The 72089-nt window shown below is 43.8% G+C and overlaps 1 protein-coding gene across 1 annotated transcript; it reads right to left on the reverse strand.

Moving 5' to 3' along the window:
• Positions 1-7393: 7393 nt before the first annotated feature.
• Positions 7394-50931, reverse strand: MMD (monocyte to macrophage differentiation-associated). The gene is made up of 7 exons (XM_009880234.1): positions 50651-50931; positions 18216-18297; positions 11818-11978; positions 10955-11029; positions 10448-10549; positions 9568-9637; positions 7394-8256 (listed from the first exon to the last, which is right to left on the reverse strand). The coding sequence occupies exons 1-7, from the start codon at positions 50929-50931 to the stop codon at positions 8056-8058; spliced, it is 972 nt and encodes a 323-aa protein (XP_009878536.1). The 3' UTR covers positions 7394-8055.
• Between the last annotated feature and the right edge of the window lie 21158 nt (positions 50932-72089).

The following is a 72089-nucleotide window of genomic DNA, read 5'->3' on the forward strand; positions in this document are numbered from 1 at the left end:
CCGCACCCCCCCCCCGGGCTGCTCGGCCGGGGACCTCGTGGGGACGAAGACTGTAATGTCACCAGGGGACAACTGCAGCGTCACCCCATCAGCGCCACGGCTTTGCCACACGCTCACCCTGACCGCAGCAGGGCTCTCCCAGAGCCCCCCAGTGTGAGACATGGGGGGCTGTAACCCCCGGGGGTGCTGGCGGTGCCCGGGCCGGGGAGCCCGGAGCATCTGACCAAGCTGCTTCAGCTGCCATCGGGGAGTGGAAAACACACTGGGACTTAGAATGCGCAATCATTTTGCATGTTAGTAGACCCAATTTTAATTGAAAATAGAACTAGTCACACTTGTAGATGGCAATCAATAGCCAAGTTTCACCTGGGACTGATGAAACGAGCCCGACATAATTTCTTCTGACAGAGACTGTAGCCCAGCTCCCTTGTTCCTCTCACCTGTGCTTCAGTCCCTTGTTTTACCCCTCCACCTTCACAGCCTTTAGCCACAACCATCGCCTCTGGGAAAGGACACGTTCACCTGCTCAGCCCCGAGGCCATGTCTCAGCCATGGACCTGCACCCACATTGCAGATGAGCTGGGCGACCAGTATGGAGGCTGTGAGGTCCCAGTGACCCTGGAGGAAGTGTGGTGGGATGTCTCACAGTGGTACAGGCAGGAGAGGCAGCGATGCCCATGCGGGGAAGGGACCTGTTGCCCTCCCGCCATGTGCCCCCCTGCCCAGGGGAGGTGACTGGAAGAGTTGGCATCCAGGATTGCAAAACAGGATTGTGAAGGCAAAACCCCCCGGAGGCTGCGCTGCCGCGATGGCCCAGAGGCTGCAGTCACCTCAGCTGGAGCTAAAGGGCTTTGCCAGGCGCAGAGCCCGCGGATGCTGCCGGGTGTCAAAGAGTTTAGTGAGGAAAAGTTGGACCCAGCACCCGGTGGGTCAGCACAGGCTCCAGCCAGGGAGGGCCCTGCCCGTTTCCAGCAGCCCGCTGCACGTTTCTGTGGTGAAGGGTCAGATCTGCTCCCCCTCACCCCCTGCACAGAAATGATGGACAAAGCACATGCTGCCTGCCCGGGCATGTGGCTGCACTGCCCGGTGTCACCCGGCGCCAGCTGAGGTCAAGTGCTCCATGCTATCACCAGGGCGAGAGGCTCTGCCCGGCTCGCGCCACCAGGGGCTGACCTCGGTTCGGGCGGGAAGTTATTTACTGGGGGGCGAGTGCTTTCTGGCTGGACAGAAGCACATGTCTAGAGGGATGCTCAGCACACCCCGGCTAGGACACGAGGGATTGGCCTGGAGTCACTGCTGGGAGCTGTGTGGAACGCAAGCGCAGTACTGGGAATGGGTGAGAGATTGCATTAAAATACTAAAAGAAAAAAAAGCCCAGAAAGTAAAGCAAACCAGAATTAAACTCACACACACACACTTACACAACAGTAAACCAAACCAATAACCAGAACAAAAGAAGGAAGAAGGAAAAACATCTCTCTGGGGATGCTGTGGGACAGTGGAGCAGGGAGAGGAGCGCTGTGCCTGGAGCTGAGGTGTGTTACAGAAGTCACTCAGCCCATCGCAGAGCACCACTGCAACCAGCAGCTCCGTGGTGGGTGCTGAGCACCCCGCTCCAGGCTCACCCTCGCTGTGGCACCTTCACTCAGCTGCATGGTGCACGGCTCTGGGCAGGGGCAGGGTGCTCTGAAGGCTCCTGGTGTTTGGTCGCAGCTCCTGTTTCCCCCCCGGCGATGGGCACCACAGGGCCAGGAGCCATGGTGTATCTCTGCGGTGCCCGACGCTTGCACACTCCCCTGGTTGCATGAAAGCTGACTGGGTGACATTTGGAGCCCCCTTCCCAGGCAGCGTCACTCTCTTTTCCTTTCCTGCCTGGTCCCTCAAGGATTTTCCTTCTTCCAAGATGATGCCATGCCCCAGGAGGGCTGATTTTTCCTCCGCAGCTGTTCCCCTCTGAGCTCTCTGCTGGTTTCTGGGCAGTTCCCTGCCCTTGGCTTGCTGCCCCTCTCTCCTGAAACACAGAATCACAGCTCCGGCTGCTCCCTCTCCTTTTGCACTGTCACTCACTTCTGGTGTCCCTCTGTCACATTATCAGCTGGGAAAATTGTGTCTGAAGTCGTTTTGGAACACCCCGCTGGCTCTGTTAAATGAGGTGGCTTTGAAGAAAGATTGAAGGGATTGAGTTTGTTTAAATCAAAGGGAGAACAAAGCATGGGAAGAAGTGAGTCTCCAGCCTGTAAGGGCTCTTCTCTGAGCCCGCTGCAGACAGGACAAGGAGTAACGGGCTTAAATTACAGCAAAGAAAATACTGCTTGGACAGCAGAAAAGAGTCTAAGAGAGCAGAGGGCGAAATACTGAAATAAACTGCCTGGGAGGATTGTGAAATCCCCATTGTTAGAGGCTTTTTAGAACAGGTTGGACAAGCGCGTCAGGAATGACAGGCAGCGTTCGTCCTGCCTGCAGGCAGAGGATGGGCTAAAAATATCTGAGTCCCTTCAAGCTTTATTTTCAGTGATTTAGCAGAAGGCTGATTAAGCTGCTCAGCACCACCATCAGCTTCAAGACAAAAGCCATTTTCATTCAGTCAAACATGTTGATATATGAAGACACACATTAAAAAAAAAATTGAATTAAATCCTTCCTAAACTAAAGCTTAGCTTCCCAAGTGCATGGTTTTTCATTTGAGAAGATGGTTGAGTTCCCACAGCAACGATGTTCAATCCTTTAGCATTTATGATGCTACTAAAGCGTCACTGTTTGAAGCCCAATGTCCCACAGGTTCCCAAAGTTCAGTAGGTGTTGCGGGCTGGGTTTTGGTGTTTCAACATCCTGGATAACTACAGGTCTCCATCCAAACATCCTGTGGTCTGGTCTGAATGTCCTCCGGAGATGAGGCTCGGTCACTGGCTGACCATGTCACAGAAGCCGCCTACTGTGGCTGGTCACTGCCTGTGCACCAAACCTCTGCGTCACTCCTGGAAGCAAACCCGACACACCAGAAAGCGAGGAGACATCTGCTGGAGCTAAACCCACTCATTCAGTCAGTCTCTACTAACGGCTTTTCACCTATGTGAAAATTTAAAGGCGATTTTTCAAAGGCACCTAAAGGATTTGGGCGCACAAATCCATGGCCAGCAGGGCTCACGCTGCTAAGCAACAAAGACATATGAATATATCCTTCGGAGAGCACGCTAGCCTCATTAGAGTCAATGATGTAACTTCTGTTATAAAACTGGTGCTGGCTTCACCGCCAGCCTTTTGCAAGAGGATTTTGATTCCCCAGTTTATCCTTAGTAAGAACTGCCCTGATTCTAGGAAGGGAGCAAGCGTTGCCGCCCTGCCTGCTTGCCCTCAGGCTCGCCACCAGCAGGAGGTGGTGCCTGGTGGGGAAACAAGCAAGCAGACACCCAGTTCAGTAGCAAAATGTCAGCCCGCTACAAAATACTACCCAAATAGGAATCTGAAAACTCTTTTTTAAAGAAACCACTGCTTTCCTGAGAGGTCAGACCTGTAAGACTGAGCTGCTGCATTAGTTCGGCCTGAATGTGGCACAGATACACTGAAGATGCTTCACCTTACGCATCTTCGTGCTGAATTTTCAAGATAGGCTGTAAAGCACATCCAAAACGCGACACTGAGCAGCCCGGGGGGTGTTTAGCCCCGGGCACAGTCCTACAGCAGTGCTACTGCTTGTGCCACCGTTGGGCAGCACCACTCCCCCGGCACCTCTGTAACACCACATTGAAACATCTGAACAGCTTCAAATAGCCACTAGTGAACGTTCAGGTGTCTTCTGTGTTCCATTTCCTGACTGTGACAGTGCTTAGTGAATTTATTCAGACAAATGATGAATGAAACACTTGCAAACAGTAGGAGGATGACAGTGAGGAGCCTCAAGCTGTTGAAGAGCAATGGTCCATGCCACAACCCGAGCGCCTGCTCAGCACGACAGGGAAGGCAAAGGCTGACAGCGCCCGCACCACGGAGCAGCAAGCGGCCGCCTCACCATCCTGGTCATTCTTTTAACTATTTTTAGCTTTAATCTTATGACACCTCTTGATGGTGAATGCAATTAGCGAGCAGAGACTAACATCCTCCATTCTTTTAAAAATAGCCAAGCACGGAAGAAAGACTTAAGTCAAGCACGATGTGAACATGACAGCCTTCGCCTCCAGAGAGATCACATGGCTAAACACACCAGACCTAAATAAAGAATTGTGTAGGTGACTCTAAGAGGTTTCCGAACAAGCAGCAGGGTCCTGAGGGTGGACGTTTAAGCAAGAGGTTTAATAGAAAAACCTCTATGAAAAAACTTTAGAATCTTCTCTTTTACTTGCTCATTCCAGCCCCCAACACACATATTTCACCAAGCAGCAGCACTAAAAATGCTGTGATACCTGTGTGATTTGCACAATTCACGTATCAGTACGTAAGAGTTCAGTTACCAGCTGTGAAGATCATGTAAGGAACCGTACATGTGAAGATCATGTAAGGAACTGCAAATTAGGACCTACCGTGGCGCTAACCCTGAGCCTCAGAAGTGCCTCACGCCAGCCAGCGCAGAGACCTGCTGGTCTACCCAACAACCACAGCGCTGCTGGCCTGACACAGGCTTGGTGCTGCCAACCAGGCAAAACCCAGTTAATTAGAACAAAACAGTTCCATTTAATGTGTTTTTACACTGTTTTTTCTGTCTGCTAACACCGATCTGGAATTTAGGTAAGTTTTTTTAAATTTTGGAAAGCCATGTTAACCACTGTTCCCAAGAGTCTCTGAATTGAGGCCCCATCCCTGGAGGTGTTCAAGGCCAGGCTGGACGTGGCCTTGGGCAACCTGGTCTAGTGAAGGTGTCCCTGTCTATGGCAGGGGGGTTGGAACTCAATGGTCTTCAAGGTCCTTTCCAACCTAAACCATTCTGTGATTCCGTGATTCTCTGAAGTATCCCATTTTCACACCATAATTTAATAGTTACAGCAAAGGTTGTGATAACCACGTTCAGACTCTGAAGCCTCCTTTGAAAGGACTTCATTACTTACCTAGAACCGGAAGACAGGAATACAATTTCTTACTGTAATCACAAGCAATTAAGAGGGATGTAGGGAAGACAGCATTTGAGAAGCAGCCTGCTTTGATGACTGCTTTTGTTAACAGAAAGAAAAAGGAATGCTTTCTTTGTGCATTCCTTGTTGCTGTTGAATTAAATAGCAAGAAAACCCAAAGAAGAGCATGCTAGAATAGATCCTTAGAATCCCTTCAGATAACTGAATTACTTTTTAGATGCACACAATATTGTGTTAGAAAAATAAGACGGGGAAGTGATGAGCCTGAAAGTACCTGGTATTGAAAGCTCCTGTTGCATCCCAGACACCCCCTGGAAAGGTCCATCTGCAAAACTAAACGCACGTTATCACTGCTTCATTTAGACTCAGGGCACTTGTTGCACTCCTACACCGAGAGGCACAGAAAATACAGAAGTGAGTCCTTTTAAAAACATTTGCTTCAGGAAGACAAAGAAATCCCATCTCTGCCACTGCAGCAAACATTACAGGAAAAAGCACTATTGGTACTCCTGGGAGGAACCAGCCCGGAGAGCTGCAATTAGAAAGAAGGGAAAAAAAAAACCCACCACAAACGGCCAATTGACATATTTGTTTTCCAGACAGAAATACGTTTTTAGTGCAGCTTGTCTGTATTGAATGCAGTGGCGCTCCTACAGGGATAGGATCAGATTTATGTATTTTAGTGTTATGTATTAACCAAAATTTACACATAAACATTCTTTTTTTCCATACCACAAATTGAATAATTTGGATTGTAATTCTTCCTACTATTTTTATTTAAAGAGCTGATTGAGCAAGCGTGAGGGTCGCTTGGTTCAAGTCTGGATCTCTCATGTCAAGAGTGGGAACAGTGTTAGACCCTCACTTTCCCGCCTAAGTGCCGGAGGGGGAAAAACCCAACCGCCACAAATACAACAGTTTCCAAATTGCACAAAATGTTTATTGTTAGTCTAGTACATTCAATATCATATTGACTAGAATACAGTAATTCAAAATATTTTTGGCGAATTGAAATTTTTTAAAAACCATTTCAAACACTCCAAAAAGCAATGCCATGAAAAATTAACTTAAAATTAGAACAAATATATTCAAGCAATAGTTTCACTTCCGACTACAGAAAACCTTTACATGTATTTTAGTGGTTTTAACAGCACTGCATTTAAACAAAATATATGAACTCACAAAAAGTGGAAAATATTAAAATAGACACAATGTTAAAAAACTGAGGCATCCAGATGTGCGAGACCGTTGCACTAGGAATCACCTGCCCAGCTGTTCCACTCTTCCAGGGCAGCGGACTAGTCTGCTGGCGTAGTGCCACTTCTCCAGTCACCTGCTAACACCGTACAGCAATTCTGCTTCAATGCCTTAAGTTTAAAATTTGTCCCTCTTGCAAATTCCATATACAAACATATATATTCTAAAATATGCAACCCACCGGCAAATCTAGGTGCAGTATTAAACGGTACCTTGAAAAACTTCCCTATCTTGCTACTTATTGTTTGCAGACAGGCAATATCCAGAACAAAATCTGAAAAAGGCAACACGTTTTGGTTTCGTTTTTAAATACTGACATGAAAAACTGAGTAAATTAGAAAAAGGATAAAGTCAATCTTAATATAAGACATTCGTTATATAGTGGGACAGGATACAATTAGTGGACAAACAGTATTACAAAGACTCTTCTACATCTGGTCATTTAATGCACATGTTCTACAATCATGACTTGCTATCGCGTTTGGTTTTCCTGTACAGAAAGACAGCAACACAATTAAAGACCAGTTTTACTCGGTGTTAATTCCCAGAATGACAAGTGACACTGTCTCTCAAATTCTTCAAGCTCTCCTCCCCGAAAGGCCGTGCTTGTGAAGAACCCATAACCGCGAATGCAGAGCGGTCAGCAACTGCTCTGTACCCACCACTCAGACCAGGATTTCCCAACAGAACCACCCCACGGAAAGTTGGTGGGAACAGGTTCTGGCGGCCAATTCAAATCCCTTTGAAAATCCAAGCCTTAACATGACAGCACCGATATGGGTATACATATTTTGGAGAAATGGCTGACTCTGGCTCAGATGGGGCAACGTTAGCTCTCCACCTCCCTTAATACTGCCAGCCCTTGGGAAGTCAGCTTCCACCCCCCCCTTGGCATGGGGCAGGGCTGGGAATCTTGAGGAGAAAATCACAGTAACTACTTCTTTTAAAGCACTTCATTTCCATCATGGATAAAGCCAAATTAAGGTTCTGTTTAAGTGGTAGTTTAGATGAGCACAATACCACCATGTTAAAACTCAGCAGAATCACATTTAGATTTTAGTTCGTCAAAGTGGTTATTACAATTACACTTGTAATACAACCTTTGGAAGAGGTACAGTGTTCGCTTGTCAGTACAGTATGTGGAATGTAACCATTTCTTGCAAGATTTTGCAACATGAGTAACTGCATAGATGACAGTTGTGTGTTTTCAGTTCAACAAATGTACTTTTAAAGTTTACAAAAAACACAAAAAGTTTCTATAAAAGTCACATTATACCAAGATAATGGGTGGTAAAACTAGATTATTTGTCTGTGATTTGTGTTTAATAAATGACTAGTGGAAAGGTGGTAGAAACCAATTTCAAATCAAGAGAGTTACATTTTCGCTATTGCACTGACTTCACCTTTTCAATCACTAATTTAGAAAAATTCACATAGTTAAAAATTGTAAAATTAAACTAGAATACAAAATTTGTTTGTAAACATCAGGTAGCCAGTTCTACTAACATGGAATGGACTCTTGGTACTGCAGTACAGTATCTTGGTTATTTACAGCACTTGCCATACGATGGGCAATTGCAGGACACATACAACATCAGTTCACAGTAATTGTATTCAGAGAACTACCAAAGTCAGTGCAGTTTTTCTGTGCAATTTTCCAATTTCCCCGAATTCCTTAAGTCAAATAATACTGTTACAGAGGCCAAGTGCAGATTATTTTTCTTTATATATATATTTCTCATAAGTGACGAATTATGTCTGCAGGACTTCTGTAAAGGTACTTCCAAATGGCATAGTAATGAACAGCTGCTGCTGTGGCCACAAATACATGCCAGATGGCATGGGCAAAGGGAATGACTCCATCGCTCTTGAAGAACACCACACCCAGACAATATATCAAGCCTCCCCAGGCAACCTCCTGAAGTCCGTCGGTGTTGCTCTGTCAATTAACAAGGAAAGAGTATTTTATGTACAAATAGAAAGCGCTTTCTCCCCAAGAAAAGAAAGCTGGCTGTCAACTCAGAACATCTTGGATATGACAGATAGACAGGTGAGAAAACCAGTATATTTATATTACACTGAAATTTATAATAATATAGTTACATAGTATGTCTCAATAGCACTATAGGAGTAATAGTGGGATAACTCGAGAATTAAGACAAATTTGATGTTTTGCTCCATGCTTATTAGCAGAGCAGACAAACATGGAGAAAAAGAAAACCACATTACTGTGCATCAGTGCGAGTTTAACACAACTCCTACTACTTGGATGAAGCGTCCAGCAACGTTTTGGTATAGCACAGCATTCATGTGGAACAGTTAAGTACTAAAACTGGCATTGCCTTGTAGAGGTGTTGGATTTATATTAGCAGCAGAGAAGGTTATTCAAAGTTATTTAAAATGTGTAACTATAAATAAATAATAGTCAAAGTTTTGAAGCAGACAAGATGGAGTAGGATGCTTTACAGACACAGCAAGCAACCTTTTTTTAAAAAAAAAACCCAAACAAACAAAACAACCAACCACCAATCACTGAGATCAAGTGTCCCAGATACAGTGCATCAGTTTGATACAGTTCAACTACTTCTTGACTTTTCAATTTTCCCCCTGCTTTGCTGATAAAAAGCAGCCTCTAGTAAGAAGCAAAAGTCTTCTAGCTTTGTTGCTCATAAGTAATTTTGAAATGGGCAAGAATCAATTTACTTCCCCCATCTTGGTCCAGACCACAGAATCAATTGATTAGATTTTCCAGAGAGCTCTTATATATACACCAAGATAAAAGGACATGTTATCAGAAGACCATTCCACTTTCTTAAATAAAAGCTTCTTTCCCAACCGTAAGTGATAAGTGGGTATTAGGTAAGTTCATAAATAGTAAAATATAGAAACATTCCTTGACAGGCTGAGGTACTTCACATCTTTGTCATTTTTACTAAAATGGAAGCAATTGAATTGTTCTGTCCAATATCCTTTCAGAAGCGAGGGTTTTCCGAAGTGAAGTTTAGAACCTAAGCTCTTTTTTGTTTAGACCCTGTGGCCCCAATTCAGCACAACAAAGCAGCATTTCACCGAATGTAAACTATAAACCCAAAATATAACTGACTACATGTCGTTCTTCTACAGAGAAGATTTACAATCATGGTGGACTAAAATTAACATCTTTTGAGAAGAAAGAGAACTGCACTGGAACTTACGCTAGTTATAAAAGGAAAGTTTGTGTGTTTGTAATGTTAATAGTCACATTCCTTACCATGGATGTCACTACCAGAGCAGGAGAAAATCCCATCGCTAAGTAGAAAAAGAGTTCAACGATCTTATACCTAAAAAGGAATGATTTTAGTCATTTAAGGAGGTGTACAAGAGGATGAATATTCCCTTCAACAGTAAAGAAAATATTTTAAATTTTATGTTAGTATGGGTCCATTAAACTATTCCAGAAGCTTTCCATACAACCAATATTTTATGATAAAAATAAAGCTAGTATTTATCTCTGCATTGTACAGTTGCAGGCAATACCTTCTTCGCTAAATACTGTCTAGATACTAGTGCTTAATGCAAATAAATGTAAGAATAACATTGAGGCAACTTGTATTTTCTTATTTGACAAGAACCTCAGTAGCTCATCTCCAAAACAAAAAAGTTGAGTCTTGCGCCCTGAGGGTAAGTAATGACAGCCGGCTCAAGAATTCAAATCTGAAACTCATGGACTCACATCTCAAAACAAAACCAAGCAGCTAGCTGGAGTCAACACGCATCAGTATATATAAACAATATAATGTTGCAGTGTAATCTATACACATTGCTACAAAAACAGGGGCATTAAAAAAGCTATCATTTCAGCTGGTTTCTTACCTTACCCACTCTCACGCCTGCTTTAAAGTTTTAGAAGTGGATACTTCCCTCTCACCCCTTTAAGAGAAGGCACTAATATAGCCTAAAGACATATTATGACAGAGTGAATACAATTATCTTCTGACAAGATGTAAGTTTGCATCACTCTCATCACAAATTTCCACTGTTTCAAAGCTCTTATTTCAATGTGTGAAAGGCTGGACAGGAACACTCACAAAGCAAGAAAGCCCCCACCTTTTAATTTCAGTTTAAGGTTAAATGCAAATAATAATTCTTACTTTTCATGATAGAGAAATACATAAATGGTTCCTCCAGCAGCCATCAGCCAGATAAACCAACGCATGTGAGACGCTAGAGGTCCAAGCTCACGTAGATTTAACCTGGAGGTAAGAGGAGAAAGAGAGACAAAAGTGATGAATGAATAGACCATGCTGACACAAGAACAGTGGGGCTTGATAAAAACAAGGAAATATTCACAGCTATAACTTAGGCATGATGGAGGAGAAGACACTTGGACGTTCTATACATAGAGAGGCAGAAGGTGTGTTTGCATTGATGTGAGGGAAGCATAAACTGGGGTATGTGGAATATAAATAAATTACTTTCTGCTGTTTTCTAATATTACTTTCTGTTCAGCAAGTCCCAGGAGATTATGTTGCATTTCATAATGTAAAATGCGGTCAATTGCATCTAAGACAATACCTATAAATTTTGGAAAGCCACAATGATAAACTGTTTATATTGGAAAAAGCCTTAAATCTGAAGCGCAGCTGCAGTATTCTTACCATGGTGCATATGATGCCGCAATAAACACATAGATCATCATTCTGTCACACATGTGAAAGCAATGCTCCATTGTCCTAGTGAGAGAGAGAACAAGTCATCAAGACAGATTTTTGGAAAGACTTTTGTATCATCTCAGTTTCCTGACACACTTCAGAACCACTTTGGGGAAAATACCATCAGCTCCATAACCTCTTAAAACCATTTGGAAGACTGTCCAGCTGACTTATAACCTCAGGAGGTCATAAGTAAGACACATAAGAGACAAAAGCTCTTCCATTCCTCTCCCCTTCTTCCCTCCATCATGGACCCTGCTCTCTGGCAAGGAGGCAGAAAGCCTCCAGAAACTGTGGCTATTTAGTGACTATAGGTTAAATCCTATTTATGGCCCAGAATTATAATAGGAGTCATAATGGGACAAAACCAATTAAATAAAATAATATCTTAAATTTTGCTATTGTTGCCTTGCTCCCAAGGAGGCTTTCTCATAGTTACCTGCGTATTCCATTATAATTCTCTTGGCAAAATTTGTGTTCAAAGTATTTGAGCACGCCATAGTCCCAGACAGCATTCTCATTTTTGCAACGGGTTCCTATCCTTCATGCACTTCGATTATGTTTTTCCTATGCAACTTGTGGATTAAGACCAACTAGGGCCTAGAAAACCACATATTTTCTGTGGAAAAAGCACTGAAGTTTATTTTATATGAGCTTGACTCGCTATTTCTTCCAATAGAATCAAGGGTGGTTTTTCCATGATTCAGTACAAGGTACCACTCCAGCCTTCTGTAAAATCACGGTTTTGACTGAGAAACACAATGGAAAAGCATTGCAGAACACGAAAATAAAACATCTTATAGTGATACCTTAAGTGACTCTTTTTCCAAGAAACAATATGAAATACTGTGGAGACAATGAAGAGCGCACAGAGCCCCACGCCATACATCCATGCTGTTATCTTTTCCCATCGATCATCAGAAAGCCGGTGGAGGAGGGCACTACCCACAATGGCAGGAACAATGAGGAACTAAGAAGACAAAAGGCCATTGTTAAGTCTTTACTCGCAGCCAACGTAGCTACTACCCACAGTACAGCAACAGCAGGGCAGATAATACTGCAATATGCCATATGAGACCATACGTATGACATTTGATAGCACACTCATAACAGGAACAAGTTTTTCTTCTAGTTGTATATTGACACAGGAGCATCAAGACTTCCACAATGTCCCAGACATCCAGCTTGTACCTGTTTGTGATAAATTTCACCTCACAGGACAGACCAAAATAAACTTAAATCTCAAATGAAAAAATAAAGCATTTGGAAGTATGTAGTTAAATAGAAGATAACTAAGAAAAGGCTTTGCGGAACTTGGGGTTTAGATATCATAAATACATTAGCTGCAAACTTCTTTTGTGAAAAGATTCTTAATGCACAAAGTTGACATTCTTTTAATGCAGCATATCCGAGTCTGTTTTCCTTACCACCTCCCTCTCAAGCAGATTTAATTCAGATCTTCCAAAACAACCACTATAAGATCATCACGATGGAATCAGCATGCTATCTAACAAGTGGGACACAGGCTTCATATAGATTTAAAACTCCACTCCTTTCCAGAATAAATTACGTCATGTACCTTGTCTCATTCAGAAAAAAAAACCAACAACAAACTGGGGGGGGTGCGGGGTGTGTGTGTCACATCCAACAAGTATTTAAAGAAAAGAACCTGCTGTCTCATGCAGTTCTACCCATCTTCTTCTACTATGAAGGTGCATCTTTGTCAGCCTTCTAAGTTAAAAACTCCACACAAGCTCCCTTCTAGCCCCTAAGGGATGTCTTAAGATGTTTGAATTGTAAATAAGGTTAAATTCCTCTTAGTTTAATCTGAGTCTCCCATGCTAAACAATAAAGCTAGGAACAAGTAATGTTTAAACAAATCTGGCAACTCTGCTTTGCATTACAGGTTTGATAGCTCAGAGTGCAAAGTTCTGGTCTAGCCTGCAGAGTCTTTGCCCTTTATCTACTTCCAGACTAGAAGAAATTGAGGCTCTGATCACAGCTACAGTTGAGAAGATGCAGAGTATACCGAATGAATCTGAAAAGTAGTTGGGTTAATTCAGAGAGTTAAAAAAAAAGTGGCTTTTTCTTCTGGCTTTTGAAGTACATCAACTGTAGCTTCATTACTATTTTATCTTCTACATTCAAGCCAAAAGCTGTGGAGCCATGGAAATGAAAAGTATGGTATTCCTATATCCACAGCATTGGGACCAGAGGTGAAACACTTTCCGAGTTTTGTAATGAGACTATGGAAGTTGACCTCATGCACTTTAAGGCCAAAAATAGTCTGCCAGTCTGGCGTCTCATTTATCACAAACCATAAATTTCCATATACATATCCTGGACAGCCCTCAAATTCAAGAGAGGTTAAAGTGTTTCACTCCTCAGGAGATTAGTCACTCCTCTTTTCCACATATGGCATGCAGCTTAAAGTGTGGCTGAAGCCCTTGGGACAGCAAGGAACTGACGAGATGTGGCAGTTGTTTCATTTAGATTTTGCAGGAGACAGGAAGATGCTAAGCTCCAGAAATAGTTTTTTTCAGCTGTGCTTCTTTAAGCTGTGCAGTCATGCTGTATCCACATTCAGTTTCCTGCCCGATTTCTGGTGCAAATTTCAGTTTTGACTATACTTGACAGACAACTTAAAGGTTTCAGAGAGATTATGTACATGCAAGTGTCACAAACACAAGTAACTAGGTAAAATAACAAATCCCTACTAATTCCCTACTAAAAGCCTGGGTGTGAGCTACTCAGAGATTCTGCCCGGAGCTCTGACTAGGACCATTTTACAGGAAGGAAGACCTCTTTGGAAAGCAGATTTAGATATTACACAGAACAACTTGCCTTTCTTACACTGATATCCCAGCTTTTTACTGGTCTACTAAAATAAATATTTTACAAAATAAGCTATGATGCATAATGCTCAAATGGGCCACAGAGTTTGCTGTCAATATTTTTTTCCAATAATTATTGTATATAAAGTTACAGAGTTAAAACAAATAAATTCTCTTATCAACTCTTTCTTTGCACCTTCAGAATGAAGAATACAGCTACAAAGAAGTCCATGGATGAAGAGCTGAATTAATCTTTTTTCTGCCTTGTCCTGGCTCTGAAGAATGATTCTACTTCTCACAGGGGGGAAACAGCACTATACTAACATGAGAAGGATTTATTGTTTTTTCTAAGTATTCTATTTGGAAACGTTTTCCTTCTGTGCCTGATATGCATCATGGGAACAGTTAGACTAAACAAGAGATGTTTTATTACTCTTTTTCTGACCAAAAATAGTTATACGAAAGACAAAATCCAGAAATTACATCCTGCTGTTCCAGCCAACTGGATAGAAGTTCTTTAGATACTAATGCCATACCAGATAACATATGATAAAATGGACTTCTTTATATCTAACATCCATCTTACAAAAGAAACACGACTCTTTAGTCAACAAGACAGATTTTCCCATGTTCATTTGAAAAAAAAATGTCTAGTGCAAGAATTGCGTTTTAATTGTCAGAATGGAGAAGCAATCAAACAGACCTTTGAAAGAAGGGGTATTTGCCAAAAAAGTAGTCAAAGAATCAGAACTAATAGAATGAGTATGATTGTGCCATGCCACTTTACAGCAACGACATAGCATTTCTAAGTTGCCAACGTTCCCAGTAATAAACCTTGCTACAAGTCACAAAAAGTTTTAGGGTTTTTTTGCATCATGCATTGCTTGCATCATGAAGTGCAACTCTTCCAAATGAGTATTATCAAACCCACCAACTTAATGTACTATGAATAAAACCAGAACTGTGATGCTCCAAATTTACTAATTTTAGCACCTTCACTAATACTTGCTAAATCAGAAATGGCACTGGTAGAGAGGTTTACAGAACACGAGAGTAGGCAACAGTTTCATTCAGTTTTCTGGAGAAATGCCAGAACAATTGAGAGCATGAAGTCACAAGACCCTCTGCAATAAGAAGGAAGACAAAGGTTTAAAATGTATTTATTTACAGCTATAGGCAGGAGTCTTTCAAAAGAGACTTGGGCACAATCCCAAGTGTGATGTATTTTGGGAAACCAACTACCACAACCCTGGAATTTCCCTGAAGCATGCCTGATCAGGTTTACAGCTTACTGTTTCAGCATCTTCTTTGTGCCTTAAGTCTTTTTGCAGTGGTTGCTATTTGTGACAGTTTTTTTTCCGTATTTCTGTAGACAACCTCTCCCATAGAGCCTTTTAAAAAAAATCTGTTAAAAATTTTGCTTTTGTACATACATTCATGCCAAATGAAGGTATTTTCTTTGCACACAAGGCTATGCAGGTCACATAGTCAGCAACAATGCCCTCTGACGCACAAGCCACTGTAGCAAAGCATGATGTTATTGTTGTGACCCCATGTGCCTTTCATTGAGAGGGAAATACTATCAGCATAAAGATGGTCCCTACACTTCCTCTTCGGAAAGGGAGACAATGGAAAGACCAACAAAGCAGCCCAAATCACAAGTGACGCCTAGAGGGAACCATGAAGGACAGTGTCCATCTGACGCTGCCTGCTCCAGGACCGTAGCCCTGAAGCCAACTATGGTGTCTTCCTGCTCATTGATTTTCTCTTCTCAAATAAGGAGACACACATCATGAGTGGGAAGCCTACTGGTAACTTGAGTTGTGCAATACACAGAGAGCAGAGAAACTGCTAATATCAGTGAGGCAGGATGAGGACATTTTCATCATAAGAGTCCTTCTGAAATTTTGATGACTCCTTCTTCCATGCTCAAATGGCCTGGTAAAGGCTCCAACCCTCATTTTTGAAATATTTATACTTCTTTTTTCCATGCACTGCACAACTAAAGACTGGAATGGAGACTATAACTTATTCTAAGAATAGCTCCTTCTTTTAAAGTTTGAAGAAACTTTTAGAACAGTGGAAAGCAAGCCATGTCGTAATTCTGAGGTTTTAATGCAACAGACTATATCTTTTGTCTGATAAACCTTATGTACAGTAGAAAGTTTCACAATGAAAGAGCCATCCCCCCCCTTAGATCTAGCTTACCTTACAACTCAAATTCTTATAACTCCTGCTTCTCTCATGCACTGTTTCCTTCCTGTTCTTCTAAACACAGAGCAGTCTTTTCTGTCTCTGTATTCAACTGCTTAGCTGCCCTTCCTGTCTCCTACTGTCTAAAGACAAGTCAGTGCTTCATTTAAAGCTAAAAAAAAAAAAAAAAATCAAGACATTTTAAATAGCCTTACTAGTTGGAAATCTGAAGATACTTTACTATGCTACACGAAGTTGCCTTTTAAGTATTGTAACAAAAAGCTGTGCATGGGATTCTGTATCCCCATTTATTGTTGAGGTTTGGGTTTTTTGTTTATTTGGGGTTTTTTTAGCAGCTGCCTAAACTGACTACTGTGTATTTTTACGTCAAAAAACAGATGGGATACCTACTGAGGAGTACAGCCATGCTCGTAAAATACAAGCTGACTACTTTCTGAATTATGAATAAAGATTTGAATATATGGAGAAGCATTGCTAAACTCTGCTTTGTAGAAATTAGATCAGTGTCTAATTGAAAACTCATACTGTAATCTAGCAGCAAAGACTCAGCCACTTGACCATCTAACAGTTAGTAAAACAGAGGAGAAGCAAGCATCGCCCCCCAGCTTCTTCTGTGTAATGCACTGTGCTTTCCCAGATTAGATTCCTATTTGAAGGCTTTAAATTTTGATTAAAAAGTTATTTATTGCATACAATTTTATTTAAGGAGCAACAATCCCTCTTTTATACTACACTTTATTTTCTTCCAAAGGGTACGTTAACAGTGCATAACCCCAAGCTGTTAACTGTTCATGGGAGGTTTTAGCACATACTTTGACTGTTCAGAAAGGAATTAGACAGCTTCACCAGAAACAGCAGCGTACCAGAAAATACTGATAGGACATCTTGGCTGTAACCTACTGCTAACAGGCAGGAATAAGACATGCCTGTTTTTCAACTAGATGAAGGCTAGAATTGCTAAGGAGTACAGCAACTTCTGCCAGATATTTTGAAATCTAACTTTTTGGCCAGAGTAAACAAGATTTGTACAAGGATTATGAGATAAACTACATATTTGCGCTAACTAACAGAATGTTGCTTCATTCTCTAGACAAGTAAGCGTATATTTACATAATGCTGTACATGAGACCCCTGGCTTCAAAACACATAACCTTCAGTTTGCTTTTCTATATGTAAAACAGGGTGATTTTGTTTTTACCAGCAACAGAGCTGTATATTGGTTATAAAATATTCACAAAGGATCCTTAAGAACAGAGCTCTTTCTAGAACTGAAGAGTCCCATGCGCTACCTTGAACGTTCGTGTCTGTAGCTCACAGACTCACTGGAGATAAGAGACTGAGGACGAAGTCAAACATACTTCAGATATTTGGAGTTAAACAAGGGTTTGAGAAGCACAAGCTGCTTTTATAAAAGGGCAAATGCTATCTTAAAAAACAAACACACACATTTTTAAGTCCTTTTCAAAGTGCCAGACAGCAAATTAAACTTCCCAATTACAAAAAAACCCACACAACTGCTTTCCTTATTTTGTATATATTGTATATTCAAATCTAGTATGGGTCCTGACATTATGAAAATAAGGACAGACCACGTTTTTTACAGGGCAGTCAGCATTATTAGTGACTCTTTCAAAATAGCAATTTTTTTTAAGAATCGATTCATAGATATTCAGTATGAGAACTAAGCCATTCCAGCTTTTCTAGCTAATATCCACATGATAGTCTTATAAAGCCTTCCACTTCTAACATGAATAAATCTTCATTGGACCTGTAGTATACAATTCACACAATATTATGTCAGCACAACACTGGGAAATCTGCCTTGCAAGACTAACTAGTATAGGCTCATACTCACTTTATTGTAATCATCCTTTGTCTGGGACAGAGGAAAAACATCTAGTTAAAGACACATAACTTTGGTGAAAATGAATCTTAGGAAGCATCTGGAGCTTCCAGGGATTCAGATCAAGGACTAGTGATTACCAGTCATCTAATTAACATTACATTTTCTGGTCTGTTATAGCTGAAGCTTATATAACAAAACCAGAGAGGCTGTAAATATGAATATACTCGGGCAAAGGTAAGCATTTAGCCATCCAAACCCACAAAAATTTACCAAAACTTCTGGTTTACCAAAAAAAACCAAAAAGGGTACTTACTGCATGTGTGTAACAGTTAGCAGCATGCTCATAGCAAGTGGGTTTGTAGCGGCTGTTTGCTGGAGCTGGGTGGTTCATGAACCTGTTGAATAATTAAGAGGTATTTTTAGGAAAGTTAATAAACCATCTCTTTGGAGTGTCATGAAGGAATACCTCCAACCTAGGAATGTTAAAATTATAATTACAGTCATGTTAAAAGTAAAAGTTATTTAAACTCTAAGTTCCCCCAGGTAAGTTCTCTTAACAGAAACATCTGATAAATAAATTTTATGACTGTCTGTCACAGTGGATGGTTATCCTTGATCAAGGCTTTGCATACAGAAGTCAGACCCCCTCTTCTCCAACAGCTTAGTCAGATGAAGCATGAACCATGTCCTATTTAAATTACATAATAGGAACTCAAATCATTCTTGAAATAGTGACTTCATCATGCTGCCAAGGGTCACTCTTCTTTGAAGAAGTTCTTGAAACTACAGAAATATTCCAGTTCTGTAACACCTCGGAATAAACCAACTTGAACATCGCCATCTCAATTCCTACAGCAAGCAGTCTTTGTGTTTGGAAGGTTAGATGGCTCGATTTTTCTTTGAGGCTAATCCTATCTTCTGTCTGTAAGCTACCCATTGCTTTGGTTAACTCCAAAAAGGAAAATTTTCAAGAGGCTTACCACAGAAGTTCCACCTTTTTCTCTAAGAATTTGCAAACGTTACCTAACAAACAATCAATCATACCAGACACAGTCTATGCAAGCCAAATGACATACGATGAAACTTGAGAAAGTTTTGAAAGAACTTGCCAATACAAACGTTGCATTTAACTATTTTAAAAAAACAAACACTTGAATTGTTTCTGTGAAACTACGCAATTTAAATCTGTGTATAAAAACCTCTAAAAAAGCACACATTTATATGCAACCAGTCAAATCAAAGTTATGAACTACTCCAGCTACAGTACTGTGTGTTATCCCAGCACAGTCTACTATCATACAAAAGTGATTCTCTTTCACTAATAAATTCCACTTTACTCCAGACTATTATAAAACTATGCATTGACAATTAGTCAGGTATCCAACAAGCCAGGAACAACTTCACAACAAATGCAGAACATGTCTGTGCATTCAGAACTGAGAGCAGCTTTGTTAGCCAGATTTATATGAAGAGTTTGTTAGACAAACTTTGGTCCTCCCCCATGTCCCTCCTGGTTTAAGTCAAAACCAGTCCTATTTTTATGACATCCAGAAAATATTGGCTGAGCTCAAGCCAGGGAAAAACAAACAAAAACCCCAACCAGAATCTTATCGTTTGAGTAAGCAGTTCTAGATTTCTGGGATAAAAGATACTTAGTTTTCCTGACTGATTAACTGGCTGATTTGTAAACAATTTTTTTCTAAACTGATCTATGACAATTTAACAGCATTGATAGAATAACACAGTGTCATGATCTCTCTTAAAATTATGGCAATTTCTAAAACCAGCTTCAACTGTTATTAATACAAAGGGTAAGAAAAACATGAATTTCATTCACAGATGCCAAGTATAAATGGTTGTTAGCAAATGAATAATTCCATGGGAGTTAATACATTGTTAAAAAACAGCAATTCTCTCATCAGTGAGAAATGACACCTTGCTCTCATCTCCAAGCGGATAATGACATTGAAGGCATATACGCAGGTGCACAGAACATTTGGAAAATTATTTTGTTGCCCAGTGCGTACAGGTCTTCAACAGCTGCTGAAGACCATCTCAGCACCCTCTAAAGATGGAACATTCAGATTATTCAGTTCTGCTTTCAAGTTCGGAAAATATTTAAAAATAAAAGCATCTGTCGGGTCAGTTGAGTGACCAGGATTAGACTGCCCTTGCCCAACTCCATAAATTCAAAGTCATGGGAAACCTTTCAGTGATTACATCTGGAATATTATTACATTTCTTCAAAGGCCACAGTGGTACCTTGGAATTCTCACAAGAAGTAAAAACTGAAAAAAAAAACCAAAACAAACAAACAAACCCAAAACTAAGGAACCAAAAGGAATAAGCTTATCCTCAGTGTTACCTTCACAATTTCTGTTGTTCCAAATTTCTATAGAGAGGACTGCTTTCCCCCCCCCACACCTTTTCCTTTTTATTTATTTAGTAGAAAAGATAACTGAATCTTTCTAAAGCAGTCACAACAGAGCATGGAGTCATGTTAGACTTTAGACAGAATTATGAACAAACACTTCAGAAAAGTCCATTTATTATTAGTACCTCTTTTCCTCACCAATTTAAAGACAGTTTTATTAGCAGTAAAACAGAACATAAAGACATTAACAAAGCTATCCTTTCTCTGTTATCTATACAAAGGGTTGGGTTATTTCCCCTTTGTTTGTGTCACACAGGAATGATGCAAATATTTGTCCATTTGTGTGGTAACTTTAGGCTGGCAAAACAGACACGCATCAGGTTTCAGAAAACTTCACACACACAAAAAAAAAAATGTTTGAAATGTTTTGTAACTATATACTTCAATTCTGATTATTTAATTTAAAAGAACAACAAAAATGCTTTAGTAACACAGCTGTTGAACAGAAAGCTTTATTGGACTCCCACAACAGCTGAAACTCGCTTTTCTTCCACCAGAGAGAGTTCTAGCAGAACACCACCACTAGCAATACCTTACCCATCCCCTTCACCTATGTGTTGATACTAATAACATCACCACCACTGTGTTTTGGCAGGAGAGGAAGAGTTAGACTTTACCTATACCTTAAAGAAAAGGATCCCGAAACACGCCAGTACCTAACTTTGCTGTACATATGACATACCTGCACCTCTCCTTTCTGACAGGCACTAAAGGCAACAGGCTGCCAGAGCCAGGCGACAAATGCTGGAGAACATTTGATCAGGTCACCACTCACAGACAACTTTAGAGGAAGGATTGCTTAAAAAGGAGTTGAACAGGGCACTAATTCCAGCCAATGCTTCTCTTGAGTTCGTTCTATTTCCAGTCTGACAGTTCATGTTTAACGTCTTAAGAAACAGACCTGAAGCTGGAAAATATCTGTTTTGGGATATTACGCTGAAGTACTCATCAAAACCAGGAAAAGTTATTTTGACACATACTGTTAAAAAAGTCAGTCATATACTCCTGTAGTTATCTATATGTCTGACCTTGCAATACGAAGTCAGAAGAATTTAGTTGCAGACTTATTCACAGTCTAGAGGCAAAAACTGTTCTGTTCTTTCTTAAAGATAAATAAATAAATAAACAAACCCCACAGCACCAACAACAATGGATGCTTTTTGTTTTCTTGCGCATGAATACTGCAACACAAGGACATTGTTTTTCCTCCTATCTACAGGTCAAGTTTGCCTCTTCTGAAAAAGATATTGTGAGGAATATAATCTCACCTTCCTAAAAGTGGAAACTCAATATATAGCATTCAGATGCTGTTTACTCCTAAATTAAGGCTCTCTATAACACAACCATTAAGGTTATTATCAAATGCAGGACAGTCTGATAAGGTCCCACTGAACTGGACTAGAAGTTACAGGAAACATCTTTAAGTGCAGCCTTTTGATTCTCCAATGTATTCTTTAATAGGAGCTCTAGTGAAACCAGAGTCATTTAATCAGGGGATATGCAGCATTACCTCACAAGAAGACATAATTACCTCTCCATTTAGGATGCTGACAAACCAAGATCTCTAATACAAAATATTCAATATCAGAATGTGAAATTTCTGAAATTAACAGTAACAAGTACTTGCAGGCAGCCATGAGAGCAGAATGCTTTTGCGCTGAACTGAGTTACGAGTTCATTTTCACAACTTAAATGCATTCTTGAAGCTTAAGATCTACTTGAGGCCAAGGAAGTCCAAGCTTCATAATTTCACAGCACGCAAACAACTTTGATGAGCACGCTCCCAATATAAGTGGAAAAGGGCTATTGAGAAAGAACTATGACAATTTAAAAGAAGAGAGAAGAAACTTATAGCCCTCTCTTTACACCCCTTGAACTTTGATCTTGAAACACTTCAAATATTTAAAATGTTAAACATATGGCCTGATCTATTCTTTGTGAGAGACCCCTGATCTCAAGTTCCTATTCATGTCCAAGATGCTGTATGTTTCATAATGATTCCAGAATTAAGAGAGCATAGTATTTGGGAGAGAAAGCAGGAGGAAAACCTGAGGGTTCTTAATGCTTTGTCTTTGCACGCAAACACAGCTCAGAAAAATAAATTATAAAATCCCAAATCTATAGCATGTATCTGTATGGCATTTGTCTGGTATCACCGCAAGCTTATACCCCAAACTGCAGAAGAGAAAAGTGCTTTTCAAATCTTGCCTTATTCTTGATTCCCATCTGCTGAATGAATTATTCTTTTAAGCATGAAGTAAAATGTCAGTAAAAACATCAAGCAGTGATAATAACCTCAAAGATCTGGATTTTTTAGTCTTTTCAGGAAGTACATTTCCTTTATTCAGCCCGAAAGGCCTCACACTTCCTCTTACCAGCTTAAAAGCATGTTACCCCTTTTTGTGTCTTTTTTGCTTGTGCTTTCCAGCAGCAGGAGAAGCCATTTAGACCTAATAAGCCACAAATTACAGCAGATGAGAAACAGCAACAAGGTGGGGATAACTCCACAAAAACAGAAGTAGCATACATTAAATGGGGCTACATATTTAGATACTGAAACAATTTTTATGTTGTTATCTAGACCCTTTGTTTTCGAGAGGAAAAACAAAACAAAAGAAAAATCGTAAGCAGGTCAAAACAGATCAGCACTGCATTTTCACAATGACCATTTAGGTAAGATTTTGAAGAGAAACAAATTGGTTTATAAAAAGCTTGCTTTCTTTGACCAAATTGGCAGATATTTCCTCTTTACAAATTCAGTCCATTCAGTTAAAAATAGAGCCATATTCCTCTCAACAAGGCATCTTCCTTCCTGGATTAGAAAATAGCTAGTTGTGGTTTGTAACTGTTCACATAATCTTTACTATCACTGAAGAACTGAGCCACAGACATAATTCAGATCAGTACAGAAGCAGACCTCTTATTTGGAAGTATCAGTGAAATCACATGCTGTGTAAAGGTTCGTGTACTAACAGCACGATAGTAAAAATAAAATGAAGTCTGCGACACTCTGAGAATCCATTAACAATTGTGTATCATACATAGATTACTCATAGAAAACAGTGTCTGCACATCCCACTGACCTCCCAAAAGGCTCCTCAACCTTCTGTCGAATACAAAAGGCAAAATTTCAGGTGAAGAGTGGGGAGCGCACAGAAGTCACATCAGGTGCTGCAGCACCCCCGCGCTCAGGCACAGGGTACCAGCCGGCGTGGCAGCCTCGGCACAGGCTCGTACTGGAACCACGGCCGACCACATTCATATTTTTCTCTCTTTCAGTTCTTTCAATCTTATTTCTCTTTTAGGACTTGGTTTTGGGTTTCTTGAGCAAGTTTCTAGATAGGGGAGCAGGACAGCCCTACAGCGGCGTACCTGCCGAGGGAAGCCATGGTGGGCACTGGTCTTACCTGGGAGTCACTGTCCCTCGGCCGCCGCCGGCCTTGCGTCTGCACTTTGCGCAACTGAGTACCTAAAGCCCACATACATACCCAATATTTACCCAAAAGCCTCAGCCGCGCTGGTACCAACCGACCCCCCGCGAGTAGTAGCAGCACCTTCGGTGCGTCCCGGGCGGCGATCGCGGCGCTCTGCCCTCTTGTGTTATATCTGGCAACTCTTGCAAAGAGATGGCCAGAGCCCTTGCAGTGGGGTCTATTCCAGCATTTCACTATGCCCTGTTTTCAAATGTTTTTCCTAAAACTTTCTCTCATTTGCAGAAATTTAAACAGGAATCTTCAAGTTTGAAGCTCTCTCTTCACAAAGTTGTTTGAAAACCCTTAGCATGTTTTTTTGTAGTCCTCTCTGATGAAATAACCTCATCTCTTTCAGTCTTTCCCAGGAGCTTGTGGCCTCTGGATCTCTGCACATTTGCACTCTTCTGGCCTCTCTCCATCATGTCCATATCTTCCTTTTTATTTTTTTTTTTTGGTGAGTGGGGAAGTTACAGAGTGTTTGCAAACAGTTGGTTGGGTAAAATAGAAGGCAAAACTGAAGAATTAACATTTCATTATTCAGCTAATTCAGCTTGTTCCAGGTGGCCCAGTGCCAGTTTAATGAATTTCTTGTAATTCTGATGGAATTGATTGGGAAGCTTTCATTTCCTGAATGTTGTAATTCACTTATTGTCTCTTTATTCTCTCCTGCTCAATTCTATAGTATTTACTTGCTGCTAGTTTTCAGATGGGATTTTTGAGTAACTGAGAATGGAACGAAGAGAACCAGCACAAGAAAGTGGAAATTTACTGGCTGTTCTGTTTCATCCCATCCCCACGGTGATTTATCTCTATCTTCATCTGCAAACCAGCTGCCCTCTCTAAGTCTGATTCAGTCCTCCTTGCTATTGTTGCAGTAATCTGGGACATAAGAAAACTTCTCTTGTGTTTTCTTGCTATCCTAAGACTGTTGAGGTTGTATCATAGCTTTTCCTTTGTGTCCGAAAACAAAAGTTTCAGCCATAGAAATAACCTGAACTTAATTTTTCTGTGTTTCATGAATTTAAATCTTTGATGGCTGTTTGCTGACCCCAGCAATCCTTATGGCTATAAATGAGAACAGAATACGGTCCTGCTTGTTTATAGAAAAAAAGAAAACCCACATGCTTTGGGCTTTCAGTGATGTTATCTTTTGGTTGCTGATCTGTGAGTGACAGGAGACAGTGGTTGAATTGCCATTGTCTCAACACGTTCACCCAAATAAGCAGGTAGATGAGGTCTCAGCGATTTCATCCTGCCTCTTTTTTAAACTCTAGAAGCTGAAAGAGCCCTTCCGCCGGGGGTATGGCGTAGGCTGACCGAGGCCCTGTCCCTGCCCTGCTTTGCACAGGAGAGCGCGGCAAAATGCTCCTCTGGCGAAGCTGTTGCACAGAGCTGCGCGTGGAATAATGTCTTCTGCTCTAAATCGAGGTTACAGTGGCCGCACTGCTGTGGTAACCCGGCTAGCTGTCTTCCGAGTGGCCCCAGCTGTAAGCCATAGTAATCTTATCTACTAAAACCAAACTTTTCCAAGCAAGGGTCGTTTTACTAAGTGAAGTGACCATGTCAAGCGTGTTTCTGTAAGATGAATGGGGTGTTGCCTTGTATAGTACAAATCAGGGCACAAATCAGGAGAATATTAAATTCTACTCAAGTTTCTGCCTTCTAATCTAAGATCTTGTTTACAATGGGATTTTGAACGGTTCCAGCCCTCAACAAAAGTGATTAGTACAGGCACACCACAGCAAACCACTGGTTTAGACAAATAAACTATATCCGGCATCAACATCTTTTATGGTAGGACTGAGACAGATGGGATCTGCTGCTGCCGTGGTTTGTAAGTCACCTCCCCAGCCGAATGTGTCACCTCTGCCAGGTAACCACCTCCACCACAGGCAACAGAAGGAAGTGAGTTGGCTGTCCGTCAGGCTAAATCTGACTTTTCTTGGCCCTTGGTCCCTTTTACTAACTCTTCCTCCATGCCAGGAGCGAGTGAACGATCAGGTGGTAACAGCTTTGTAAACTGCCACGGCCATACTTGCCCCTGGGTTTCTCTAGTTTCAGGATGGAATAAGCTCTTCTGGTACAAATTGCAGATTTTGTTCTCCAGCAGGGGCTTGCAAGGATGGTGGGGCCGGGCCAGAAGACCACTGGAGACAGCCCGTTGCTCAGCTTTGCTCAAAGGGGAGGGTAGAGTTTGTTGCTGGAAAGGAGAGCTCCTGAAATGCAGAGCCAAGCTAGTGCTCTGAGAAATGCTTCCATTAATCTCAGTGAGGTGTATCACTGTTAATAAGTTGGTACAATCTGTCATCTGATATAACAGTGTCATTGCTAATAAAGTTTCATATTGCTTATGTTATCTGTTAATCCAAAAGGAGCAAAGTTTGAGGACACCGCTGAAGAACCCAGCCACACATGCATGGCTGCATTTGAACATCTGCAGCTTCAGTAGCATTCCAATAGCACAGCTTTATTTCGAGGTAGAACTTGTGGTGGCGCAGCTACCTTCCTGCTCAATACCACACACTCATCCTTGCATTCCTCTGACTGCCCCAATGATTCACGCTTTCAGGCTGTAAAAGTGTTCAGGAACGTGTGACATTATAGACACCGTGACTGGAAGGCCGGCTGCTTTGTGGTTCTGGTGAAAAGCTGGACGGACTCCTGTAAAATGAATCTGCTGAAACCTTCAAAGGCTCTCACAGAAGCACTGAATTTTGTCTCCATCTTCTCGCACTCCCTTTGCTCCTCTTTGACTCTTTTCTCTCTCTCTTCCCCAAGCCACTCTCATTTTCATTTCCTTCCCTGCTGCCGCTGACTTTTGATCTAGACTCTACTGGCAAACGTGTCACAGAGTTTTTCTCCTCGCAGTTTTCAAAGCCTGTTTTCCCCCCTTTGTTCTATGGTCACAGATCTCATAAACTGTGAGATCTTTAAAACAACAATTGGTGTAGCTTCCTGTTGCCGGAGCATCAAAGATTTACAGATTCAAGATAGAGTTAAAGAATTACCATTTTAAACTTGTTTATTTTGAATGAAAACAAGAACATTCAAATCATGAAGCTTGACTGTGGAACCAGGCTAAGACGACCACCAACCATCATGACAGCAGTGATCAGACTGGAAGATTTTGAACGGAATGTCTGTCTCTTAAGGAGACCACTAAATTACTCAGCATATATTGTTGAAGCAGTCCTGACCAATAACATCCTTTTAGTAGCAGTGACTCTTGTTGAACTCATCTTTGTAATTGCTTTTTATGATCTAATGAATCAGAATGCCTTAAAAAAAATCACAACCAAAGAAGCCCCTTATTATGGACAAAGTAACCATTAAATCTAAATCCTAAAAACTGGCATTAAGCATACAAAATTAAGGAATAAAAACCTTATTAGTTTGATTACTCTTAGTTACAAAGTATGAAAGAAAGAAACCCAAATGTCCATTTGATCAAAAAAAAAAGTTCTTAAGACTAGAAATATGTCATAGTGAGCTCAGCCAGAAATGTGCTCTAATAGATGAGTCAGGGTTACAAGAAGATGGAAGAACATTCCTTATGGAACGTGTTCCTGCTGTGGGGCACTATCACGCAGTGCATTTGGAAGAAGGAGCAATGTATTGAAAATGAACAGCCAAGGGCTCATTAATAAGAAATTTAACCTATTATTTTTTCATTGGGCAAAGAGAATTTAGTTCTGATGAGGGCCGTGAGGTGTTTGTAAAATGGATTGTCCAAAATGAACTAGGCAATCCCAGTTTGGTACCTAATAGAAGGTGTTTGCATAGCAAATCTGTTACTAATTGCAATTCTTGACAGTCTCAGCAGTGAAGTCAATGAGTACATGAGCAACATGGTTTGCCCTTATTATTTCTAGGTCAAATTTTACCCATGCGGAATCTCCTGCCATTCCTTCACAGGCACTATCTACTTGTCTAGGGACAGAGGATTTTGTACTCCTGGACTATTTATGAGCATTAAATTGACACACACAGACATACGTAATTTCTGAACCAGCCATAAAATGCTTTTATGGGATTATGCAAATAGGGACACGAAAGCGGGGTCTGTAGCTTTCACTGCATTGCAAAATTGTCATGGGTTGCACAGATCTGTCAAATGAACAGGCAGGTCTTGCTAAAAGCTTCCTTTTCCCCACCCAGGAGGAAAATTTAAGTGCCGCATAAGATGTCAGTGGTGAATGAAATTCTGTCAGGAGGTTATATTAATAAAACTAAACATCTCACACAAAAGCTGAGTTTCTTCTACCCATTTGGCACAGACAAGTTCTTATTATAAGCCCGCACAATAACTAGTCTCCTGATTTCTTAAATAGATAACAGAGGAGTAAACATTTGTAGGCAGCTCCATGGCTGCCAAAACGGATGTATCGGTGACAAGCCATTGCTAATGTTCCCAGGTACTTACTTTTTGGAGATGCCAGTGGCGACAGGCTGACTTTGGAGGCAGCAGGGCAGCAGGCTGTGGCTCGGGAAGCCCTCAGCCAATTTAGTGCAGCAGGGAGGGAAGCTGAGCAGCGCAGGGCCTTAATGAGGCACGGGAAACAAGTCTGACAGGCGAAACTCCTCTCCACTCCCAGTCTACACGGGAGAATAAATCAAGCATTTCTGGTAAATAAGGGTGGAGATAAATACCCTTCTGTCTTCTTTTGACTGCATAACAAACAGGTTATGAGGATCTAGCCTTCCTCTCTTAGGGGTGTTCATGATAATGGTGGAAGGTGATGGTTTCACTAAGGTTTGATTTAGAAGATTTAGAAGTAAATTTCCCTTCCTTATATTTAGAGAGCTAATTCTGAAGAAGGCACGGTTGTAACTGACTGACTGCTTCATATCTGTCTGTGGCTATGGAAGAAATACATTCTAAAAAGACCTTCTTGTCTGGTAAAATGTAACTTACTGATACAATTTTTGAAGCAAATTCTATTTCTTCTTCAAATTTCTAATACGGAAATCAGTTTTGCAATAATGTGGAGTGTAAGAGCAGGACAGCAATAAGTCTCAGGTAAGCCCAAGATAAAACATTGTGTGCTCTGCTTTGGGCACAAGGTCACGGTTAAATGCAAGCTGTGGGCTGCTCTGGAGCACTGGGGGGAAAGCTTGAGGTCGTGCTCCCTCTTAGCATGGCCTCAAACACGTTTAGGCTGTATAGATCAAGTAGGCAAATCAAACCAGAGCCCTTCAGAGAAAGGTTTGGGCTTTCTTAGCGTGTCTGAGGACATGTGGCAGCAGAGCTACCTTGTGAAAAGCTGTGCTCTGGGTCTGAACCAGGACAAGGGTCCTGCAGGCAGCATGGATGTAGGTCTTTTTTATTTTTTTTCCTTGCTGCAAAGTGACCCAGATTTCTGCTTTATCTAACAGTCTTTTTTTAGTCGTGTGAAGGAGAAGCATCTCACTGAAATGCGTGTCAATGGTCTTGTGAAATGAGCACCTCTCCCTCTCTCAGCCTTCCCCCAATCTAATTAATAAGGTCATCCCACTGAAGACAGGCTTATAAATAGCTTTCCAAACACTAATGGAATTAGTTCTGGCCTGGACAACTTTTCCAGGGTGACACGGGTATCTAAGAAGGGCTGACTCCTTGGCATATACAGCCATTTGCAGTGGAAGCATTGAAACCTAAACATTTACCTGATGTCACAGCGCTCTTGCTGCCAGCATTAAACCTGAAATGGGATTACAGCATTACCCAGTCATATAATAGTGAAGATCTACTGCAAGTAAAACAAGTGATTTTAGAGGCACGTGCCTTGTATTAGATTAGATTAGGCTGGATAATGAAATTACAAGTTCTGCTGAATGTTTCCCTTTTGTCAGTATTTCTGAGAAAAGTGTATTTTTCACGGCCACAAACCTACAAGATTTCGTGGGGACAATAAACAGTTACCTTAGGGAATAATACAAAAGTACTTCAAGTCAATAGGAATCTTTAACACGAGAGCAATTAACAAGAAATGAGTAGCATAGCTCTAAACTCTCAAAAGAGAGTGATGTTTTAAAATTATTTGACTATTTAAATTACCTGTGAATCGAGCCATTGAACCCCTTTGAAAGCAATGGCTGAATTATTAACATTTTAAAATTTGGTGTGAGTCTGGAATTTTATAATAAAAATAAAACCTAAATATATCATAGAAAATGTAAGTGCCAGTTGTTTAGAAAACTTAAACTGAAATGCCAAGAGAATAGATGTTGGTTGTTCACTGATTTAGCAACTTCAAATCAATGAGAGTTGAGCTCCTAAACAAAAGACAGACATGAAATTATAATTTGATTATCTATGTGACTAATGAAGTTTAATTGCATCTTCAGGAAAATAATGGAGAAACATTATTTTGCAGTCATTTGGTCTGTGTATCAAATAATAGTCCTGCCATGTACTTCATTTCCAGCAGTAAACAAAATTACATAGATTTCAAAATGCATATTGAGAAAACCAAAGAAGATCAAATTTTATATTAATCTATCTTTTCAAACAAAGGAAAATATGAAAAGGTCTTTTTTTGAAAGTTGCTGAGATCCCATGGCATCCTTGATCCTCAAAGCACATCTTCTAATATACCAGTTGTTGACACTGTTTCAAAAACACCGATATTTATTCCTTGTTTTGATTAGCAAACTTGGGTTCATCTGGATTCATGATGTACCTCAAATGTATTTAAATCAGTAACATTTTCTGGTACAATCACGCTGATTTATTTGTTACAAAGAGAACTTTCTGTTGAAGTGAAAAATCAAATTCCTTATTGTTGCATGTTGTGCATTCAACCTTCTCCTTAGATGAAGGAGTTGACACAAGGGCAGGAGGTGCTTTGTGTATCTGAGACAAGATCGCATCTTTAGAGAAGGAGGAAAGAAGAGCAGCACTTGTCAGTCTCCATACTGGCCTTGGACCAGCTGCACAAATTCTGAGTCATCAGATGAATCAAGTCTGTTAATGACTACAGAGAACTTTTACTTCAAAAAATACAGAAATATCCTGCTTTCAGATATTGATTCTGTAGTATGTCCTTCTGGGAAGGTTTAGTCGTACAGGCTTGTTTAGAAATAACAAATCCCGGGGGTTTTGGCATTTAGTAGTTGCACCATAAAAGAAGATGATCAGGGATTTTAGACTGCTGGTTATGGCTGAATGGCCCATAGGCCTTGGAATATCTGTCTGTTCCTCCAACAGAAATCAGTATGTAATTTAAGCTAGCGGGCAAATAGGAATTTATTAGAAGGCCATATAAAGGTAAAATTCTCTCATAAAGAGAATTTTCTACAAAAGGTCAAATCAGGACAACCTGACTCCGGAGCTAAGCAGGTGCTGTTGTCTTCAGGTTCAGTTTAGACCATACTGTCAAGAACCCCTGAAAAATCACTGTTCAGTTTCTTAAACCAAAGGGATAATAGAGTCGTGAGATTCTGTGTTGTAACCTGCCTTTAGGAAGTCTACAATAGAGAATAAAGAATTACTCTAACTGTATTATAACAATATATTCTTTCGGTGTCAGTAGATCCCAGGAGACGGAGTCTCCTACCTGATCTTCCAGTTGCACTGATGGGGTCTCATTATTGTAGCCTGCAAAGAAAAACATCACCACCAGCTGCCCCCTACTCTTGGGGGCAGGGAGGAGAAGAGCATGAATTGCCCTCTTGATGATGATGGATTTTGGCACCCATGCTAAGCCTCCAAAAGTGGAGGCTTTTGAGGATTTTTTTAGCAACATGTTACCCATGCAAAACAAATCATCTCTCTTTGGCCCCAATCTTTTATATATCCACAAATTTTTGCCACAAAGAAAATGAAAAATAGTCACACTTATACCAAAGCCAGAATAAACCAGTTCCATGTTTAAATCTCTTTCCACAGGCAAAGCAGACCATCTTTAATTGATGTTTATGGCACTGATGTGCAAAAACTTTTACCCTCCCTTTTTCTTCTCACCATTGGGTTTTTGCTCTGTGAACGTGTCTGCCATCCGTAATCACTCTTAATATCTCATTTTGATCACAATCAATGAAGTGAAATAAGCTGTTACTTAATGGGTTCTGACATAAAATCCATTTAAGTCAACGGAAAGACGCTCATTGTTTCCTATCAGCTCTAGGTCAAGCCTAAATTGAACAGAGGGGGTGGAATTTAGCCTGTCGTTTGTCATCTGAGAGGAAATGATTTCCACATCCCATTTGGACTGTTTAGAGATTTTAAACATACTTAGCAAAAGAAAACAAATTGATTTCTTGTCAGTGGTTAAATGGTTGAAATTTTACTCTGATTGGATAGCCTCTCCTTTTGAGATTTTTAAGATGTTTGCTTGAATTATATTATTTCTTTATGATTGTATTTTAGCTTAAAATGGCACCTAGTTTTCTCAATAGTTTAGAAAAAAACAGATCTAGGAGATAAAGATGAATATGAGTGGAAGTCAGCGGAACTGAAGAGATGCCTGACTGCCCTGTGCGCGTCACGGAGCGCTGGCTCACACGGGGGCTGCTGGGAGCCCAGGAGCCAGGCAGCCTCTGAACTCGCTCTGCCCTTCCTGCCAGCAACACGCGGGGCTTCCTCACAAAGCATCTTGCTGACAGGTTGTTAGGTTTTGGTTTTTTTTTAGGTTCCTTAAATACATTTGGAAAAGGAGAAAACATCTACTCTCCAATGCACAGCATTATCTCAGGTCTTCTAGGGTTTGTAAACAGACTTCATAAAATACGAATCCATTTTTCTCTATTGTTTGCAAATGATTACAAATATAACTCGGAAGCAAAACAAGTCTGTTCTTTACTAGAGTCCAACAAACATCCGACACTGTCCCTACCATATCTCCCAATCTCAATGATGCTTGTTAGCCTTGGAAAGAGGGGCCGGAGGGGCTGGCAGGGACAAGAAGAGCCGGGCGATCGTCTGACTTGCAATCCCTTGATATCTTGAAAGACTCTTTTTTTTTCAGTGTATCTGCAGAAATAACTTATGGTATTCAAGGACAAGAATCCAAATGCTCTTTCTCTTGGTTGTGGTATGTTATAAAGAGTAAAGGGAGTTCTGTTTCACCACGTCCCTTCTGGACGACAGGAAACTCTTGGTATGTACCGTTTAATTACTGGTGGACAGGGCCAAGTTGCTGAGAGGTCAGAGGACTTGCAAGACAGTTGCATCAAGAGGTTTGATTCCAGTGCAAATTTGTCTACTCGGCTGGCAAATAGAGCAATTGCAAAATGAATGTTACTGCTATTGGCAACCTCTGTGAGGCCTTGCCTCCACCATCCAGTTAACTTTCACCCCACCCTTGAGACAGAGTTATAAATTGTGTTATCTCTGGTTTTAAGACAGACTCTGACCTGACTTTTCTTTCTGTTGTGGTGGATGAAGGTCTACAGTGTTCCAGTGATGTAACTGAGTGATTGGACTTACACTGATGAGACTCTGACCCATCGCGTAGCTGCCTGACAGCCTAGAGGGAAAAACCCCTAATAATTGGGAGGTTTTTAGGAGCCGGTTGGACAGTGAGTGGATAAACAACAATCCAGAGGGGCACAGGAGTCCCTCAAGCTGTTTTTCAAGATTGTACCCTCAGACAGCAAATTCCCATCCTCTGGATCCCTGGGTCTTGAGGCTCAGATAGCAGTATTTACAAGGAGACGATAAATTGGCTTAACAAAGTCAAGAAATAAGGAATGTCCCTGCTGAAGAGCTGAACTAGAGCTGTCTGTGTGTACAGAGCATGGCTTTGCAGAAACTGCTCCTTCCCCGGGGCTGTCGCTTCGGAGCTGCTTCCGGTTACCCAAACAGAGGAGCGGGAATCCTCATCGGGGCTTATCTTGTGCTGCTGCACTGGACGTTACAACCTTCTTATCTGTAGCTCATGGATGCAAAATTGCAAGGCCACATTTTTGGGAACGGAACCCAGAGCCTTGGAGGAGAGCCACACTTTCAAAATCTGTTTCCTCAGTAGCTTCCCCAGCGGCCGGGACACAGCGCTGGCAGCAGATCAAAGCCCGGGAATTCCTGCGCTGTGCTTGGACCATTCCTCCTGGCTGAGGTCACACCACTCTCCTCCGATCTGTTTGGTTTTAGCAGGATCAATTTTATAAATTACAGGGTGAGATACAGCCCTGGTGTGAGAGTGAGGATGGGGAAGGCACGCTGCTGCTCACCCACCGCATGGCCGGTGGTACGTGTCACACAGCTAACCACCACGGTGGCATCTGCCTGTGCCCTCGGCTGGCCCCTCGCTGGCAACTGTGCCCCACAGTGCTGTTATTGACTGTACACAACTCATTTCAAACGGCCTCACATCTAACATAATGTTGGTTTCTGAATTGCTACCAATTCTTTGTAATTTTACTGGAGTCTTGTAATAGTATTTTACTTAAATACTAGCTTTTATAATTGTAGAAAAGAACCCTAAAGCTATTAGCTCCCTTGTCACTCTGGGAAAACCTCTGTGGAGGTTTCAGTGAAAATTACAAAAGTTTTTCTCAGAATTTTCTAAAGGCACATTCCAGTTTTTCAGTGGAAATCCAAATTCCCGTGCTTTGGCAGTAGAGCTGTATTGGGTATGTTTGAAGTAACGTTAACTATTTAAAAGATCTTTAGTGCCCATCAAGACTAGAAGGAGGGAATCTCCTTAGAGGAAAGACGCCCCTCAGCAGAGGACAAGACACACTCTGGGGAAGCTTGTCTCTCTCTTGTTCTAGAGTTTTGGGGAGCAGAGGCCCAACCTTTGGTTGTTACGTTAATCCCACCCAAACGGAGGGGTGCACTGTGTCTCCACTTCCGTACCTGCAATGTAGGTTAAAATGAATAGTAGTTAAACTGCAGGCTGTATAGTGCAACAGACGTTAGTTCTGCTTTTAGTCATCAATATATTGCTATCTAAAGATAATTGATACTTTTAAATCTGCAGATTATCCATATTAAAAGAGTGTTTCTTTTTCATTTGAGATTCTATGCTATCATGCAGACATCTCCATAATTAAATGTGTGCTTGACTCTTTCTGTCTCCAGTTAAGTAGACATTAACGGGGAACTTACTGAAAACAACTGCCAGAAATGTTCCTGTACTTAAACTTCAGAAATACTAATATCAAATTACAGTGATGATATAAGTCCAATATGAAATCACTAAAGGAAATTAAGCCTAAATGTTTTGGAGTTTGGAATCATGCAAGACTGTTTGTTCAAACTGTTATTTCAGTTTTACTACAGGCACAGCAGTCACCTGTGCTCCACCACACAAGGTGTGGGTTAAAAATAAGTGTTTTTAAGCACATTTCCCCACCTACAGCATAAAAGAATAGTACTAAAGTTGCAAAATCAAAGGCCGTAGTATTAGAGAGCACCGGAATTAAAGTCAGCTCTAGCTTACTTTTTCTGTATATGTCTAATATGGCACAGTAGTTGATGCCATAATTAAACAGTATTTTTCCTGTAGGAAAAATCACACACTGGATACTATGTACACACACTACATTCACTTTGGGAGCAGCTATTCAGTATTTCATTTTCTCTTTGCTCTTCAGTATATGGCCTAAGGTTTAACCTAAACTGGGAAGGAAAGGTTTTTTGAACTGCAGTCTTGATAATCTGATCCCAAGTCATTTGCAGAGCAGTCCTAATCTAACTTGAGCACTGAATCTTCATGCTAAATTTTTTCCTGTGATTTTTTTTGTCTTTAGACCTTTTTTTTCCACTATAGTAAAACAGTATCTTCTGATGCAGTGACTGCAGGAGAGAGAACTGCCTGGAGCAGCCAGGTCTTGTTGGGTAAATAACCACCTGTACTGGGAATGCCATTGCTTGGGTGCTCATGGGTAGATCCTGTGTCCACAGGGTGCAGATGGATGCTTGTGGTAGTTAGATATAGACCGAATTGTACCAGTGAATGAGGATCCAAAAGGTGCCCTTTTTACAGCCACTACCCAGACCAAAGCTCTCCCCCGTGCAGGAGGGTTTCCATCACTGCCACATCGCTCTGTCCCGACTCTTCCCTCTGTTCAGTGCTGTGGAGCGGGGGCTGAGCCACGCATTACGCAACCCACAAAACCAGCTGGAGGTCCGTAACAAAACCAAAATTGGATCAAGTCTTTTGTAACAAGTGAGTGGGACCTTAAATGGAGATGTTGTTTATACTCATCCCTTTGCTGCTAAGGAGCAGAGAACAAATATTTGTACAACCGCCTTCACAAATCCAGTTCGCATAAACCCTCTCCCCTCCCTGCAATAAAAAGCTGCCAAAAAGGTTGGCTGTCCATCAAACTTTGCTGCAGGTGATAAACGTGCCTGCCTCTGAAAGCAGTCCTACACTCAACACCAAAGATGGCACGACAGAAATGAACCAGCCGTCCTGCTCAAGCCTGAAGGGCAGAGCCTCAGCCAGGCTTGAGAGCTGCAACTCTCACGCAGCCGGTGTAAGCCAGGGCTGCTCTCTGGACCTTTACTCTGGCTGATCAGCTGCACAAATCCTGCTTTTTATACTAAAATGTAAAAAAAACAAACCAAGCAATTAAGAGTCTCTGTTTCGGTCACAATTTGCCCACTGCAACTAGGGTTTGATGGAGGAGGGATGGAAAACAGCATCATGAAGACACGAGCTCTGCTCATCATCGCTTCAGTCTCAGCACCCCTGAAGGACCGATCAGCCCGTGTGGGACAGCATCCCGGTCATCCGCTACTGGTTTTGAAGATTTGTGAGGATGAGCCCCCAGCAGGGGCTCATGCTCTGATGCCCACACAAACACAGTGCACCTGGCTGCCGAAAAAGGGCTGGTTGCAGTGTGGGCTATGGTGTGTCCACGCCAACTGGGAATTTTTGCACACTAGAGAGAGTTCCCAGCTTGGAGGGGAATGGAACGATGCCCATCCTTCCTCCAATGGTCATACAGAGGAGGTGGCGAAGAAGTTCTTTTTTGTTGTCAAAAATGGACATGATAGCAGGGGCCGTAGCCTGAGCTTGAGCTTAGCACGTGGGAACGTGGGCAGCCACTCTGCATGCCTGTCCCGGGGAGCTCTGCCAGCTCACCTCCAGCCCTGACCTCACATAGCCCCTGCTATTCCAGCTCCTGAGGCCAGCTCCGAGCAGCGGCTTTGTCCTCAGTGCAGGAGAATGGTTTGTTTTGATGGCAGGATAATTAATGTGCCTCAGCTCCATAGCTGTAAAATCCCTGGGGAGACGAGGCGTGTATAATTTTTACTGCGCCACGGCTAGGTGAGCATAACGCAGCATTCCTACTCAGGGATGACCGTGCTGAGCTACCTGACTGTAAAAACTGCAGCCGTTTTCCTCATTTTATAGTGGCAAAGCTGGTATCTGTTAACCATCCCACTTGGAAAAATAACACCCAGCTCCCCAGAGAGGCCACAGTCAGAAACTGTCAGCTACAGCAAAGTTTTTTTGACATGATCGAGGAAATTGCAGTCACTTTTCTTATGCTGGGACTTCAGGCAGCATTGAAGGAGGGAGCCCTGTCTTCTGCTGCCCTGCAGGTGAGGTAGTGAAGCTCTTTTTTGTCATTAAAAATGGGCTAAAACCAGCGTAGGCTAAAGCTGTCCTTAATCAAAGAACCCCTTGGCTTACGGCAGGTCCTGCTCTCTGCAGAGAAATCCCATCCTGGTACAGCATCACTGAGAGACTGCTGTCGTGATTTAAGGCCTAAGGGGATCTATATATAATGCACATTCATCCTTTCATATAGCAGCGTTCATGTTTACATACAGCTGCTCCATCCAGATTTTACCCTGATTTCATAAACAGTAATCGCTATCTTTTCCTCCTTGGCTCCCCTTGTAGCTGAACTGTTCAGTTCTGGCTTAGGGGTGCTCAGCACCAACATTGGATAAAAGCAGCGGCAAGGAAAGGGTTACTGATGCTTCTCCCATATTTCAGCATGGTTTATTTTTTGTTCACTTCACCATCTATTTCTGCTAATAAACTCCAAATACAAATACGGAGCCATACTGTTTTGCATGTATATTTGACATGGATAGAAAAATTTGATAAGATAGAATAAATCAAATTGATAGACAGATTCTCAGTAATATATTGCCTTCCATTATGTGCTGCACAACACCGACATGAGAAAGAAACATTTGCCATTACAGCCCTTTGCAAACATGGTTCTCTTCCAAGCTTTCCATCTTGCTACTAAATAAATATGTATGCAAGATAGTGTGTGTGTGTATTACTACAAAAGACTATTATTTACACAACATCCAAACTTATACAAATTCTAATGTACAGTTCACACAGCAAACATTTTCCAAGACACAGAGCTGCGGTGAACTTTCTATACAGCCATGCTCACACCACCTCCAGGACCGGAAACCCCAAATGTACAGTAGAGACCAAATCTGTGTTCTTCTCACTGAACCTTAGGCATCCAAAATAAGTGCCTTGTCACCTTCAGCTTTCTCTTGGAAGAGACAAAATCCAGCTAAGATCTGAATTTCCTTCGCAGGTGCCCATCCCTCTTCCCTGACTGTGAAAGCAGACTAGATTTCTTCTAATCAGGCACTCAGGTTGGTAAAAGAGAGGAGGAGTGTTTCCATAGCCATGAGCTTGGGCTTGAAATCTAAATCGATCCCATAACACTAGTTCTGGAAGAAATCATCTCACCCAACCAAAAAGGTAAAGTCAGGAAAGTTTTCAATACCCTGAAAGGCAACAAGATGTCTGGCCAGTTTTGGAACTTTTTGTTAAAAAACCCCATGCCGCTGAGTTTTTCAGCTGCTGACAAATATTTTGCTTTCCTTTACAAACTCTGCAGCCAGTGAGCACTTGGTCACAAACCATCACTCCTAGAAAAGCAGCAGTCGCCTGTCCCTGAAGCAGAAGTCGTGTCCCACCCAGTGCGAGCCCGGGACCGCAGACCAGCAGTGCTTCCAGGTTCTGGGCTCCATCTCCACATCACCCACAGTTCATCCCTGCACATGGTCAGAGTCCACATGGCCAAGGAACAGACCCGCTGGGAGGGAACAGAGCTGCTCCAGGGACCTTCCGTCCACCCTTGGGAAAGATGAAAGTCCTGAAATCGGTATCTCCTGACCTCATGCCGTTCTTACTGTCATTTCCATTGAGCGCATTTTCATCCATTTTGCTTGTAGGTTGTGTTACCAGTTTAGATGCAGCTCCTGGAGTCTTGCAAAGATGTATACAGATTACAAATGTGTGTGTTTTTTTGTACGTGTATATACATACACACAGAGACAGGTTGCCCATGGCTTGCCATCTCAATTTGACTGCAGAAGCAATAGAGAGGGGAGCAAAGACGGGTGATTTATACCAGCTGAAGATCTGGTCTATATGTTGCAACATACCTCACGCAAAGTAAACATGGCCTTGCATCATAAACCATAGGCTAGAGCCAAGAAATAGCTCAGCTGGAGAAGTCCCAGAATAAGGAGAGCACAAGCCTGTTCAGGTAAGAGCGCTCTGTATCTAAAAACATGTCCGGACATATTCGCAAGAGGAGGACAGGTATTTTTGAAGCTGATTTTTTTTTTTTCTTGCAACTCCCCAATCCTCTGAGCTCATTAAAATGAAGACACTCTAATTTCCAGGAGTGGCCAAGAGGGAAAGGTCAAGAAAGGACTTCTTTGTAATGTCGATTCTCAAATTGCTGTAAGAACAGCAGTGAGGTTTTCATTAAGCCACTGTCAAACAATAAATTACTGCATTGTCAAAAGAAAGTAGGACTGTTATTACCTTATATGCAAAAGGTAGCGAAAGAAAAGACCTGATGATTTCTAGCTTCTGTACAAGTCCGCCTTCTGCGATGTGCAGGTCATTGTACAGGTCTGCCAGAAATGAGATCTCTGCTCAACAAAAACAAGAGTCTTGTTACCAGCAGCTGGCCCTGGCTGGGTAAGGCACAGCCAGCGCTGCTGTACCAGCAGCATCACACATCCCCTCTGCATGGGAGGGTTTGGGGGGGTTATATCCGTAGGACCCAGTTCTGAAGGGGCTCTCAGAGAATGAGTAGCTGGATAGTAAAATTTTCAAAAGCAGCAAAGAATGTATTTTTGTTATTGGACCAAACCTTAAATAGTGCAAGAAAGCCCTGGGAACCCAGTGAAATCTCTGCTGAACAGGACACCCAGTCTGTTAGGGAGGGACTCAAGTTTTAAGTCCAGCACTGTTGCTCACCACTTTGTAGTTTGTATTTCATGGACAGACGTCAGACAGTCTGATTAGACAAATTATTTTAGTTCAAATTGAAACAAATATTTGATTTCATTCATCCCATCTCCACTTGAAAAATGTCATCTGTCCACTATGAAGCATCCTGAGTGATGACTAAGAAACAACATTGCTGGAGGTCCTGGGAAGGGAACAAAGTGAAGTGCTGTGTCTCCCAGGTGCACACTCTAATGACATGGGTGTAGGGTGTTCACAACTGTCACTGCCTTTGCTTCTCAGAAAGGCTTTCCTCAAATCCATGAGTTGGTCTGAGGACTAAAATACCATCTTTTAACAGTTAATTAGCTGGAGCAATTAGTGGTCATGTTGTTGTACAAAGAGCAACAAAGGGAGTGTAAAAGCCGACAGCCAGAGAGCTGCTCGACCTGAAACCAGAGACAGATGGCAGAAACACTCGGGCAGCACGTCCAGCAGCCAAATCACATCTTGACGCAGGCCCTGAAGCATGGCAGCCAAATATTTATCGTGGTTGTACCCATGCAAATTTGGACCTTCTGTCCCGTGTTGCACTTGCACTCATGTCACCCCTGGGAATTTCCACTGAAATCCTGTTGAATTACCTTGAGTAACCTCCCACCCGCAGCGGGGAAAGGGAGACCAGAGCGCAGCCCGCCGGCTTCGGAACTGGTCCAGGTTCACACCCAAGTCCCCAGCAGCAGAATCTGGCCCCTGCAAATCCAAAAACTGGAGTATGGAAAAACCAATGATTTGTGGGAAGACAAAGTGCTCCCGGTGGGCTGAACCTGTATCCCAGAAGGTGCTTTTTGGAAAGGTGATGCTAAGGACAGTAGTTGCTTTATGCAATTGACTGTCAAATCAGCTGCCCTGTCCCATGAGCTTCTGGAGAAGAGAGAGGGTGATCTGAGGTGAGTGAAGAATGAGAATCAAGCTGGGGCGACTTCTGTATTGAATTCAAGATGCTGTAAGACAGGGTTACAATGGAACACCTGCAATCCTTATACAACAACCTGTAATTACGTGCACAAAGCCATATGTCTCTGCGTGTGTAGCTGTACACATGTATGCATTATAAATGGGTATAACAACCAAAGAAGCTGGTATAGTTGCTTTTCTTTCTATATTATCTTTTATTAGGAGATATGCATTATGATTGTTTCAAATTTTTAAATCCATTGCAAAACATTAAAGCATTTTCTGACTTCACCACATGCCCCTTGCAGGAGCCTGGGCCGTGCTAGCAGCCAGGGCTGTACCTACAAACCTATTTCTCTCTCTCAAGTACGGCAGCCTTGCCCTGCTCCACTCATCTTGGGCACTTGCTGTCCCCACCCCAGGTTAAAGTCACGATCAGGCACGCTGCAAGTTTTAAGCCCAAAGTGCCCCTTTGAACTCAGAGCTTATCTGAGCCCTCGTTGCCTTCTGGCAGGTTATTCTGCGAGTTCAAAACGGACGTGATCTGGCTGGCAGAGGTTTATCCGTTAAGACAGAAAAGCTGGTGTCCTGTAGGAGCAGAGCTAATCTGACAGGGCAGCACTTGAATCAAATGAGAGCAGTAAAATGCTTCTGACCCAAGAGGATGCTTTCAAGGCCCGTGCTGAACAGGATGCGGTGACAGGGAGCTGCCCCACGCCTGCAGCATCGTCACACACTGCTCCGACTCAGAGCCATGCCTCTGGCAGCACACGTCCCACCTGGCCCTGCTCGAGACAGGCGTTCCTGCAGCCCCAGCGAGGTCTGGGTCCTCGTCCTGCAGGCTCTGGCCTCTGAGCACGTGCTGGTGGCTGCTGAGACCCAGCTTTCACTCCACCTCTCTGCGCAGGGTGGGAAGTACCTGGAGATCAAAGGGTGTCCTCTGCATGGCCGGCAGGCGAGAGTGCTGCTGTACACCTGCCTGGAAAGCAAGTCCAGGCAAAAACACTGGGCCCGGTCCAGTCCAGGTAAGAGCAAGACTTTGCTAAGCATGGAAACAAAGACAGGTGCTTCACCCGTGTGTGATGAGGGCACAGCCTGGCCTGCAGCCATTTTCCTTCTTCCTTTTCATCTGGCAAGTATGCCTTGACTTCTGCTCTAAAAAAATGGAAATGATCTGGCCTCTCTAACGTCCGTCACTCCAGGTTACCCTGTGCGCTTCCCAGCAGGGAGGGCACCGAAAACCCGGGGTCACAACTGCCTCCTGCCAAGCAGCTGTTAAACAAAACAGGAAACGCGGCCCCGCAGCGTCACCGAGCTTTGAAGCAGTGCCCCGCCAGACAGGCTGCCGCAGCCTCCGGGGGGAAGCTTTAACAGGCACCGTTCAGCCCTGCTGCTGCCGGGACCTTTCTTTGCCCCCTTGCTGCGAACGCTGCTGCCCGCTGCTCTGGGATGCTGTGCGCTGGGGGCTCCTCTCGCCCACTGCGTGCCAACAGAGCAAACAGGCGGTGAAATAAAACCACACATTCACCTGAAGCAGACGAAGTAGGCAAAGCATTTTCTGTTTGCAAAAGGGGTAGAGCGGCAAGTCCATGTGCAAAACCGTTTCCCATTAACCAGCTCACGATAGTATCTTACATCCTCCCAAAGGCAGTTTAACTGTCACCCCAAGCAGCAGCTGGACTTTTGTAATACTGAGAATGCAAAATTGCAAAAGGAGGGAATCCCCAGGATCTGCCACATTACAAAGCTGGTGAGAGAAAGTTGGTTGGAAAGAAAAAGGGTCCTTTTTCCCTTCTGCTCAGTAGAGGGAATAGCAGGAGAGCAGCGTGTGTCCTCCCAGGCCAAATAAGCCTGCCAAGACAGTTGCAAAAAACACCCAGACTTGACAATGATGAGCGATATCTTCTCCTCCAGTTACGGCTTAAAGCTCCCACTCATCCAAGCAGTTCTCTAACCTCTACCACAACGAATTGGTAAAAACCTCCATCCTCCCAAAGAACTTGTAAACACCAGCACATTTCCTAAATGCGTGTCCCAATGATGTGGTGTTAACGCTTCATAATTATTCTTTCCATGCCAGAACGAGTTAAGGTAGGAGTCTCTGTCCTGGCTTCAGATATCGTCGCTTTCCCCTGTCTGCGTCACGACATAATTCTTTCCAGCCAGCCTTTTCCTCAGATGTTCAGAGTTAGCATTGGGATCCCTGCCAGCTCTCCTTCCCAAAACAAACACGGAGCCTCCTGATGCCAAAGATTTACCTTCTATTCAATACCCCAGGGACAAAACACTTGGCTTTACAAGCACTGCCCTGATTTTCAATTCTGCAGATATATATAAATAAAAATGCAGCTTTATAGAGCCTTGTCTGCACCAGAAAAGACTTGCTTGGCATGTCCCTACAAGCTGTCTCTCTCTATCAACTGTAAACAGAGCTTCAATTAATTAAGGAGGTTATTGGCCAAGTTAGAATACATAGTTTCAGCAAGCAAAATAAGGCTTATTCTCAAATTACTTTTTCCTGGTGTAATCATATCTACATCGGAGTTTTTGGTCGTAATAAAACCACCCTGGTTCCTGTGTAAACCTGGTGTAAAACTAATGCCCTGAAAAGTGATAAAATACTAATCCCATCTCAGTAAAAAGCTTTTCTTTCCCTCCAGTGTCACTGGGTTCACACCTTATCTGCTGTTGTAACCTGAGCGCTTTGCCTGGAGGGCTGGGAATTGCAGAGCTGTTTGTGGCTGATGAGAAATGATTTAATGGAAATGTTGCCGCGAGCCGTGTAGATAGGAGACCACATCCTTGCACTGCCCTGAGTGGATAACCAGCTGAAATTAGCAGAGAGAAAGGATCTGTCCTAAAGGATATGTCCTTCGGGCCCAGGACAGGTGAAGTGTGTGTCCTCTAGCAAGCCAAGGCTGCTGCCATCTTCTTTTCTTTTCCAAGGAAAACAGGTAGTTTTCCTCTTTTTGAGGAGACAAGTATGTGACTTACGCCAAGTCTGTGCTTAATATGCTCCTGAAAGGGGAAGAACATGCAGAGAATAGGAAAGAAATCACCTGTAATAAGCACTGTTAATGTGCTTCCATCAAGTACTGTTTTTTTTGTGGTTGTTGGAGAAGGCAAGTGGCTATACTCAATGAACATGGCATGTGCAGACACTAAATCAAGTGCTGCTGCTCACAGATCTTTTTCCAATCCACCTTTATGCTTATTGGATTTGATTTATGAGTGCCCAGTTTCCAGCAATAAACTTGGGGCAACTCACATTAATCCCTCAGAACTCCAGGGGCTCTGCTGTGTCGTTGAAGAAGGCATAGGTGGAAGGATGTACCCCTCACCTTTCCTGAAAGGTTTAGACCTAGAATTGGCCTGGTTTTCTACGTTTATTTTATTTAAAAGAAGTGGTTGGGCCCAAAAAATGCCATGAAAAATATTATCTAATGAAGTTATAAAAAAATATTGATGCTTTAAGCAATATCATTAATACAAATACAGGTGGATGCCAAGCCTATATTCTTTGCTCATGCTAAAGTCAATAGCAGTTATATTCAGTGTATTTTTGGGGTAATGAGCTATACCTTGGGTCTAATAAGTTTCAATACTGAAGGAGTGGGAAATGTGGGGGCTTAAACAATATGTCCAAATCTCCTATGCACTTAGGAAGAGACACAAATATATAATCATTCATAATTAATAATATCTCTATAGCACCGCCCATGAAAGGATCTCATGTTCCTTCATAAATATTAATTAAATGAACCCAACACCCCAGTTGCGTAACAATTATTACTGCCATTAACAGATGGAGAAACTAGGGCACAGTTCATTGTCCACACAGAGCATCTGCTGCAGATCTGGGAAGAGAGGGACCCATCCACAGCCTGGGTTGGGCCATCACATCCTGGATTCGGATGCCTTGTGACAAGTATCTGCCTCCAAAGACTGCACCCGGATTGTCACATTAGGGTGGAAATGCCTTTTTGAAAGGCTAATGTCAAACAGTGTCATTATTAGAGAGGGAAACTAAGCAGCAGCATCTCCAAGGAAACCAGAACATGCGAGGAGGAGGGAGTGAGGAGGCAAAACCAGCAGTTGGAAGAGAAGCTAGAGATGGCAGCCATTCCCATTTCCCCATTTTTTGTGTTTCTGGTATGATTTTCTTCTGTTGTTCGATAGCTTTCTGCTGTGAGTGTCAGAGAATTTATTTATAAACAATTAATTTAGCTTTCTATCACTCAAGCGTGAAGGACCAGATCTCTACTTCAGAGTCCTGACAGCTGCCTCAGGAGTCCACCCGCTTTCCTCCTGCGCAGCAGCAACCACCAGCAGACTCCAGCATACATCCCCCCCATCCTTCACACCTTCCTCGTGTGCGTATCGTCGCTACAGCTCTGGCTGTCATTTCATCTACCATGGAAACGCTGCTATTTTGGGTGCAGGCTGCAGGAGTCCCTTAGGAACATCAGCAGTACACATGCATTTGCTTTCAACACACAGACCCTACGTGATGGGACAAATTCAGCACAGAGGGTCAAGCACGTGGGAGAATCACAAAGTCATTTGGATTGGAGCAGGACCAGGAGACACAGGTCAAGGCTTTGCCTTATAAAACGTACAAAGGTGTCTTGAGAGACTCAGGCTTGCAGTTTTTAATCCGCCTAAAAGATGGCACACCGGGCTGTAAGGATCCTGTAAGCACGCAGTAGTATTGGCTCATGACTGGAAGAACAGTATTTCCAGTTAAACACCCAATATCAATTCCTACCATTTGGCATTCCCACCAAAGCGTCAACATTATGCAAGTCGAATAGGCGATAACGCAAGGTGATGTGGTTCTAGGCAGTAAAAACCATTCTTAAGCTGCTCTTATAGCCAAGGGGTTTGCCTTGGACGTCTTACTGTGCTTCTATATTAGCACTGTCAGAGGATGAGCATTTGCACATTAAGAACAATGTGCTAATAAAAAAAATGAGAGAAGATTTATCCCTTTTCAAATTAAAAAAAAAAATTCACTGCGTGGGAAGGAGTTCTCCCTTGTGAATATGGGTTAGTCTGTCTGGACTAATCCTCTACTTATATGTAGTGGCTTATTAGGGATTTTAAAAAAAATCTGAAGGCTTAGACAGTATGGTTACAGTAGAACATGCTTACATGAAAGATGTATTTTCAGTGATTTTAATGACACGTTTGACTTGAATTAATGTTGAAATCTAGAAATATGTTTTTTTTTCCTGTTGTTTCTGTGAAACCCTTTAATAAAGATTTTACAGAAACAGTAATATGTAACTTTAAAAGGGCACTAAAGCCAATTGAAAGCGAGCCAGTGCAGACTGAATTCCTGCTTCCTGCAGAACAGCAATAAATCCTCCCACCACCACTCGGTTCCCTTCAAACCACAGAGCTACAGATCATCAGACCGCCACAATGACCATAGCTCACCCAAAACAAGTGTCTTAAGGCTCTATGCCCATGGTTTCCCCAGATTTACCGTGGCTTGTTCATCGACTTCTTTGCTCCACCCACTCCAGCCATTTTTAGTTGTTGTACGATTTATTTTGTTTTCTTTGAACCTACTGGGGTTAGTTCATAGTGTGAAATTTAAGTGCGGCCCTTATGCGCCGGTTTTGTAGTAACCCCCTTAGGAACTGCACAAACGTCTAAGAAGAGAGAAAAATCTCAGTGCAGAGAGCAGAAGAGCAGAGGAAATCAATGCAGAGCAGAGACAAATGGAGCGAAGCACAGGGGGAACATGAGCTGCCCGAGGATGCCCCATAACCCAAGGGCAGGATTGGGAACAGAACGTATTTCCTAAATCCTTGTGTACACATCCAACGCTCTCCAACTCATATTGCTTCTGAATAAATGTTAACACAATTTTTACCAACATGATTTGCAAATGGCACCTCCTTCAAAAGAATATTTCTATGCTACGTATCCAGGCGTTAAAATACTGCCTGATCCTCTGGGCAAAACACATGTCTACATAGGCACAGTTCAGGTTAAGCAAGGCACAAAACCACGATCAATTGCACAGCGATGGAAGAGCCAGACACAGTACGTGCAAAGAGCTCCATGAGTGCTGTTTGACTGCAGCCATAGATCTCGACAGCATAACATCCCAGCACCTTCCCCATCCTGCCAGCTGTGGACCAGAGCTTGCAAGATGCTACGCGTATCTCCAAGGGATATCTCAGTCTCCACGGAACTCCCCCACACAGCTCAGTTTGGGATACCTATTGGCAAAGCTTGGTTTCAGGATGCTTTTTGTACCATGTGAATTCCAGCAAGGTATACTCATTTTACACGGCGCAATTTAGGGAAAATAGCTGCACTGCTATGAGAATATTCGTGTCTGTTTTCTCGCAATGATGCATAGGATATGGCACTGTTTTCTCGCAATGATGCATAGGATATGGCACTTGAGGGAATGCAGCTTCAGAGATCATTTCCTGCAAGCTTGGCCTGATAAAAGCCCATTTGCATGTATTAATCCTGCCACAGTCATTAAGTAAAGCGTGGTAGCAGAGCCCTCCGCAAAGCAGTAATTTCACTCGCAGTGACTTGATCGCTTGCAATTCTCTGTACGTACCCAAGGGCTCTCTCACTACTTTGACACACCAGTATTGTTCTTGTATAGACAAAGCGAAGAAAGCCATTTTATTCCCATTGCGAAAGCAAATTCCTGATGCACTTTAGTCTTGCATTTTCTGGAAGGGGATTTTACTCACTGTTTAGAAATACTATCAGGAGGAAAGCCTCATTTGCTGCTTCTACCTCCACGTTTCAGGGCAGAGTCCACCACCTCTGTCACAACCGAAAAACCTCCTTACAAGTGAGCACTGTGCTCCCAAGAGCTGCTCCCCTGCCAGCAGCCTCCCCAGGCACCGCCTGCGGCACAACAGCCCGACATCCCAAAGCTTAAGCAAGAAAACTTGACCACACCAAAGTCAACAACTTTGCCATTGAGCCAAAAGTCTGCGGTTGGTGTACACAAAAGGTTTGCTGTTAGAGAAAACTATGTATCTGGAGAATATCAGCTATCTAAAAGTATTTATTAACATAGCCTTGCAAGTCTCTATCTCTGTGTGTATTACTTACATAAACACGGTGGCAAAGATAGAGCAGACGTGTCATGGTATCATTATGTTATTTGTATGACCTTTGTCAAAGAACTGCAGAGCTTTTCTGCTGGCATTGTGGCATTTTATATGACATCTCACCATCAACAAAGTAAACGGCTGTGCCACACTCTTTGTGATATTTTTGAGCTCTTTTTAGCCCCCCAAGGTCTTCTTAGCAAAGATTATTATTTCTGTTCCCTAACACCAAGGATCCCTTATCACCGAGAAGGCTCCTAGCATTTTATATGATATATGAACACACAAAAAGCTTTAAAGAGCTTACAAGCTGAAGATAAAGCGCAGATAAGAAAGTCCAAGGAAAGATAACACCAGTCTGCATGGGTGACAGCAGCCATAACATACCAGCAGCTTAGTGACTGCCAAGTTTTACCAAATCAGCTACAACTTGCAGTTAACTAATTGCAATTTTTCAGTGCTAAATAACCCAAACAAGAGAGCCAACATTATTCTTTCCATATGTTATGTGGCAGAGGATCATGCCACCCACTTCTGATTTATTACCAGTTTCATCACATCAAGGGTTTTACTGAAGCCGCCAGCTCTCAGGAGCCTTCCTTCCAGTCCTGGCTTCCTTCCAAAACCAGCCCTATCTGTAACTCACAGGGGTGCAAAGGACAGCTTGAAAACAAAACCTGGGTTCACCCTCAAGGATTTAGAAACCAAAAGAAAAACCACGAGACGTTCTGGCTGCTTTTCTTAAAATACAGATAAATAAAAAGATACTAGAGATTTCTTTGCCAATGCCGGGATGCTCTGCTGGCTGGTGCAGGGGCTGTAGCACAGGCGGCCCCTTACTGCCCAGCTGGAGTACAAACCATGCAATCCAGCCGACAGCTTTGTTCAACTGGGGTTCGAATTCACTGCAGTTTATTTCTGGAAGTATTTAAAAAGCCTGTCCTGAAGGCATTAGGACCACTGCATCCAGTGAGTCATCCATGACACCTGACGTAGACAGGTAATAAATCCAACTGTGTTTACTAAAGCTTTCTATAGGACTGTGGTTACTTCGCATTAAGATGATGTAAAATAGCATATGGGACAGACACCTGCAACAGTGTGGGTCCAGTGCTATTTTCCCCTTAATAACCAGTTAAAATTCACCAGTTAAAGGGTACCATACACAGTAACTCAAACACTATCTAGAGGGACATAGTAACCTGGCATTAAGCATCCAATCACATTTCATTTTTTTGCTTGATCATGGACACGTTTGTGTAGAACAAACCAACTTAAGCCACGAATACCCTGTTAAATTAGTTTTAAAACCTGTTTTGGCCATGAGTGACGAAGTGTCTCTGCCAGCACGGAATGCAGCAGGGACCACCCTGAGCAGCGTCTCCCCAGCTTCTTGGGTGGGTTTTGCAGCCCAGGCTGATGGGGACAGAGCAGGAGCTGAGCTGGCTGTGCTCGGGAACAGCTACACAGCACTGCAGCCACGTCTGTGGCTACAACATCAACACCTCTCTTGTCTCTGTCCCTTTGTGCTTCACCTGGAGGACAAGGACATCTCTTCCTTTCAAGAGATGTGAACTTAAGTCTATCAAGCAGGGGGAAAACCAGCAAGACGCAGAAGAAACTTGTTAGCCAAAAAAGGCCTTTAGCTTATAGCCCCCAAATTACGGGACGAATAACCGGAGCTGATGCAGAAAATGTTAGATTTACTGGATATACAATAACAGCCTTCATGTGGCCCAGCTAGAACATGATACAGCTGAAGGAAGGCTCGGGGCTAGAGGCAGGGTCAGACACGTGGAGACGCACACTAAAAGCCAGGACGAAGGTCGCACTTGCTGCAGAGGGTCAGAAATTCCTGTTTCAGTGGGGCGGATGGCAGCAATGACTCACGCATATCGCGTTACTGGTAAATTTGCCCCGGTTCATGCTTTCCCTTGGGCAGGAGGCACTGTACCCAGCTTTTCCAGGAAGCATATTGTATCCTGTCAGTGAGTTTGTGTGGAGCAAGGGGTATTCTGCCCCGTAAAAGCAGAGCTTATGATCTACCTATGGAAAATAAGTGCCATGACAGGTTTGGCACTGCCCTCTGGGGACCTTACAGACAACATGCACAGTATTAAATTCTGATGGGAGCAGCAGCTGGCTTCTATCAGAAAGGCACTATCTCTATCCTTTTAAAAATCCTTAGCGTTTCTTTTCTCACTGGAGACATAAAGAGCCTACCAAGGTCATTTGCACTCTGCCGGCTGAGGAAGATGTGCCAAGGCTGCAGGGCAGCACAGCTCGGTCCATCAGCAGTGGGATGCTTTGAACAACACCGTATTCCTGCAAAACGAACGGTACCGAGCACAACTTGAGATTAAACCAAGGCCCTTCTTCAGTGCCGGAGTGGATAACAGCGTCACTGCTTCCGACTGCCAGTGGGCTGCAAGGCAGCAGCAGCGTAAATGGAAATTAGTCTCTTTATGGACGGCAGGCAGGACTGCAAGCCTATATCAGTGCAGCACACAGCTGAACATAAAATGACCCCCTTGGCAATGGCACTGTATCAAATAAATCGGCGTTTCAACTTACCTTGCGAATGCGTTATCCTTTTGCAAACGGGGAGTAAACATAGCAGACGAGGCAAGCTGATCGGCAGAAACCGGAGCTCCGAGGCAGGGTCCCCTTACACAACAGTAGTCCTTTTCCCCGGCAGGTCGGAGGAGTTTTCGTAGGCAGAGACGAGTCCCTTTGCCCAGCGGGTGCCGGGGGAGCCCTGCTGCATCACCACCAGCCGGATCGGATGCTGGGTGTCTGCAGGGACCTCGGGAGCATATTCCTTGCTGGGATCCTTCCCCCTGCAGTCATAGAGCACGCAGGAGATGAGGAAAACCAGAAGCAAAATAACATAACTAGCTACTAGAATAATGAGATTCAAGGTAACAGGGTCAATCTCCAAATAAAACTCCATTTGGTCCCATACTATTGAGTGCAACCTCAGAGAATGAAGTTTCATATGCACGAGTGAGCGACCGCTAACTGATCAGAATAGATGTATTGGCTTTGCGGTAAAAATACATTAATCCTCAGGTCTCCTGTAGCAATGGATTTCCCCGAACTGGATGATTAAAGCAGCTCAGTTTAATAACTTAAGCTCCTTCTTTTAATGCCACGTTGCCTACAGTGGCAGAAGCTAAATTTGAATGCTATATTGACAGGAACATCCCCCTTGCTCAGGGACTATTTCTTTCCTTGACAGGCAGGTACCAAACTGGGTTTCCTCTAAGGGCATTTTGCAGAACCTCCCTTCTACAAGTGGGTTCGGGCTCATGGGCTGCAGAAAACTGAGCTGTGCAATTAGTTAACAAATACAGAAATAGGTTAAGGAAAAAGTCATATGCAAGGGAACTTTTCTCAAAACCTAAAGAGCCTGATTCTGATTTCAACTAAGACCTTTTTGCCCTGTCCCAACGCTATAGAAGGGTTTTTTAAGTGAATTAAAGACTTCTATTACTCACTTCCCTATCAGAATTACTGGTACACATCATGCCACCGTATCACACACTGCCCAGCCAGACCTTGCACCAGCTGAGCTGTGGGAGCCTGCTTAGTCCCCTTTGAGTCTCCTGGGCATGAGAAAGTGCAACACAACGGGAACGTTTCTGTAGCCTGGGCACCACCAATTTATTTTTCCTATGTGGACCCTCTGCTTTCAAAAAAAAAAAACCGTTAAGTTTGCAATGTGGCTGTTGCCTGCCTGGGAGCAGTGCCAGGCTGCCCAGCCATAAAACCTACAAGTACTATTTGTGTCTTCCAGATTTACATCTCTGAAGCTGATGAGCGAGTAGGGACACACATATAGCTATTACACATTGCTTGCTTGTTTCCCTAGAAAACTGTGCTAGAGAGACCACCCCTCCTCAAAAAAAAAAAAAAGATAAAAAAAACGTAGCAGTGTATAAGATAGCAGGAAGACAGACAGGAAGGGCAGGAGGCGATGCTGCCGAGCACCACAGACCCTATGTCAGCATGCTCACCACTTCCATGCAAAACTTTAAGGTTTTGGTCAGCATTACAGCACAGGAGGTTTTTAGGAAGAGATTAGACTGTCCCAGCTCTTAGCGCTGCCAGAGCTGTGGAAAAGGGCTTTATATGTCAGTGGGAATCTGATCCGGCACGTCTAAGCTGTAAGAAATATGTCATGGGGCCATCCTGCTGCCGCAGACCTCGACACATGCCGCTCGTTTTAAGGCCAACATCATCCGCATCCTCCACTGTCTGCCCTCCCAGCTCTCTTTCGCTGAGAAGTTTGTGTCGAGAGGTAATCCCGTGTCTGGCATCGCAGGAGGCATGCTTAGCAGGGAGGAGGGAACGCCTCAGCACCGAGGGTGCACATTTGCGTGACTCTCATGTTGTGTGTCTGCTGCACATCACATGCCACTTCTGAAGCAGACCAGGCATTTGGCTGTCCAATGCAGTTTAGATGAGGCGGAGATTTTTCAAGACAGGCCAAGGCTTTTGATTATGCACTCCCCCTCCAAAGCAACGACGGTCGGAGCTGGGACTTGGTTTCAGTGTTTGCTGGGAAACTGGAAGTCTTTTGAAAATCCCTCCAAAACACCTCAGAAGCACAAGCACCTTTGAAAGGCAATAGGGTTTCTGGTCTTAAATTTCAATCACATTCTGCTGCAAAAAATTAGTACCAAAGTAGTAAATACTATAGAGTTCACATGTTGAGAGACGTATGGGATCTTACATTAGTTTAAGTCTTTTAAACCAATCCTCAAATGGCAGCCTGCATTCTGAAAACTCAGCACTGTGCTTGCAAAAGAAAGTTTATGGGATTCTTCTCCCTTGTATTTATGTAGTACCAGCAAGTTTGCCAAAACTGAATTGTCTCCTCTAGAGTCCTCCACACTAATAGCTTGGTTTCACATTTCTGTTAAATATTGCAGCTGGGAGATACATGACATTAAGTGTTTAATTTAGATAGGCATCATGCCAGCTTTTAGGGGGACTTTTGAAAAGTTAAAATCAGGGACTAGATTATTGCACCACCTTCTGTGTTGCTGCAGACATGCTCTCTCAGAGAGAGAAAAGCCTCCACATTTCTGTATCTCCACAGCTTCTCAAAACACTGCCTTAGAGTAAGAATATATTGTACTTTCAAAACTCCACTTGAAGGCTGTACCTAGGGCATGGTTTGCAGCAAGGAGATCTCGTATTTACGCTTTTGTTGTATTCCCAAGAGTCCCATCCTCGAGCTGGAGCTGCTCACAGCAGCCTGTGTCTGGAGTCACTGTGCTGACAACTGAAGTCTACAAGGAGATTTGGCTTCGATACCGTTACTCTGTCTTCCCAGCCCACCTCCAGGGCAGACCATAGATGTTCACCGTTTGATATTCCTGTGTCCAAGTATTGCCAGGGTCTTATACCACCTGCCAGCACCCCTGTCCCACAAGCAGGAGAGTCACTCTGCCTTGGGAACCTCGTCTGCAAACACACTGGGGCTTTTTGTCGTGGAGCCTCTCTCCAGCGAGCTGGCAATACTCCTGGGGTCAGCGTCCCGGAGTCCGTGTCCCACAGTCCTCCCGCTGCTCGACACCGCTCACTCCTGCCTGTCCTGTGGCTACAGCTCCATAGCTGACTGTCCCTCACCAGCCTTTGACATCTTGCCCTCCTCATGCTGTTGATGTCTGCACCCTTTTCTTAAGAAAAGTCATTCAAATCCTTGTTCACATTCGCGCTGTTGGAGTACTGACAGTTTCCCCAGCTCTGCAATGAGCAGGAACGCATTTTCCCAAGGAAGTGAGAGTCTCGGGAGCTTTGCAAAAAAACTGAGCAAGTTGTGCATGTGTTTCCCCAGGCAGTGCGGGGAGCCCGGCTGATGGTCAGGGTGAAGCGCTGCCTTGTGCTTATGCAGGCTGGCTCGAGCAGCAACAGGTGAGACAGCATCTGTGGGACCCACATTCCTCAGGTGTCCAAAACTTATCTCTGCTGTAATTGCTTCAAAGGCCAGATCAGCTTTGCCATCAGCAGTAGGAGAGGGCAGAGATGGCGGGTTACACAAAACCTTTGATATATCCTCTAAAAGTGGATTAGCTAGAGTCTGCTATTTATTTATTCCGCTATTCCATTATTTAATGTTTGACAGAGAAGCCTACCCCAAGGGTCAGAGCTTCTGACTGGAGACCCAAGGCCACCAATGCAACTCCACACTCAGTTCTTCCCTCAGTTTTTTTCTTCTTTTGTTCATCTTGATTTATAGACACTTCTGGACAGAAAGCACCTCTTCTTCTGCAAGCACCCAGTTCAACTGGGATGAGCAATGAGGGAATAAAATGTACATAACAAAGTTACATATTTTTTATAATTTTTGCTTGAAGGCATTGCACAGTGAATTCTACAGTACAAAAGTTCAGAGGTTATTAAAACAGAAAAGAACTACTCTATGATCAGAGAAAAAACATTTTAAAAATAAAATCTTGGGAAGACGTTCTAGCAGGAGAGAGCTACAAGCGCTCTGTTTTGAGAGCAACTACAGCACAAGTAGCAAAGGGATTACAGGCAATGGCTGAAGAACTCAGTCTGTGAGAAACTACAGCATCTTCTCATCTAGTGCAGGAGTTAAATAACAGGTCCCTGCTGTGCCAGCTCTTGTTGACTATAGCAGGTTAGGGCTGATCACACGAGCATTTTGGCTGGCAGAACCAAGACACAGCAGCTCAGAAGGGTGACCCATCGCACAGTGCATCGAGGTGGATGTACACAGCAGAATATCTGAAAGGGACCAGGCTTTGCTGGACTCAGCCATATGAAAGCAAAAAGCAGTTTCCAGTCCTGGTGCTTCCCAGATGAAGCCTGTGTAGCCGGAGTGCCAGCAGAGCCTTGTGTGCTGCATAAAACACTGCTCGACATGCCCCGCACAGCTCACCCGATTCCAGCCAGCTGCACCCCAGTGAGATAGCCGTCACTGCCAGGCTTGATTAGCTTAACGGCCGTGTCATTGCTAAAAATAGCTCCTAGGAAATAAATCTCTTGAATCCTGGTGCAGTGTGAAAGAGGGGAATACAGATGGCAGCAATCCCAGCATATTTCAAACAGAATAACAAATAGGCTGAGATAGGGTAGCAGGAAGGCCAGACCTACCTCCTGGATAGCACCCTGTCTCTGCAGCTCGGGACAGCGAAGGGGGACACTTACAGGCTGCAGGCAGCTGCCCAAGGCCATCGCCTTCCTCATACAAAAAGTCACAATTTAGGAGGCATACTGCAGAGATTTAAGGGCACTGGGAAGAAACCTGGTGTGATTAGGAAGCAAACTCCAGTTGCTCCAATACCTACAGGCCAAATCTTAAATGCTCAGAGCAAATCCAATGAAAGCAGGTTTGCTGTACGCATCAAGTGCAGATACCAGTGGCAGAAACACAGCCACCGGGCTCTTCCTTGGTGACATCTCTGGAGTTCTACAAGCACCTGCTTGAAGAGCGCTTGGTGTTTGTAAAGGGGATACACTTTTAGGGTCTTGCCTTCCTCCAGCACAAGCTCTGCTGGGGTGGCAGCAGGCTGAGACCCCCCTTACTCTGGGTATAGCAGTGGCCTGTTCTATGAGGAGCAGCTCACCCAGATCTCCCCTATTGCAGGAAGCAATTAATGTATGTGAGAACTTTGGTGAAAGGGGACTGGAATTGACTGGTACCACTAAAAGTAACGAGGGACAAGGGACAGGAGCCCAGCAGCACCATATGCCTGAATTCACAGCAACCCGAGCAAGATGAACGAGAAAACAGCATGACTTTATGCCTCTGGGGTTTTTTTTCCCCCTACGGGCGTTTTCCAGCTGAGGCTTTATTAGCTTATCAGCACAGCGTCCCACACGCGGGAGCCGGGCTGACCACGCGTGGGTGCTGTTGCCGTCCCGCCGGAGCGGCGAGGCGGTACCGGGCTGCGGCTGTCGCAGCGCCCACGAGGTGGCGGTGGAAGATCACGGGCATCGCCCGGGAGCCCACAGCTCAACCAAACCCCTCCGTGCCAATTCCTATAGCACCGCTTATTGAGAAGGATACCTTTACTTTTTAAGCTTTTTTTGGTGTCGTGCCTTTGTCAGCATCTGAAGAGAGAAAGGAGCTGCCACTCTTATTGTTCAGGGTTTATACTACTGCTTTTCCTCAGGTAGCATTTGAGTGCAGTGGTTAAACTATTTCCTGCTTCTGAGGTGCATTTGTTATCCATTTGACCTCTACAGCACTAGAAAACAGCTATTAAGAAGTCTACTTTTGAAAAATGAATAGAAATTCACAAAGGAAGACAAAAAGGAAAAATACAAGACAGTCATCATGATACAGAACTAGTCTACTTACTTACTTGTTTTGCAGTTCCATCCTAGGACCCTAAACCCACAAATACACTAGTCCCTGAAATGTCTGACTTTCAGACTATGACTAGTCCTACCGAGGTGAAAGAGACAGCCAGCACTTGAGGTTAAGCATATCCCAAATCACAATGAAAAAAAAAAGTCAGAAGCTCAAAACAAAGACTGAAGTCTTACCATATTCAGCATTGCCTATAAATATTGCCTGCATAGCTCCTTACCCCAAAAGCTTAATCACCATTGCTACCACACTCACAAAAACACTCCTCACCCACAGCCATCCATGCCCAGGAGGCCAACAGACTGACTTAAATCCAATTTCCCTTATCTGCAAATCAACTTACTAGAAAAGTCCCAGCTGGAGAGGATCCAGTCCTCAGTAAAATAAAACCAGTTGCCATGAGGTGGCAGATGCTGACCAGCTATTTTTCTGATTGCTTTTTCTTTGTCTCAGGGCTTCAGGTGATGTGTATTCCTCAAACCCATGGCCCAGCTGAGATGTATCAAACAGAAATGGGGTGCTGGTGTCTACTCCTACCCGAGATCTCTGCTGGAGAGCTCTGCTGGCATCAGGACCTGCTCTATTTGGTGCTGCAAGAAGCAAAACCCAGAAGGAGCTGATTTTGTGCTATGATATTTGCTTTGGATATGGATTTCGCAAGCAAAAAATTAATTTTCCTACAGAGGGGTGTACACAAGTCCAGGATGATGCATGACAAAGGGACTGAGGGGTTAGAGAGCTCAGCCCTGGCCAGTGGGCTTACAAGACGTGACAGTCAGGCAGCACTTCTTTTTGTGATCTCCAGTAGGAAGTAATTAAAATTATGCTGAACGTTCAAATAGAATAGTTTAAAATTTCATTGACTATTTTGTTAACCAGGGAGACAAATTTGATGTGAAAGGTAAAACCCATGACTTGATTTTAGAAGTGGTCCAAATCTTCATGTGAGTTAAGTCTCCATAACTTTACCAACATGACCGGACTGATATCAACAGAGCATGAATGCATTTTAGCCAGTGCTACTCTGTAGGGTGAGAGCCTACAGATGATTAATATCTGAAGGAAGGGAACATGCTTACTGTTCATCTCTAGGTGACTTTCCAATGAGAGCTCAACTACCTCCAACTGTGGCAAATCTCATTTGATATGCTGTGATTTAGCCAATCCACTTGTCCTTAGCTGTTTGAGAAGTATATGCAAATGTAAATGCCTTCTCATTATTAACAGTGAAATGACTTAAAAACAGGAGGAAGAAAATTAAAATGTTTGATATCAAATGCAAGTGTCCTGGAATGGGTCACACATGGGTAAAGCAGACTCAAATCGGGTTTCGATTCTGCTGGAGCTGGACTGCTCGCTTGGTTTCTCGTCTGTCCCGTAACATACCTTCTGCAAGAGCTAATCAAGATACTGCAGATATAAAATCAGAGTGATAGAGACATGGTTGCATCAATTTCAGTGAATTTCCTTTTGCTTACCCCATCTGGGCTTACTATCCAACTCAAAATTATACCATATAAACTATCCATCCTTTGCACTGTTCTCACTCAGTGATGCACAAATACCTTCAGTCAAGTCTTTTAGGATACACTTCCCTTATTTCCCTGCCACTGAAGTACATGCTCATATGCTTTGCCGAATCACGATGGATTTAGGCGTACACAGCGTTCAGTTCAGGCATGGGTGTTTAGCTGAACTTGGGCTATTAACTACATTGTGGCTGCCAGAAATACAATTATTATCATAGGTCGTAAAGCACTTGATATGAGAAATCACAAAGTGAGAGCTGTAGCTTCTTGTTTTAGAGTGCTACAGGTTCTTGGCTTTATTGCTTATGAAGACAATGGGCTATATTCTTTCCTTCCTTATTCCCAGTAGATCAGGATTTTGCCAATCTGGCTCACTGTGGAGCAGCTGGAGCATGTTATCAAGAGGCACTTGGTGAGCTGAGAGCTGGAAGTGTGCAGGGGACAGTAACTTCTTCACCAGCACAACTGCAGCCTGGAAGAGGAGAATAGGCGCTGGCACCCTTCGGTGACCTCCCAGAAAAGTCAGGTGCTAAAGACATACAGGAGAAACTCCAGTGCCCAGGCTGAGAGAGAGATGGTGAGGAACCGAAGGTTCCAACTTTAGGTGGTAATGTGCACCAATTTTTGATGTTGCTGAACAGTTCCCTGGTTCTGTTTGGCACAAAACCTGTACAGCTTTCCTCAGGGTGGCATATGTGTGTTTGCCTGTCCTTCTGTTTGCCTTGAATAAAACCCCGTGGAGTGGGATGTAAGGAATACATCACTATTCCTGGGGCACGTCTGAGTGCTGCTGCGATCATATTGCAAATCTGTGAGCAATAAATCAGTTTTGCTTCTGAATTCAATCTGCTTTTTCTTTTCCTGATTTGCTTTCAAGACTTTGCTACCTTGGGACAACTGGCAACATGTGGCTACTTTTCAAGGAACCAGAGGACTTTTATGAGCTGGGAATAGGTAGAGGCTCTTTGCCCAAGCGTGCAGGTCTGCAGGCAGAATAAAACACAAGAGTCACCATGGTCGTGAGCAGCCACTGCTGACGTGGCCCTGCAAAACCTCTGGTCTCCAGCTCCGACTCCTGGTCACTGCTTTGTCAAATACAATGGCGGGTGAAGGATTTGGATGATGAGAAGAAGAAGGATTCTCTAAAAATAACATGGCAAAATCTGCCTAAGAAAGTCTTGCAGAGCTCTTTGCGTGATTCAGCTGGGGTGCAACCGGAGAGGAAAAACCCTGAGGTTTCCTGAAGCAACTTTTCTTGTTTGTTTTGATTTTTCAGGCTCCTCGCTAGGATCTCTGCAAATCTGTGTCACATCATGTGTGAAGGCAGCAAATAAAGTGAAGTCTGAATTTAGCTTTTTCAGGGTTTTTCAGGGAATCCAGGCCTCTCTCAGAAGAGGATACTTGAATACCAGTCAGACACCTGGTGAATAAACCAGCTGTTCACAGCTGTTCTTTCCATGTCTCTTTTTCATTGTTTGCAGAAACAATGAAGTGATCGAGGACTAAGAGGGTTGAACTGATGAAAAAAAGAGACCCAAGTGCCAAGCTCTTCAGCGCTCTTTGTAAAACCCAAATAAATGGAAAAATAAATCAAGCTTAGACATCAACAGGAAATTGAAAAGTTACATCAATGGAAGGACAGAAATGTATACGTCAATCATTTGGCTGGAGATGTTGTGGGATAAACAGATTTTTATCACATATAGCTCTCTATTCAAATAATTATGTCCCAGATTTCTTTTGTAGAAGTACACAGTGTACAATTTTGCCAACAAGCCTTTGGGAACAAATATGAAAAATAGAGCAAGACTGGCTTTGCTGTCCCTGATTTCAAGTTTGCAAAGTTTTTAAAGCATCAGTTTAAGTTAGAAAAACAGAAAAGGCTTATAGCTAATCCTCAGTCAAGGCTGCAGGACTTGTTCAACGCCTGCAGCTAGGCACATGCTGACGTGTTTTGCTGAATAGAGATGGACTCCTTGAACTATGCCTTTCCCACTATGTTCAAACCTTATCAGTGTTGTCACCTCTCTTTTCGCTCCTTCACAGCAACCCACATTTCTTCCGGTTAGTTCATTTGCCCACAGGGAAAGGTTAAATATGACAGCAGCCTGTCACCAACCCAGTGTCCCGAGCTCCTGTTCCCATCACCACACCTCGTGGCCAATGCAGTTCCCGTCACTGCACCTCGCGGCTGACGCAGTTCCCGTCACCACACCTCACGGCCGACGCACAAGGTCAGCCTGGTGCCACCTCCATCGCAGGGATGTGGTCCCTCATCACGGGAACCACACCGCTGCCAGCCACCCTCGGGCGCAGATAACCGGCCCTTGAGGACAAAGCCTTTGCCTTCCTTTTGAGATGTAAGATATGGGGATACAAACAGTAATAAATAACTGATGTGTCGGTCTGAACTGAATCCTGTTCCCCTGCCTCACCCACTTCCACTCTGTTTACCACCAGGCGTTTTTTTTTCTCTCTCTGCTTCTTCCACACCCACCTTTTCATTTTGTATTCCCTCAGACAAATGTGGGACTCCATTCTGCAGCAAGGGACGTTTCCTGGGAGTTTTTCATCTCTCATGAGGAGTGAACCACACTCCCATGCTGCTGGGAGGTTTGGGCCTCTGATCTACTCCTTCCAGCTTCGCTCCTGACACTTGGGCCGTCCCTCTTGTCTAGACCCATCAGTTATACCGCAATCAGTCCTGCCATGTTCCTTGGGTTTCTTTCTTGGCACCAGGCGTGGTTTTCTGCTGCAAATTTAGCCCCAATCATTTTTTTGCATTGTTCTCTCACAGCTGCTATCTTATCATTGCTGCATTGTTCCTTTTTGGCTTCCTGTGCGGTTCCTATCTGTCTTCTTTGTGTGTCACTGTAGGCTTAGCTTCAGTTAAGTTTTGATGTCATTCATCGGGCGTCTTGTTACTGCTAATTCATAGTGTTCTGTTTTCATTCTGTTCCTGTCAATGTGCTTCAACCTCTCTTAGCAAAAACTCAGCTGAACTCAAGTCAAATGTATCCTTCAATTGACTGAAAAGCCTTGAGCTGAAGTGGAAGTCAAGGTGGTGGGAAGGTTACCATGAAAATGTTCACAAGCACAATATGAAATGAGGGCTTGTTTGACCCAAGCTTTCCGCAGAGTTGCGGAACCGAGCCCAGCTAGCCAAAACCCCTGTGATGCTCTACAGACCCCCTTTGTGTGAACTCCTGCCAAAATACTGTTCTGTTCTGAAATCTATTTGAGCTCTACACTGATAGTTCAGGTTGCTTTTCTCTAAAAATGGCAATATTAACACTTTCATATATTGGTAGGATACAAATGCCGCAACTGAGATCCACTCCAGTCTGGAACTGAAGTTGAAATTGTAGAGATCAAACAAAATTATGACCCCACAAAAACATCACCAGATGAGTACACCAGCCCACAAGTCAATATACGGATTCCAAAGGAGGGAAGCACATATAGACAGAGCCACGCAAGTGCCATCCTCGTCTCTGAGGTCACTCAGCTGCTCTGGTTGCAGCCAGAGGCTCATGCTTGTTTTTGCTGGCGTTTACTTTTACTTCCCTGCTGTAGAAAATCTTGTATGGAAATGTTACCACGTTTCCTGTCTCCCAGTGACTGCTGAGGTCCTAGTTTGCCAGATCAAGCAGATGGCCAACTTGATGCACATGTGAATAAAATTACTTCTCTTCATGCTTTCAAGTAAGTAATTAACTACCCAGTAGCACTTTACTGTGTATTGGGTCATTTGGTGGAGACAAATGAGAAGCAAAATTGACACAAATACACGATGGTCTGAGTATGATTTCTAATATTTTTGCCAATTGCTCAGCAACTTCTTTTGATTATCAGCACACTTAATCTTCACATAGCAAAGGTGGCCAAAGAAGAAATTTTGAGAGCTTAAGCTTTAAATCCTCCAGGCATTAAATCCACCATTTGTGTCAGAGGTAGGTCATCCTGTGAAAAGGGAGGATGATACAGTAATATATGCTCTTGGGCTGAGTGCCACACTGTATAAGCATGTCTATTTTCAATTTAATATAACAAACCTGTCTTTTGTCTGATGTTTAGTGGCTCTTGGTCACAGTTATCCTCAGATAATCAATAATCCCTTGGAACAGAGATGCTCTAGTCAAATTGTTAGCTGTGTGTTTTCTTTGACCGTGAGTCAATGATGCATTCCAGCAGCGTGGCAGCTGCAGCCTTCACAAACCCAAACAGTTTGGGTTTGTGCAACAGTGCAAAGACATAACCAAACCAAAGGAAAACTTTGTGCGATGTGAGACTGGTACATGCCAACCTCCTCTCTGGTGTCACTTCACTGATCACACTTCAGTTAACATGAGGGCTACCTCTGGGCTGTGATGGCTGAACCTCCAGATAGTGAAAAGTCTGAGCTCTACCATCAGTACTGTCCCTGTTTGGGCAGTACCTCAATAAATTAAGCGCAGCCAAGTGTTTTCATTCTCATTCTGACAGATCAGCTAATTAGAGTGCAAAATAATATTCTCATGCTTGGCAAATCCTTTTGACTTTGAAAGATTTTTTTATTTATTTATTTTTTGCTCAGACAACATGGAGACTCAGTGCTAAACTACACAAAACAAATTAAATATCCAATTTCAAACAGTTGTCTCTGGTCTGGAAGCACTTCAGTTGATTGCTGTGATTCAAAGGAGAAAAATTATTTCATTTTGAATACTGTAATGCTTTTAAAACAGCACATTGGCTGACCCATCCTGGGTCACGACCTCAAGAGCTTCACATGTTTTTGAAAGTAAGGTTTGTGTCTTGCCTCATCAAATGGATGCTCAAGCTTCACAGCTGCGGTAAGGGGAGGGGAGTTGCCCATCTGCCCCTTGACACTGTTTCAAGGGAGACACACAGAGATCTAGAATGACCCACGCTGGCATGTTACCCTAACCCCAACCCCAACTGCATGGCCCTGAGCCACAGAGCAGTGTACAAGAAGCCCCATAGTAGACATGGACGGTTCTTCAGTGGCAAAGGGCATGGCTCACTTGTACGAGTGTGTGTCTCTGTAAGTGTAAGGATTTAAAGGTCAGATTCATGTAGAAAAGCGTGGAGGATGTATCTTTCTCACAGATACAGCAATTTTGCTTTAGGACTTTCCATACATCCCACTACTTTCTTGAGAACCCCTCTCCTTTCTGTTGAGTTCATGTTTGAGATGGCTGTCTCCAAGGGTCAGTCTCCCCCTGACAAACTTGCCTTGCCCCTGCTGTTGGAGGAGCAAGGAAGAAGAAGGGCTGAGCCACCATGTGCTGGGACTGATGTGCACGAGGAGAGCTTGGAAACAAGGTGACCACAGGACAGCAAGGAAGGGGTATGCTGCTCCATGGGTGGTGGGTTTATCTGGGTGACCCAATCCAGGCTGCAAGGGCAGAGAGACAGATCAGCTGTACTGAAGGTCATCACAAGCTCAGACCACCAAAAGAGGCTGTGCTCAGTGACACCTGGATGTGTTACATCCCTGAGTCTTCTGGGGCAATATCTGCAGTTGCTGCCATCAGAGGCTGACCGTACAAAGCCATCCTTTTGGGCTGGATTCACACCAAAGTATGTTTTTGAGATCCAAGGTTGAAACCTCCTAAGAAGCCACAAATCCTCACAGCTCAGGTGGGAATCAGTAGCCATCCCCCAGAACTTGTCCTTCAGCTTGACAAAGGACAGAGTTTTAAAGTAGCAGCACATGGCTTTAGGAAAAGTCTTGGGATATAACAGGAGGTAAATGAGATGCCTGATCCTGCAGAGAAGATATTTGTGCTTAGAGGTGTGTTAAGTTTCACAAGACTCAGCACAACACTCAGGCTTCATGGGGACCACCCAGTTGCAGGGCAAGAAACCCGTTTTTCTCATGGTTTCAGCCGTGTCTGTGCTGGACTGCTGCTTTTACAGCTCTCTTGTTTTCCCAGCTGGTTAGTGTGCCTGAGATCAGGTCACTGAAAGCAAAGGGCTTGCTCAGAAATTAAACAAAAGCTCTTTCAAGTTTAAAAAGAAGAAAAAAAGCCCACCTGCAGAGAGTTCTCTTCTCCAAGAAGGAAGAGTTTGCTTTGGAGGCCTTTCTGCAAGAAATCCAAGGCTGAGCTGGCCCGTGACTAACATTGCCAAGGTGTGTGCGGCGGGTGAGATTTGACTACCTCTTTAAGGTATGAGAATTTCAGGAAAAGACTTCAGCAACAGAAATATATGCCAAGGATTTAAGAAAAGGGATCAAACTCCCTTCCTGATAGACACACATCAGAAAAACTAAGGAGGAGACAAGGGACTGGCTAAAAGGAGAACTATACTCAAATGGATGGATCCAGAACAAAGAAGCTCAGTACCTACCACAGCCACAAACTTCACATGTGATTATAACACTTAGCCTCTGTGAGCACGAAATCCAAGCCTGGCTGGAGGGAACCAGGAGCTGTTAAGTCACCTGAGTAACAGAGGGAGAAGGGAGGAGGGAGAAGGGAAAAGGGAGAAGTCCACCTGCTCCCAGTTCCAGCCCTGGCTATGCCCCCCCATCCTCGTCTTTCTTCACCCAATACCCTGGGGAGCAAAAGGGAAGGAGATTCTTCTTTCCTAATTTTGTTTTTCTTGGAATATGGGTCAGGCCCCGGCTCTGTGGGAAAACAGACACAGGCCTATCTTGCACTGTCCTAAATGGGTGGTCCCACCCCAGACAGCTGCAGAGCTCTCGCAGATATTTTGGTACGCACCAAAAGTAACTGCTCTGATTTTACTCTTTGGGATCAAGGCGCATAACCTGTAGCTGTGAGCAAATCACAGCCAGCCAACAAAGTACACCCAGCCAGCGATGTAACCCTTTCTGCCCTTCTTGAAGGCGGTCAGAAGGCAGATGTTGCCCCAGCATTTCCCTGCCCTTTTGTTGTGAGCACGCTAAGCGTGCTGGTCCTCTCCTGGGATAGGACCTGCAGGAAGATCCATAGCACACCATCCCCAAAGGCAGATGCCTGGGTCTAGGGAGGTGCCAGAATGAAGTCCCATCTGTCCTTCAGGAAGAATCGCCTACCCTGGTGCTATCACAGTAACTTAAGAAGCTCAGCCACGAGCAGCCACAAGTGAAATACAGCCCCATGTCCCAGGGGGACAGCCACCTCCATAGCACGTCTGGGCTGCAGTGCAACAAGGAGGAGATGGTGCGGGGGCGAGGTTTCCCTGGGTACGTAACGAATGCTTCCAGTTTTACTGCTGGTTAGATTTCGAAGAACCAGACACTGCAATCAAGGCATTCAATGGCAGCTTTTTTTCTTTTTTCCCTCTGGAACACAGAAATCAAGAGCCCTACTTGCCTGGCAGAACCAAACAGGCTTTGAATGAATCAGAATTAGTGGAGAAAAGCGTAAAGCCTTTAATGTTTTATGCAGAAGACCAACATCTGTAAGTGCTCTGTGAGCACACCAGGGTGTCACACATTGGTCCCTCAATATTTTATGTCCATGTACACATACTATCTTGATTTTTAGACAACTGCGAGAGCAGAAATTCTGTTCCCATGGAAGCTCTTTTTTATGACACTCCTAAACCTAATCTTAATTCTTCCAAGTGTATTTTGGACTATGGCCAATCTGTGCACGTGTGGTAGGAAGCCGCCTCACACAACTCCCTGCAAAATGGGACAACTGAGAGCAGCTCCACAGGCTCCCGTGGCATCCAAGCCCATGAGAAGCAGAAGGCAGCAGCAGCAGTGGCTTGGCTGGTGATGAGATGGCAAGTGACACCCCGCAGGGGCCAGGGAAGAGGCTGGTGTTATGGTAATGGGGTGGAAAAGGAACATGTAGAGATTATAAAAAAAAGGGGGGAGAGCGAGCTCCTTTGATAGCCTTAATATCACAATCAGGAGAAACTTCCTGGCCTCATATTTTCCATATAAACACTCTCCACTGGATAAAGTTAATGGTTCCCTAACTGCAATGCAGAAGGGCTTGATCAGTTCAATTGACGTCACAGATTGAGTATTTTAATGAAATGTGCCGTGCTTCCCCCATTTATATGTTTGACCCTAACCTTTACCAGATGTTCAATTCATGCTCACTCGCAGACACTGCAGCACTGTGTTTTGGAGGCTCTTGGAAATCTGAAATGCTGAAGTGGAAATAAAATCCTCTGACATGAACTCTTTTGTTTGAGCTGCTCCCTGTGACGGGCGATGGGCCGTGCGGAGGGCTCTGCTCCTCTGATGCAGGAGTGTAACGAGGAGAGATGGGGAAAAAAGGGGCGAAAAGGGTTCTATTGTGCACTGCCTGCTTATGGGGGAGTGTAAAGGATCCCCCTGCCACTGAACAAAGCCAAAATCAAGGCTCTCCCCTGTATTCCCCCCCACCCAGACAGAGCCCTGAGGCCAGCAAGGAAAGGTTAGCCTGTGCGAGAGGGAGGAGAAAAAGAGCTGAAAACCCTGAATTCAGAGTTTGGCTTTGCCACGTCTCCTTGGGCAAAGGTTTCTGCCTCCCAGCCTTGTTTCCCAGCCATAAAACAGGACAGTGTCCCTTTGCCCAGTTACATCCTGGGTTTATCGGGGGCACGGCTGGGCTGGGGAGAGGCTGTGTGGCTGGGACTGCAAGGGCTCACCGGTGTCCCCTGGGACAGCCCAGGCTTTTCCTCAGGCGTGAGCAAGCTACTATTGGCATCGCAGTCCCACCGCCCCTGTGTTACTCCAGATGGAAATCTGCTCCACGCTGAGACACCCCCCAGCAGTTACACCTCCAAAGCAGTGTGTCGCTGAGCTTTGCAAAAAGTGAAACCAGCTGGAAACGAGTCACAAGCAGGAAAAAAGCATTTCATCAAAAAAGATGACATCGAAAGTTTTCTGGTATTTGATGCTCATTTAGAAAGTCTCCTGTTCATTCTTTCTGCAAAGAGAAGATAAAATGATGGAGCAAGAGAGGGTTAAAAGAAGATCCAGGTTCTCCAATCTCAGCTCTGGTTTTCAATCATTTCAGATAAATTGGAAGTGGGACCGAAGCCACCCTTTAGTTCTGGGTTTGGATAAGCAAATTGAAAGTCACTGATGAGGTTTTGCAAAACCAAACCCATATCCTTGGCCTGCTCCTAGCTGAAACTGAGTTTGCCCTGAGCAAAAGTAAGTGAATCACTCCTTAAAACACACACCCCCCCCAAAAATGCTGAACTCAACAACCACAAACAGAGAAGGAGCATATGCGAGCCTGTGCAAGGCACTCATTCCATTTAACCCGGGAAAGACCAAAGTTGCAGCACCAGCACTTTGCAACAGATGAGACAGTAAAAACATTTGGAAATCTTAAAAAATAAAAATTGATGGTTTTGTTTTTAGCAATTCCATGCACACATATAAAAACTATGTATTCTGCGGCCAAACAGTTTGCATTTGTCCCCGAGCAGATGACAGTGGCTGTTAGCGCAGCAACCTCAGACCTGCTCATGTTTCACTTAGACGTCGATCCTGCACATACAGTTCAGTGGATTGAATCAAAACGGGGACGAGGTTCTCCTGACCCCGGGATAAAAGCAGCCATGGATAGAGCCAGACCAGCACAGCTGCCCTGCCTCAAGCACACACCTTGCTGTAACCCAAAACGATATCCATGTTTAGGTAAGTCTAAAGTGTTGATTATGTTCTTGAAAGTCACAGCTGCCTCTCAGCCCCATCTAATTGCAAAGGAAATCTCCCTGCTGCCTGGTATAGCCAGAGGATGAAAAGATGCTCACGAAGGAAGAGCCCTCCCTGCCCATGTGACAAAACGCGAGGACAGGACCACTCAGCTGCGTGCAGGCTGTGTGCATCGATGCAGAAACCCAAGCTCTGGTCACAGGACGGTTTCTGCATGCCTGAGGAGGAGCAGCAGCACCATGGGAGCCGTGGCTGAGGGTTTGGGAGAGGCCTGTGCACCACCACAGCAATGCTACTGCAGCACTGCCTGTGTCAGCAGTGACTGCCCCACGGCACCACCAGTCTGGAGTTTTCTTCCCAGAAGTTGCAAAAAGAAGTGGGAATTATACAGTAACTCAGACCACACTGCAGAAAGCAGATGCTCTCCCTGCAGGTTTGCAGTCGAGGCACTCAGGGTTTGCTGCGGGGTGTGCACAGTGTCCCGGACCTCCACGGCTGCTGCGGCAATGCCCCCTTAACCCGTCTCCTGATCACTGGCCCATTAACACCAACACGCTTTTATTAGCAGGAAATCCTAAATTCAACCATCGGGACGTTAATGTAATTACAATCTGATAAAAACAGCAGGTAGAGCCCCTCTTGGCCCTGAGGTGGGCAGAGGGGCTCCTCTGAGTTCCCAGACTCACAGTAAATACAACCTGAGCATCAACACTTAAGAGTATTTTACCAGTGGTGACGAGAGGGATTCAAGCAAAGTAGGAAATAATAACATCTTTGTTTGGATCAGGGCTGCGATCTCAACCAGGCTGTCTTCCCTGACACAATTTACACCTCCCCACAGACGTACAGATTGGAAGTGATTTTTACAGCCAGCCAGGAGACAGCCACACAGCCCACACCAGCTCTGGTAGGAATCACATGCCTCGGTCCCCTACAATGTGTCTGCCTCTCTGGTAAGAAGAATGCGGAGGGTTGTTTTTCTGGTATCCCTTAAGCCCATTTGGTTTTATTTTCCTTTACTTACTGGCAATAAATTGTTCCATTTCTCTTGCTCACCAAACACTTTTCTTTATATTCTGGGTTGGATTTTTTGTTTGCTCATTTGTTGCGACAGGAGTGATGAAAGACTCTGTCTGGGTTCGCCAGATCACGCACCAAAGCTGACACAGGGCACACGGCTTCTTTAGAGTCACTTCTTAAATCTCCACTTTCAGCTCCCGATCCCAGCCCGCCCCCAAAGGATAGAACCACACTGGAAGACATCCAGACTCCAGACTGGCCAGGCTTTCCCACCTTCTGCCTTCCTACACATGGCTTTTTGACTGGCCCTTCGCCCCAGTGAGGGTTAAAGGACTGATGCATCTTGTAGGTGCTCGCTGTGTAAGAAATTGTACCGCACGGACAAGAAGCTGAAAGAGAATTCTGGCTTCTCTTTCTGAGCAAAATCACTTTTTGAGGGAAAGACACTGTCCCCGAGATGTTCTTTAAAATGTTACCTGTGGCTGACACACGGTCTCATACAGTGGGTTGGAGAAAATAATGTGAGCATCACCTGGTGTGCATTGTTTGGAGACGAGTTAGATTTTCCTAGTTTATGTACTTTTTTTCCCTGATTAAAAAAGCACTAAAAGCAATAACCTGTAATACCAAAAGTGTCAAGATCAGAGATGCACTGATCCTAGCAAATGCGCAGCTCCTCTTGCAGCAGCCATCTCCTGGATGGCTTATCTCAACTCCAAATGGAAATTGCCTCAAGTGAAGGAAAGTGGAGCCAACGAGGCAGACAGCATCATCTTTTTTTTTTTTTTTTTCTGTTTTCACAACTGGGCACAAAGGACTGACAGTCTGGATTTATGGCTGGGTTTACAGCCTTTGCTGCCGCCTAGCAGCTGTTGTGCAAAATAAACCACCACCCAACCCAAAACTCACCGAGTCAAGAACACTGCGCCTGCGAGGAAGAAGTGCAGGCACTTATTAATGATGTTAATCATTGATAATAAAATATCAAAGACGGAAAAGTATTTATCATCTTGTCATTGAGATGAGATGTGTAAGTCTCTCTTTCTTCTATTCACGAATAGATGCACACTCAGGGGAAACACTTGGCAGCCCCAGTGCTGGCCTGGGGCACAGGCTTTTGCTAAAGGTTTTACCCAGCTCTCCCACTCCAGCTGGGGCTGAACCAGAGGAATAAACTAAGAAAAATGTGAAGGAAAAAAGTGAACAGGGTTATCAAAACTCAGAATGGGACCCACAAAGAATAATCTGGCCTTTCTTGCTGGGTTGCAGTATCGGATGCACCACGCAGCACCAGCATCTAACTGGGCTCCCATGCAAGATGTGCAGACCCTGGTCCAACCCAAGCGGTGGTGCTGCCCGTGGCATTTCAAGCCCTGCTTGTCTGAAAAACTTTCCAAAACCCTGCAGCCTCAAGCAATCAGAAAGACTTGGGGGAAAAAAAGAAGGAGTGGGTCAATAGCATGGATAAACGTAGGGCTGCTATTAGGGTTAAAGGGTGGGTTTGGGGATGATGAGTAGTGACAGTGCCACTTTGGGGCCAGGCTAGCAGGAGGGTGCCGCCGGCTCCAGCGTGGAGGTGGCAACTGCAGCCAGTTTGGTGGCTCTGAACTGAGCTCCTTGGCTCACACGGGAGGGGAAGAAAGAAATGGGATGTGAAGATGGCTGTTGTATTGGATGTGCAGAGGTCGCTGTTGATTTTAGGCCTGGGAAGAATGATCTGCTGTGTTCCCTGGTTGTCTTGGCTCCAACTCATAAAGGCACTTATAAAGCTGTCTAGCTTCAAGTATGTGCTTAAGTGCTTTGCTGCATTAGTCAATTAGCATATCTACTTGCCTGCAATCTTTGCAAAAGTCAATTGAAAGCACTGGGATACTGATGAATGCTTTTGGTGGCCTCTGGAGCAGACCACAGGTACCAAATTACCCTCCCCGATCACACCTGTGGCATCCCTGCCCTGGGGAGCTGCTGTGTGAGGAAAAGCTGAGCTTGGCTTCTTGTCTCTGGTCATCTCTAAGCTATATCAAGGCAATTTTTGTGATCAGCTTTGTCAAGTCATTTGCAACACTCAGTGCATTTGGGAACTCCTGGCTGCATGAAGCAGAGCTCAGCGTGTCCTGCCAGAAATGGGCTTAAATGCCTATGTTTGGAGCTTGCTTTTCCTGAGAATTGAGGCTCTGAACTCCAGTGATGCTTTTCCTTTGATTTAATTAAGGGAAGCTGTTCCCAAGGAATCCTACATATAGCTCACATCAAAGACTTCAAGAGCAGCGATGCACCCTGAGATGCAATGGATGTGATTCACGGTGATTCATGGGCCGAGTTCAGCTGCCAAATGAGTCAGCACTTGCAGCAACCTCATCATAATCTACCCGCCAGAATTAAGGACCTGCAGTACCGTGTCCATGCCGAGTGGAAGATGCACCCCGGCCATCCCGTTGCTCCTCACAGCACAGCACACAGCAATGGCCCTTCCCCATCCCCAGGACGGTGTCCCGTGGGACCCGCACCATCACAGACACACTCCCCAGTGGGGAATTTAAAACCTTGCCCTGCTCATGTCTCTAGTTTTCTCATGGGAAGTATACAGCAAAAAAGAGCTGAATTTCTGGTGAATATCAAGCCTGGGTGCAGAAGACCTCAAGTCTTCTCAGCTCATTAAAAGCCAGACTCGAGCCAATTCCAAAGGAACTTGTGGCCAAATGAAGTGCTGAAACAAGTTATTTCTTTAAAAACTTCTGTGGAAGCAATATTCTCGCTGGTGCAGCCCAAGGGTAGGATCACAGAGCTGGCCCACGTGCCCCTTCCCCTCTCACATTTGCCAAACAGCAGCAAATAACAGATTTTTTTCTCCTTCCACAGAAAGTGCAATCTGAATTCGTGCCGATACTTGTAAAATTTGAAAGCTGAGCAAGCCTGAATTTTGCACACACACACCCCCGAACACAGACCCCGTGTAATTTGTGATGCATTTCTGCAGATGCAGGGGAGGACGGCGACCATCTGTTTTTTTGGATGGGAGAGCAAAAGAGCCGCAAAGAAAGTTCTGGTGAGGCGGTTCTGCTCCGAGCTGTGATTTAGAGCTGTTAATACAACAAATCCTCCCCAATTGCCCTGGCGTTGCTCAGGAACCAGCATCCAGCTAACAGAGCAAGCTAAGGTCAGGCGAGCTTAATGATGACCAGCTTGACTGGGAAAGTGAGGGAAAGGCCAGATAAACTGCTGCCCTCGGGGCCAAGCTAAATCGCTGCAGGCTGGGGCTCCGCAGCCGCTGGCCAGGATGGAGAGATGGGCGCTGCCATGTCCCAGTGGCCTCGCTCACAAGACGGAGTTTAAACTGCAAATGGAAGGACTCATCCCTCACCTCCGCCCTTGCAGAAGCATTGCCAGAGACCGACTGCAGTGGTCAGCTCTGTCCCGCCATGTGTCAGTGCAGACTGCAGCGTCTGCACTTGCAAGGAGGGCGGCAAGACTGAAATTTTATTTTGGATGGACTGAAAAAATTGCTTAACAAAGCCAAACCTTTTATTTTCAGTTTTTGGGGTTTAAATGTTTTCTTTTTTGTTTTCTTTTCTTTTTTTTTTTTT

The sequence above is a fragment of the Charadrius vociferus genome, unplaced genomic scaffold (assembly GCF_000708025.1).
Source record: "Charadrius vociferus isolate BGI_N301 unplaced genomic scaffold, ASM70802v2 scaffold662, whole genome shotgun sequence".
In the NCBI taxonomy this organism is placed as follows: domain Eukaryota; kingdom Metazoa; phylum Chordata; class Aves; order Charadriiformes; family Charadriidae; genus Charadrius; species Charadrius vociferus.

Coding starts and splice junctions, on each gene's coding strand:
- MMD (XM_009880234.1), bottom strand. CDS start 50,931: ATGGAGTTTTATTTGGAGATTGACCCTGTTACCTTGAATCTCATTATT. Junction 18,298..50,650: donor GGGAAAAGGACTACTGTTGT/GTAAGGGGACCC, acceptor ATTATTCAACAG/GTTCATGAACCACCCAGCTC. Junction 10,550..10,954: donor GCGGCATCATATGCACCATG/GTAAGAATACTG, acceptor TCTTACCTCCAG/GTTAAATCTACGTGAGCTTG.